General features: G+C 31.6%; 7 protein-coding genes and 1 long non-coding RNA gene across 17 annotated transcripts; 3 read left to right on the top strand and 5 right to left on the bottom strand.

Annotated features, from left to right (window-relative positions):
* Positions 1–2,700: 2,700 nt before the first annotated feature.
* Positions 2,701–7,987, top strand: LOC8264075 (4-hydroxy-3-methylbut-2-en-1-yl diphosphate synthase (ferredoxin), chloroplastic). Of its 2 annotated transcripts, none has more exons than XM_048378043.1 (20): positions 2,701–2,870; positions 3,019–3,257; positions 3,354–3,511; positions 3,683–3,789; positions 3,884–3,984; positions 4,074–4,150; positions 4,253–4,372; positions 4,475–4,705; positions 4,993–5,109; positions 5,206–5,280; positions 5,371–5,448; positions 5,541–5,600; positions 5,699–5,761; positions 5,914–6,058; positions 6,160–6,298; positions 6,743–6,820; positions 6,909–7,068; positions 7,162–7,260; positions 7,368–7,472; positions 7,615–7,987. In XM_048378043.1, exons 2-20 carry the CDS (start codon positions 3,044–3,046, stop codon positions 7,714–7,716), a joined length of 2,229 nt encoding a protein of 742 aa, XP_048234000.1. In that variant the 5' UTR covers positions 2,701–2,870; positions 3,019–3,043; the 3' UTR covers positions 7,717–7,987. The 2 variants fall into 2 exon arrangements, with proteins under 2 accessions (XP_048234000.1, XP_015581534.2); XM_015726048.3 differs by having other exon boundaries at positions 2,702–2,870; positions 3,015–3,257.
* An 11,788-nt stretch (positions 7,988–19,775) lies between these two features.
* On the bottom strand, positions 19,776–20,551 carry LOC8264074 (classical arabinogalactan protein 10). Its single transcript, XM_002530239.4, has one exon. The coding sequence runs from the start codon at positions 20,435–20,437 to the stop codon at positions 19,901–19,903; it is 537 nt and encodes a 178-aa protein (XP_002530285.1). The 5' UTR covers positions 20,438–20,551; the 3' UTR covers positions 19,776–19,900.
* Positions 20,552–22,724: 2,173 nt separating this feature from the next.
* On the bottom strand, positions 22,725–26,907 carry LOC8264073 (protein disulfide isomerase-like 1-4). The gene is made up of 12 exons (XM_002530238.4): positions 26,168–26,907; positions 25,951–26,080; positions 25,111–25,276; positions 24,902–25,020; positions 24,714–24,794; positions 24,410–24,496; positions 24,231–24,305; positions 24,033–24,101; positions 23,866–23,946; positions 23,631–23,765; positions 23,295–23,351; positions 22,725–23,173 (listed from the first exon to the last, which is right to left on the bottom strand). The coding sequence occupies exons 1-12, from the start codon at positions 26,719–26,721 to the stop codon at positions 23,000–23,002; spliced, it is 1,728 nt and encodes a 575-aa protein (XP_002530284.1). The 5' UTR covers positions 26,722–26,907; the 3' UTR covers positions 22,725–22,999.
* Positions 26,908–28,444: 1,537 nt separating this feature from the next.
* Positions 28,445–34,979, bottom strand: LOC8264072 (probable serine/threonine-protein kinase PBL28). Of its 9 annotated transcripts, none has more exons than XM_015726056.3 (10): positions 34,606–34,979; positions 33,080–34,483; positions 32,620–32,755; positions 31,424–31,770; positions 30,329–30,564; positions 30,021–30,147; positions 29,872–29,943; positions 29,605–29,782; positions 28,982–29,114; positions 28,445–28,827 (listed from the first exon to the last, which is right to left on the bottom strand). In XM_015726056.3, exons 2-10 carry the CDS (start codon positions 33,162–33,164, stop codon positions 28,588–28,590), a joined length of 1,554 nt encoding a protein of 517 aa, XP_015581542.1. In that variant the 5' UTR covers positions 33,165–34,483; positions 34,606–34,979; the 3' UTR covers positions 28,445–28,587. The 9 variants fall into 9 exon arrangements, with proteins under 9 accessions (XP_015581542.1, XP_048234632.1, XP_015581547.1 ...); XM_048378675.1 differs by having other exon boundaries at positions 33,080–33,245; XM_015726061.3 differs by having other exon boundaries at positions 33,080–33,221.
* Positions 34,980–37,163: 2,184 nt separating this feature from the next.
* LOC8264071 lies at positions 37,164–38,854 on the top strand. Its single transcript, XM_002530236.4, has 3 exons — positions 37,164–37,323; positions 37,443–37,559; positions 38,568–38,854. The coding sequence occupies exons 1-3, from the start codon at positions 37,303–37,305 to the stop codon at positions 38,682–38,684; spliced, it is 255 nt and encodes an 84-aa protein (XP_002530282.1). The 5' UTR covers positions 37,164–37,302; the 3' UTR covers positions 38,685–38,854.
* Positions 38,855–40,163: 1,309 nt separating this feature from the next.
* On the bottom strand, positions 40,164–40,750 carry LOC8263155. The gene has a single exon (XM_002530235.3). The coding sequence runs from the start codon at positions 40,665–40,667 to the stop codon at positions 40,257–40,259; it is 411 nt and encodes a 136-aa protein (XP_002530281.1). The 5' UTR covers positions 40,668–40,750; the 3' UTR covers positions 40,164–40,256.
* A 4,992-nt stretch (positions 40,751–45,742) lies between these two features.
* On the bottom strand, positions 45,743–48,071 carry LOC8264070 (probable aquaporin PIP2-2). Its single transcript, XM_002530234.4, has 4 exons — positions 47,649–48,071; positions 46,913–47,208; positions 46,237–46,377; positions 45,743–46,136 (listed from the first exon to the last, which is right to left on the bottom strand). Exons 1-4 carry the CDS (start codon positions 47,959–47,961, stop codon positions 46,023–46,025), a joined length of 864 nt encoding a protein of 287 aa, XP_002530280.1. The 5' UTR covers positions 47,962–48,071; the 3' UTR covers positions 45,743–46,022.
* A 6,496-nt stretch (positions 48,072–54,567) lies between these two features.
* LOC112536549 lies at positions 54,568–55,361 on the top strand. The gene is made up of 2 exons (XR_003080541.2): positions 54,568–54,942; positions 55,112–55,361. It is a non-coding gene; the product is annotated as an uncharacterized LOC112536549 (long non-coding RNA).
* Positions 55,362–60,010: the final 4,649 nt, after the last annotated feature.

Genomic DNA, 60,010 nt, shown 5'->3' with positions numbered 1-60,010 from the left:
TTGCAGTTCTTCAACTTTTACAGCTTCCAAATTGTCAAATCCTTTGGTAGATGGCTTAAAATTTGACAACCCATTTCTCCAAACTATCATGTGACTGAAATTATTTTTGATTGATGAACCATATGTCTTTCTTGCATTACAGGAAGTGTAAATTTGTCATGTCTTAATGTGGGTTTAAGGCCTGTCTATAGTTCGATATTTCTCAAAATAAATTGGGGGATGTCTTGTCCTTTAATGACTCCTCAGTCCATTGTCTGTATACAGACTATGTGGGCAGTTCAGGTCAGGGTCAATATATGCATGCCCATTTTAATAATATATTATGTTTCCTTGAGTTCCCATATACTCGAATGCACATGTACTTGTTTGCTCCATCAAGACTTTCAACCCTTTAATTTATTGGCAGCAAGATTAGCCTAGAGATGGTGACCTGATTTCTTTATTATATGTTTATTTTATTTATAATAAATGGAGAAGGTGACCCAATTTGACTCGAGAGCTGCTCAAGTTTTACGAATTCAACAAACAAAAATTTTACCAAAAACTAAGCAATAATTAAATTGTTGCCCTACTATTTTAATGGCAATTTCTTGGTTTCAAAAAAATCTTAAAACTTTATTCGGTAAGTACTCTTATTAGTTCTTTATAATCGATCATGGAGTACTCAATTAGTACTTTTATTTGCGAGTATAATGGAGGTCACGAATTGGAGTATCCATTAGTAGCAATATTCACAAGAGTCTTTGCAGTCGAGGGTCATTGGTCTTCAGTAAAAGAATTATTAAAAAAAAAAACCCAAATAATAAACAAAAAGAATTGTCAAATGTGACAATAAAAATTCTTTTGAGAAAAAGAAAGTCAAATGTCAAGATGGACAATAATAACAATTTTGAAGGGACTGTGAATGAGAATTTGGGTCTGCTTGGATATTTAGAAAATTTTTTAAAATTTCATTAGTATATTTTTTATAAAATGTCGAAAAAAAAACAATATTTTTACCCTTTTTCTGAAAACAATATAAATTAAAAAAAAAGATTTAGAAAATGCAAATCCAGAGCTTTTTGAAAGAAAAAGGCAGGCAAAATGTGAAAAAGGTTGAAGCTTGCAGCTGCAAGTGATTATACTTTGTGGTTTTCAAATCTAAATATTTTATTTTACATGAATCTTTTGTTAATATTTCCATCCTGAGCAAACCTTCCTGTGTAATTTTCAGCAATTTCTTTTAATAAAAGGCAACTTGTATTATTGCAAGATCCATGTGATATTACCAAGAAGCAGTATTATAACATTTAAATGTGATTTTCGTGTGGCTATTAATTGCATGATAATGACAGTTTTCCAAATTCCTGACAAAGAAGGATTTCTAGTAAATTTCAGTACTTTAAAAATATTTTTATTTAATTAAATATCTAAATTTTATTAAACTATATCTAATTAATAGTTTTTATGATGATTCATCGCTTGAATGCTGATCATATTAGATAAAAATATATAATCAAAAATATATATTTGAGGCTCTCCTTGGGATCAATAACATAAACAAATTTTTTCTCAACAAAGAAATAATGTAATCTTTAACAATAATGTAAATATATCCACTGCCCAATCATAGAGCCAGAAAATATTTGAATTTTCTAATTAAGAAAATAATGGCGGCTAATATGGGCAAACATGGTGCGCCAATAAAGCATAGTTTATATTATTTGACAATAATTGTACATAATGTATATGATGTTATTTTATTTTATTTAAATAAAAATATAAATGTTAAAAGTATTAAAATATTAACAGATTACGATAGGCGGAGCCAGCCAACTGAGACTACAAGTGTGGAATTAACACGTGGAGTGCGTGGATGAGGGGCGGGAAATTAGTTAAGTATATTTCTTTGACAGTTTTGGTATTTTTACTGAAACGGTCTTCATAATCGTGCTATATAGACTTTTATTGTTTTGCATTTATGCCCTTCTAATATTTTATAAACTCAATTTAGCCAGGAAATGTATTAGACGTAGAAATTCTGTTTAGGTTGCTAATCAGAGTAGTTTAATGTAATTTTTTTTAATTGTAGACATTGACTAAAGGTCAATATAAGTTTAAATAATTAATATATAGTTCAATTTGACGAGCTAATAGTTTTGATTTTGTATCATATTTATAATAAGAAAAACTCAAAGACAGTAAGTTGAGAAAAAATTTGTAAACTTTCCATAATATTTTAATTTTCTATATATAGAATTTCTATAATAAGTAATACTATAATTAAATAACAATATAGATTGTAAATCTATCTAGAATTTCATATATATTGTATAAAATTTCAATAGAATTTGTTCTAATATGCAAATTCACAACAGATTGAGGGTATTAAAGTAATGTTCGAGAGAGGAAAAAGTTGTAAGAAATGATCACGTAGCTAAGAAGAGAAAGAATAACCTAATACTAATAGTGTGAAAAAAATAAAATTGGCACGAACTAAAATTAGGGATAAAAAGAGAAAATCCGAAAATTACAAGGGCAAATTAGCAAAAACCCAGAACGGAAGAAGTCCTTTAAAGTGAAGGAGAAAAACTATGAATTTTCCACGGCCACTGGATAATGAAAATAATAATAATAAAATAATTATGTAGCAGTACTAAATTTTGTTTAAAAAAAGATGCGGAAATGATACTTCTTGTCGTCTACTGCACCACTCTGGTTGTCTCCTCCAAAATATAAATCCTCCATAAATAATTCTCTCAAATTCCTCGCCAAACACACGTCCTCTCATTTCTCCTAATTATCGCCACTAGTTCTCTCTCCAGATCCTTCAGTTTCACTGTCACCTATCGCTCTCGTTTCTTCTACCTTCAACTTCTGTTTGTTTCCAGGTATATACTTAAAAAGCATTTGTTTCTGCTTTCAAAAGCATCATCACTAGATTATCTTTGTGAACTTCCCTGTATGCACCAGCTAATATTTGAGGTTGTAAAAGTGTTCTGATTGGTTGATTTGTGTGTGTTTTGATTGTTAAGTTAGAGAGAGAGAGAGAGAGCGGGAGAAAATGGCGACAGGAGCTGTGCCGACGTCGTTTACAGGTTTGAAAACAAGAGAGTCAAACTTAGGATTTGGAAAGAGCATGGATTTTGTGAGAATTTGTGATTTGAAGAGAATCAAGTCTGGTGGTAGAAAGAGAATTTCGATGATTAGGAACTCGAGTAATCCTGGTCCTGAAATGGTTGAACTTCAACCTGCTTCTCCAGGAAGCCCTCTGTTAGGTAATTTTTTGTTATATTAATTGAATGGTGTTTATAAAATGTTTGATTGATAATTCATTGAAGCAACTGATTGTTATGTTGTTTTGAATTGTGTAGTGCCCAGACAGAAGTATTGCGAGTCAACTCACAAGACTGTGAGGAGAAAAACACGAACGGTAATGGTTGGAAATGTGGCTCTTGGTAGTGATCATCCTATTCGGGTTCAAACTATGACTACAAGCGATACCAAGAATGTTGCTGCAACTGTCGAAGAGGTTTTTATTCTTTAACTTCTTCACACCCTTTGCAATAATTATCATGTTTTTTCAAGCCTATCAATGTTTTTGCACACTGATCTCTTAATATTCGACTTATTCCTACAATCTTATTGTGGGTAATCTTGGTTCAAAGAATGTTTCTGCATAAATTAATCCATGTTTTGGTAGGTGATGAGAATAGCAGACAAGGGGGCAGATTTGGTTAGGATAACAGTTCAAGGAAAGAGAGAAGCGGATGCTTGCTTTGACATAAAAAATTCACTTGTGCAGAAAAAGTGAGTCTGATTTCTTATATATCAGCCTTTTAATTTGTGGTTAACATGTGGATCAACCATGTTACTGACCTTTTTTTAAAATTTATTTGCGCAGTTACAATATACCTCTGGTTGCAGATATTCATTTTGCTCCATCAGTTGCATTGCGTATAGCTGAATGCTTTGACAAAATTCGTGTAAATCCGGGAAATTTCGGTAATGACATGGGCTGTTGGTTTTAGTTTAGTTTTAAAGACATTTAGTTCAACTACTTTATGTTCAACGTGAGATGATGCTTCTTGCAGCTGATAGGCGGGCTCAGTTTGAGAAGCTTGAATACACAGAGGATGATTATCAGATAGAGCTTGAGCATATTGAGCAGGTACGACTACTACAGTAAAACGATTGTTGTTTCCTTTTCACTTGATGATATGTTCAAGCTGACTTAATTAACCTCCTTTTTCTTTCAACTGTATTTTTTCAGGTTTTTACTCCATTGGTTGAGAAATGTAAGAAGTATGGAAGGGCAATGCGCATTGGGACAAACCATGGGAGTCTTTCAGATCGTATTATGAGCTACTATGGAGATTCTCCTAGGGGAATGGTGAGCAACTTTTCTTTTTCATGATGCTGAGGTTCCTTGTTTGTTTGCTTTGTTGTATTTTTGAGATTCAATGGCATCAATTGATTGGCTTCTCTTTAACAGGTTGAATCTGCATTTGAGTTTGCAAGGATATGCCGCAAATTGGATTTCCACAATTTTGTCTTTTCAATGAAAGCAAGCAACCCGGTCATCATGGTCCAGGCATATCGTCTGCTTGTAGCAGAAATGTATGTTCAGGGATGGGACTATCCACTGCACTTGGGTGTCACTGAAGCTGGAGAAGGTGAAGATGGGCGCATGAAATCTGCAATTGGCATTGGGACTCTTCTTCAGGTATCCTTTTGATATAACAATTGCATTTTCAAAATGTATGATAATTGACAATTTATATCATTACATCCATATAAAATCATGCACAAGGCAGTGGCCCATTTTGGAATTGAAAATAACGAAAACTGATAGTGATATAAAAAAAATATAGCAATGGGAGTACATTGCTGTAATTCACTAATTCCATCTTGTTTATCTTTCTTTTTTGCCCAAATTCTTCATTGTTAGTATCACATCCCTAAATAACTTACATATAGCCTGATCATTGTGAGGACACATTATATGTACAGGATGGTTTGGGTGATACAATCAGGGTCTCACTTACAGAACCACCAGAGAAGGAGATAGATCCTTGTCGAAGATTGGCAAACCTTGGTATGAGAGCGTCTGCAGTACAACAAGGAGTGGTAGGTCTTTCTCTATGTTATTGAGTTAACATGCTTAAGTGCAACAAGTTCTTCCACACAAAATTTTGCTGACTCTTGATTGCTTTCACCCATCAGGCACCATTTGAAGAAAAGCACAGACATTATTTTGATTTTCAGCGCAGATCTGGTCAATTGCCAGTTCAAAAGGAGGTCAGACTTTTATCTTAAGAATTTTATAGCAATATTATACTTATCTCTCTATTCCCACTTTGCAGTAGTTGATTCTTCATTTGATTACAGGGTGAAGAGGTAGATTATAGAGGTGCCCTGCACCGTGATGGCTCTGTTCTCATGTCAGTTTCACTAGATCAGTTAAAGGTAATGACTGGGTACTACCTCTCTTACCCAGTCTTAAACAAATTTGGGGCCAGTGGGTGAAGTAGGATTCACAATCCTTTCTCTTGTTTCAGGTACCTGAACTCCTATACAAGTCACTAGCAGCAAAGCTCGTTGTTGGAATGCCTTTTAAGGTCTGTTCTTCAATTTATTGCACGGAGGGGCTTCATTACAATTGAATTTGTTTTATGGTATAATCACTCTCGTTATTGACACAAATATGTTAAATTAGGACCTGGCAACAGTTGACTCAATCTTATTGAGAGAGCTTCCACCTGCTGAGGATAGTGATGCTGTAAGATCCGAACACTTTCAATTCATGTTTTATCAGGATAAGATAATTTCCTCTCTGTTAGATAGCTGAGCCTTTGTGATTGAACCAATTTTGCTATCAGCTTCACTGAAAGAATCTGAGTGTATTAATATTGTACTTTGTGTTGTGATCAGCGACTAGCTCTCAAAAGACTGATTGATATTAGTATGGGAGTTATTACTCCTTTGTCAGAGCAGCTAACAAAGCCATTACCCAATGCCATGGTTCTCGTAAATCTTAAGGAGTTGTCAACTGGTGCTCACAAGCTTTTGCCAGAAGGTGCTTTTCCATTAATGCTCTCGGAATATTGTTTCTTAATAAACATTTTCTTTTATTCCATTTTACTCCTAGTGTACTTAATGCCTCATCATGAAAATCAGGTACACGCTTGGTTGTGTCTGTAAGAGGTGATGAGCCCTATGAAGAACTGGAAATCCTCAAACAGATAGATGCTACAATGATTCTTCATGATCTACCAAATACAGAAGATAAAATTGGTAGAGTGCACGCAGCAAGGAGGTAATTTTCAAGAACTGAATTTAATTGATATGTAATTAGCTGTCTGTATGCCAATACAAAAGCAAGTAGTTCAAATGTGGGCCTCGTGTTTATATTGTTTACCGTGGGTTCTTTGGGTATCTCTGGTCTGAAATGAGGATTTATGTACATTTTCTTATCGTAGTGGAAAAGAAGAAATTCGCTGTAGAAAAACCATTCTGTTGCTAATTGCTTGAAATTGTCTGGTCTGTCTGTAATTTCTGTCAGTTTGGGTCAACTAGATTGTCATATTGTAATACCTTGGATATTCATCACAAAATATTTGCTGAAATTGAAACTTGGCATGATCAAAATATATCCTCTCTGCATTTTGGCCATTGATAATTGGGTTTCTCTTTTCAACATGATTTATCAAAGCTTGGTGCACAACATTATCCTGACAATATGAAATTTCTGCTGTTGCAGGTTATTTGAGTTTTTGTCAGACAATTCTCTGAACTTCCCTGTAATTCACCATATTAATTTTCCAAATGGAATTCACAGGTATCAAACATGTCTCATTTTTCTTTTATCCACTCGGATGTAAGAAATTATTGTTATAGCTTATTCTATGTTTATTTTGTATTTGCAGGGATGACTTGGTCATTGGCGCTGGTGCAAATGCAGGAGCCCTTTTAGTAGATGGTCTTGGAGATGGTATCTTGCTAGAAGCACCAGATCAAGATTTTGATTTCCTGAGGAATACCTCTTTCAACTTACTACAGGGCTGCAGAATGAGAAATACAAAGACGGTATGAAGCTTATCTTTGGAATAAACAGGTGTATCAGCTAATACAAGATATAATGGTGTTTACTGATTTTGAGTTGCCAAACTATGACTTTAGGAGTACGTCTCGTGTCCATCCTGTGGTAGAACTTTGTTTGACCTTCAAGAAATAAGTGCAGAAATACGAGAAAAGACATCTCACTTGCCTGGTGTCTCGGTGCATATCCTATCCCTTTCCTCTTTAAGTGAAAGATTCACACTACTTTCTGTTTTGAGACTAATATTATTCCTTTTCTTCTCTCTCTTTTTCTTTTTCATTGTTAGATTGCAATTATGGGTTGCATCGTAAACGGGCCCGGGGAGATGGCTGATGCTGATTTTGGTTATGTTGGTGGTGCTCCTGGAAAGATCGACTTATATGTCGGAAAGGTATTGCATTTTTTTTTCTTGCACTAAGGTTCACTTAGGTTTCATCAAATTATGTTGTTGAAATCCATAATACTTGTTTCTTTGCATTCCAAATGGGAAATTACAGCGAGTGAAATTGATGGATAATTAAATTATGTTTCAGACTGTTGTAAAGCGAGGAATTGCAATGGAGGAAGCCACTGATGCTTTAATCCAGCTAATTAAAGACCATGGTCGCTGGGTTGACCCTCCTGCAGAAGAGTAAGATTTTGTAGATTTTGATTGGCTGATACAAAAGAATGAGACAGCAAAAGGGATGTCAAATTAACAGTCCTGTTATACATATAATGCAATCACCAGAAGTTGAATCCTCACAGAATCAATAGTTTGCAGCTTGTAGAGATCTTTCCATGCATGTGAAATTTAAGTTCGGTTAGAATGTAATCTTTAAATTATGATACATACAAATAACATTGTAATTCCTTTTACCAATAAAGAAATTCAAGAATCTCTGCATGTTGCAATTTTGAGATCAAGCAATGTATTTATTCCGTCTTCAACACTACCATTTAAGTTTTCTGGGGATGTAGATTTTTGAGATTTTTCTCTGCATTTGGTTCTATTTCAAGTCTTATTATCAACCAATTATATGTTAGTTTTCCTAGCAGCTGCTGGAAATCAAATTATCAATGTTAGTTTGCAATCAATAAAGCTATTTTATTTAATTTATCTGTCTCTCCTTCTTTGCATTTTTATTTTATAACCACATTGAAAATTCTAATAGAATTAGATTTCTAGAGTTGGATATATAATTAATAGATTATTAATATTATTTATTAATTTTAAATAATTTAAATAATTAAATGATCAATAAAATTTTTTTAGTAAATTTGTTTGTCCTTCCTTCTTCATATTTTTATATATGTTATGATTATGATGATTTAAGCTTGTTTTATATATATATTATGATTACGATGATTTAAGCTTGTTTTATATATATATTATGATTACGATAATTTAAGCTTAGTTACATGCCATCGGTTTCTTTTTATAAGGAATTCATGCATTTTTGCCTAATGTACGGTCCAAAATATATATTTGCATTTGAGTTCATTTTTTGCGTATTTAAACACAAAATTAATTAAAGGGAGAAAGTGCATTTTTGCCTCTCTTGTTTGGTGTAAGAAACAATTTGCCCTTCAACCACTTTTTGGTCAATTAAGCAAAAAATTGACTAAAAATTGTTATTTAAGCCCCTCTTGATTGTGAGCTTAACATAAATTCAATCTGTTAATTAAATAAAAAAATAAAATATAAAACACTTTCTCTCTATACCTTGGGCTTAACAGAAATTTAAGCCCCTTCTTTTTTTCTTCTACGATTATCATTGTATTGAAATTATGAAACCTTCTAAAAATATTTTAAAACTAATAAAAAAATATAATTTTTATTGTGTAATTTATTTTTTATTATCTTATTTTTTTTTAAAAAAAATATATGATACAGTTGTTTTTCATGTTTTTTTTTTTAAGAAATTAAAAAACTGTATTTTTAACACAATAAAGAAAAAAATAAACTTATACTGTATGTTTGATAAAAAAATAAAAAAAAGAGATATTTTTATAATTTTTTCTTATAATTATAATATTGTATTTCGAACCCATATCAGATTTTACCCAGTCAAGTAAAAGTCTTTTATCACTAGCCATCAAAATCTTTTATCAAACCTTTCTTAAGATTGTTTCAGCATTATTAGCCACCAAAGTGTTTTATGCTACACTTCCGGTGCTCGAGTTTCATGGTGCTTGATCATCATTTACAGCGATGTTGTTTTGTAGTTGCGGTGGTGTTGGCATTCTATAGTCCTCATGCTGTAAACCCAAGGCAGGAGAGTATCCTCAAGTTAAGACCATAAAGAGGCACCTCGCCATGGGAGGTCTTTCTGCTCTTTTGGACCTCGATAGCCGAGTTAGCCCTTTTGGATCATAGAAGAAACAGATCGTGCAACATTTAGTTCATTGCCAATGGATCGAGAAGAAGAGAAGGAAGAAATTTAGAAAGCCATAAGAGAGAGTATGATAGTCATTGATGAGAGGGAAAACTTGCTTAATTTTATTCTCCATCGATCTCTCCTTATATAGAGAGAAGTGATAATACAAAACAACAGGGAGAGATAAGGTGAGAATCTTATCTTGATTTCCCACTTACAAAAGTGAGAACTTCACATGTAACTTAAGACAAAAAGTCTTAATAATGCTGCTACTATACACATGTGGAAAATAATGCACCGAAAGATGAAATTGACATCTCATCTTTTTATTACATTATTATTGAAGAGGAAACTTGTCTTGATGTCCAGCACACACAACCACATATTTAGAAAATACTGTCATAGTGATCATCATCCATTGGCTGAGAATCTTGCATGATGGCATCCTTCTGTTCATTAGTCAGGCTTGGATCATCCAGTGGGGTCGGAAGTATGGAAAAGTTGAAATGTTCAATGGGGGTGTTCAGACCACAGATGTCCATTGAAAGTGCAGACTAATGGTGTAGAGACATCAGTCGGAGGGCCTGCTTCAGATCTTTTGTGATTGGTGGAGGAGCAAGATGCAAAGGTACATCAAGTGTTCTCCAATAATGGCAGATATTTTGAGTTGCATAAGTGTCTTCCGAGAACTGAAGATAAGGCCTGTGGAAGATGAAAATGGCATGGTATTCCGAAGCTCTGGGATTATTGTCTGTAAATAAACTCAGCTTGCTAATGTTCAAGCCTTGCACTATTCCGAGGAGGTCAAAAGGAAGGATAAGGATACATTGGGGGCCATAGACTAGTGTTAGAAGATGGAGGAGATCCATTGTTCTAAAAATATAGGGTGAGCTGGTTAAATAAGGTAATCGTAATGCTAGATTCTTCTATGCCATTACTATCTAGAGAAAACAAGCTAACCCAGTTCTCAAGCTCAAGGACCTTAAAGGTAGATGGGTGGATGATAATGATCAGCTGGGGAACATTGTTTTATCCCTTTTTAAGTCTTTATATAATAAGTTTGGGTTCCCGATTTTTACTCTGTTTGAGTAGATAATTTGAATGGGTAGCTTCTTGTTCTTTTAGAAGATAGTATGAAGCCATTGAAGCTCTTCTAGCTCCTTTATTTTCTTTAGGGTTTAGATTCTTGTAGAAGAAGGGTTGGAGAAGAAGGATAAGTGATAAACAAACTTGTTTACTATTTTAAAGAGTATATATAAACCATCAATAGGACAAGGTAGACATCTTGTGCGTCCATATAATGTATATTTCTTTATCAATTATCCATACTAGGATCTATATGAAGGAAACGAGTATGTGACCCGATAGCTATAAGAGACCTAGCCAAAATTTTAAGTGAGTCTTAATTAGTCCCTATATCATTAATTTATGGCTTGTTCAAAGAAGGAACTGTAAAATTGGCATGTTCATAAGGCGCTATGAGTCAGTTAAGTTGCAACTATCAAGGCCTTAGGTCAGCTCTAACAGTTCAACTTTTAAGAGGCTCAACTAGAAGTATCAACTTGGGATGGTGTTTTTTTTATGGAACTAGACATAAGGTGGTAATTGCTAGAGAGAATCAAGAGGAGGGTGGGATTTCTTGATGCTTGCTACTAGGAGGTTAGAGGTCGAGCAGGAAGTTTGGCTCTATGGTAGAGAAATGACTTTCAAGTCTAGGTATTCTCTCTATCTGAGAATTTTAGCTATACTTATTTTACTGAGAACTTAGGAAGGGGGGCTTTTATTACTTTTATCTATAGCAATCCTTACAGGGACCTTAGACAATTTGTTTGGGACAATGTTGCATCTCTTACCCCTCCCCCCTTAGACTCCTGGCTTAGAATTGATGGCTCTAATTGTGTATTGCATGATTAAGAGAAAGTTAGGAAAAATCTGGTTGATTTAATTTAGAGGGGAGGCTTTAGCAGATAAATTGATAGATGTGCCTTAACGAATATTAGGTTTAATAAGTTTTCTTTTACTTGGTCCAATAAGCAAGTAGAGTATAGTAATATTATGCAGAGGTTGGATAGAGGCCTTGCAAATTCTTCTTCGAGGGTACAAAATCAGTATGCTCAATTACTTTATGAGGAGCATATAGGCTTTGATCATAGACCCTTAATTATTATTTTAGATACCAAAGTCAAATCTCAAAAAAGGTGTTTCCACTTTGAAGCTAAGTGGATGGAACTTGAGGATTTTGGGTGGGTTGTTGTTGAACTTGAAATGCTTCCCCCTAGGGATCTAACATGTATATTGTCTTTAGGAAGTTTGATAATTATAGAAAGCCCTTACTATAATTACTATTGTAATACCCAGAATTTTTATATATTTAATAATGAGATTTTATTTAAGTTAATTTTAGCTTCACTTTTATTTGGTTTAATTTGAAATGATTTAATGAAAATTTTAATATTAGTCAATTGAATGAGTTATTTTCTATACCCAATTAGTTTAAAATTTTAAGAATTAATTAAGTAAATTATTTGAGGAATAAATTATATTTTTATTTGGTTATTCAAAATTTTCCCAAATGTATATTTATATAAATAAAATTATATATTGAAAAATTTTGGAAGAAATTGTAAAGGATGTTTTTATAAAAGAATTTTGGAAAAATTGGTATTTTAATTAATTAGTGATATTAAATTTTAAGTTGGAAATTTATTATTTATATTAATTTTGTGTTAGGACTAAATTGAAAATTTATTTTGGAATAAGGATTGAAAGTATAATTTTCTTTATATAGGGTTTTAATGGAAATTTGCGAGTTTGGTATTTTTATAAATAAATATGTCGGTCAGGAGTATTTTTGTAATTGTGTATTTTCAATAATTCTAATTTGGCCAAATTAATTAGTTAAGGGCTTAATTGGAAGGATAAAGGAAAGTTTAGGGGTTAAATTGGAATTTTGCTGGATGGAATTGTAAGTAATTAAGAAAGTTGAGGGATCAAATTGTAATAGGAAAAGTTCAGGGGTCAATTGTCGATATAGAAGAAAGGAAAGAAGAGAGTGTAGGGGAAAGAAGAAGTCGGGGGGATGAAGAGGAAGGCTGTCCGTGTCGAATCGCCGAGGAGAGGCGACATCCGAGCATCGTTCCGGCCGATCTTGGTGGCGATCGACTCCCCTCGAAGTGAGCTTCATTTTGGTGATGGCGGCGTCGGTTTTTTTGGTGGCCGGAGGAGGGAGTTTCGATGAAGTGGAGGCAGCCGTGTTTTCTAGCTTTTCCGGCGGAGGATGGACGATCAGAGGACGTATCCCGACTCTCCTCAGCTCAAGCTTCGTAATGGCACCGGTTTCGTGGCAATCGGGCTTCGTTTGTGAATCGACGGCCGAGATCGTCCACAAATATCTCTGGACGATCGTGTGTTAGATCGGAAAATCAGAAGCGGGGATCGTCATCAGCGCGTCATTGTGAGTCCGATGGTGTGTTCGGATCGTCGATCGGACTTCGGCGGCCGGAGGCGAGTCGACCGAGCGATCGAGCGTCTTGGTAATTTTCTCTGGCCGTTGATCTTGGAAATCCTTTGATTTAGAATTGTGCTTATTGTTTTGTGTTGAGTATTTAATATTTATGAGTCAAAAATAATTGTCATCGGTTGCACGCCTCGTGTTTTGTATTGTGTGAGGTCGGAAAATAGTGAAGTTTAGGGACCCGACTCCCGTTGTTTGAATTGTTGGATATTTAAAGTGTTTTTCTGGCAGGTCCTGGACCCGTTTTTACGGGGGGGTAATGTTCGTGTTGTAGGGGAGATTCGCGATTTTGGTGAGAATTCTCCGGTCGAGATTCTTAGGAGTCTAGACCTAGGATTAATGCTCGATTGTTTCAGCGTTTTGATAAATTATTTTCCGTGACTAGATTGTCCGTTTGTTCGGCTCGCTCCAACCAAGGCACCGGAGCAGAGCTAGGAGGTCGCCCAATTTTGCGAGTTAAAGTCATTTAATCATTGTACTATTGCTAAGTCTGATTTTAATATGCTATTTTAGAATTTATGCTTAATATGATTATTAGTATCGCAAAATAAATAATTTCACTTGATTATTAATTATTGAAAATAATATAAATATTATTACTAATAACGTTATAATAATACATATATTATTATTTTCTTCGACACGAATTGCACGTTGCCTTATCCTAAATTTTTAATCTTTACTTCGATATGTGTTGAATGATTTCATTAGACAATGATATTTATTAAATGTGATGATTGCATTTTGGGAAATATGGCTTTCGTAGAACATGCCACCTGGTGGGTTACATCAGGACCGCGTGCGTACCGGTAATGATCATGGACATAAGATTATTATGGATTTATTTGCCCTGATCGAGTATTGCTCTCTGGGCTGAGTTCAGTTGATTGCTGGAGTTAAGGTCCCTGATCGAGCAATGCTCTCTGGGCGCCGGCTTAGTAGGAATTCAAGTGTTCAGGCCGGAGTTAAGGTCCCTGATCGAGCAACGCTCTCTGGGCGCCGGCTTAGTTGGAATTCAAGTGTTCAGGCTGGAGGTAAGGACCTTGATCGAGCAATGTTCTTTAGGCGCCAAACCTGTTGGATTAAGAGAGCCGAAAGGCTACTAGAATTTGGGGTTAGGGTTCTACTGAGCCACTCGTCCCGTAAAAGTAAATATATATATATATATATATATATATATATATATATATATATATATATATTTATTTATTTATTATGGTATATGATTATAATATGATTTGTATTTCACGTGCATGGTTTGATATCGATTCGAATAATTAATATTTTACTGTGAAGACTGCAATAGTCTCTAGAGTATTTGATTTTAACTCACTCTAATTTATTTTTCATGTTAGTCTTCCCGCGACTCTTATTCGATTACCCGACTCTTTCATCATCGGGTGATGTATTTGATTTGGTATGTAAATTGATAAATTTTAGATTCTCCGCAGTAGTAATAGTAGATGTATCAGTTGTCAATTTTTTGAGTTTCGGGTCTCGCCTAGTTCTTCTGGCAGACCGATTTAATTATGTAAAATGTAGCTATTAAGAATTTGTGGCTTTAATAATATTAATTTGAGATGAGATTTGTTTGAGTTGTGAGTGTCAGGCTCACTACGGGATTCGGTGGCCTTACGCCTACCCATTCCCTAGTGCCGGTCTCGGGCCCACGGATGGGGTCGTGACAACTATGTTACTTCGTAGGATTAGAATCGTTAATTAGGGATGTAATTTATACATATATTAATTTTTGAGACTTGAATTTTTTTTGACATGTATGCTAAATTTTTGACACATAAAATCATTGTTTTAACATGTGTACTTATTTTTTACAAATAGAATTTAAGCTTATGTATAATTTTATATTTTTTCTATTAATTTATTGATTCATAAATTACAATACTAATTAAACACTACTCTAATCCTAAGAAATAGTACATTAATTATATTTTAATATTATATTAACTAATAAATAGTTTCCTAATCAAATAATAATACTAGTTCTATCATAAAAATAACATATTAATTATATTTTAATATTATATTAATTAATAAATTAGTTTTATAATTATATAATAATTCTAATTCTAGAAGTTAACATCTTAAATTATGTTTTTAATATTATATTTAATCATAAGTTTTTAATTGTGAAAAATAGTAATATCAATTATATTGATATATTAATTTATATAATATTAATATTAATTAATAAATAATTTATAAAATAATTTTTACATTATTGCAGTAATAAATTTTAAAATTTTAAAAAAATTAAAGATATTTACAAATAGTTAGTTTGCTATTATTTTTTAAAATTTTATAAATTCATATTAAATATTAAAATTTTTATTAAATTGTATCTATCAACTTGATTTTATAATCAAATAATAATAATGGTCGTGCAATGCACGGATAAATGATTAGTATATATTAATTTCTGAGAATTAATTTTTTTTATATGTATATTTAATTTTTAACACATAAAATTTTTATTTTGACATGTGTTCTTACTTTTTACATATAAAATTCAAGTGTGCGTAATTTTATAATTTTCTTCTATTAAATTATTAATTCATAAGTTACATTCTAATTAGATACCAACTCTAATCCTAAATATTTTAATATATTAATTATGTTCTAATATTATATTAACTAATAAATAGTTTGCTAATAAGATAATGATACTAATTTTATCAATAAAGAATAATATATTAATTATATTTTAATATTATATTAACTAAAAATTAGTTTTGTAATTAAATAATAATTCCAATTCTAACACTACAAACAAACAGTAATTTAGAGACTACTTTTAGCTATCACACCAAATTGGTCACTATTTAGCTACCACATAGCGACCACTTTACTTTTACTTGAAAATCAATTTTATTTTTTCTAAATTTGGGACCATATTACAACCATATAGCGACCACACTACTTGCGACTGCCAGATGTGGTCTCTAAGTGGTCGCTAACTTTCTGCCAAAAAATTGCAGGAACAATAGCGACCACTTTAGAAACCACGTGTGTGGTATCTAAACTAGAGACCACATAGTGTGGTCTCTAATCTGAATGCCAATTAATAATGGAGAAAATAGCGACTATTTTAAAGGCCACTATCGTGGCTCCTAAGTTAGAGAGAATGGACTGTGGTTGCTAAGTTGGGTGCCAATTAATAGCGTGAGTTTTTAGCTGCTATATAAAGACCAACAGTGTGGTTTTTATTTTAATTTTTAGAATTATATTTTAATAATAATAATAAAATAAGATAAACTAAATTGAGAGTAATAATAATATAATAAATAATATAATTTAATAAAAATAATTAAATTAAATTATGATCATATTATTTAGATTAATTATAATATTAATTATATTATATTTATTTTTATTATATGTTTATTTTATTAATAAATTTTATTATTCATTAAGTATTTTTATTTATATTATTTGAGCTTTATAATTATTTATATGAAATATTATATATAATTATTAAATTAATAAATATAAATAATAGAAATTAAAAATAATATTTAAATATTTAAATTAAAATAGTAATACACTTAAAATACTAATGTAAATTAAAATAATAATTAAATAATATCATTAACCATGTGACAACTTGGTCTAGAGAAGCGGTCCAATGAGGGCAGGAAGTGGATGCCGGGGCAAGGATAAAATGTGTGGACAAGGAGTGACTTTTGGTAGACTTCTAGGATGACATCACATTAAGGTAAATGGATACATGAATGAATCGAATTGCACATCGAAACGGAGCGGGAATGGTTGATACATATATGAAGAGTTTGAACTAATCGCATAAGTCACTTTTTGGTTTTTTTGGCTGTGGAGTTATAGGAACTCCAAAATTAAGCGTACTTGGTTCGGAAAAATTTTAGGATGGGTGACTTTTTGAGAAGTTCTCGAATCCGTCAATGGGATAAAATCGTGAGTCCAGTTGGGGCCAAAGCGGTCAAAATACTCATGTAATCTAGTTTCGGGTTATTAGAAATGGTATCAAAGCAGGACTCCCTAGTAGATATGTGGTTCAAGGACAAACCAGGCGAAAGCTGGTGGACATGTGACAACTTGGCCTAGAAAAGCCCTCCGATGAGGGCGGAAAGTGGACTTCGGGCAAGGATCTTGGCCTAGAGAAACGGTCCAATGAGGACAGAAAATGGACGCCAGGGCAAGGATAGGATGCTTGGACAAGGAGCCGTTTCTGGCAAACTTCTAGGATGGCAGCACCTTAAGGTACGGGGATACATGAATGGAACTAATCACATGAGGTACTATTTAGTTGTTTGGCTATGAAATTATAAGGACTTCAAAGTTAAACGTGCTTGGTTTGGATAAGTTTCAGGATGGGTGACTTCTTAGGAAGTTCTCGAATCCATCAAGGGAATAAAACGGTTAGGCCAGTAGGCTCAAAAGTGGACAATATCTCATGTGATATGATATAGGTGTTGTTTCTTTAAAAATAGCGATCACTTTGAGCGAAAAGTGGGCATAAGTAACTCCAAAGTTAAACGTGTTTGGTTTAGAGAAATTTTAAGATGAGTGACTTCCCGAAAAGTTCTTAAATCTGTCAAAAGCATAATACGGTGAGGTCAGTAGGCTCTTTGGTCTCTATCTTTAAAGACCACTTTAATTATGGGAAAGTGGTCGCTTGCAAAGGTGGCTCTTGTTACTTTTGCAAGGTATGCTTTATAATGATAGTTCTATGATGTGGTACATATGACTGCTATGAGACCTGGATACAACTTAATCCTTCGTGCAAATGATAAAAATTTATGGTACAACTACATAAGCATGGCATAGCAGACCTTACCAATTGCTATTAGAAAATATATTTGGTTAATTATATGTGATCTTTACAAGAGTTCTATGATTTGCTATATGTATGAGCACGATTCTCTTGGTCGTACGTTTTTGGTAGTTAAATTTATAACTACCTTTAATCTATATGTATAATAGAATAGCATTTCTAGGATTTCCAATATTTTGGTCGGATAATCCTATTTTAGATTTGTCATGTTTCAACACAAGGGGAACAGAATTCCAACATAAATATAATAAGGTGCATGAAAAACTAGTACTAATCAGTGAAGGATGTCTTAAATCAGTGTTTGCGTCTGTCCCTTTCAAATGAGTACTCTAGGATTCTTGCTAATGTTGAGATTTTACTTTCTTCTTCCACCGGAGAGGGAAAAAAAATATGGTATATATCTATGTTTTTTTATCGTTTATCAAATTTACATTTTTTTTAATTTTTTTAATTTTTATTGTATTAACATATTAAAAATACAGTTTTAATTCTTTTTTTTTTCAAATCTATGATTTTATTGGTTATTTTTGGATAAAACACTTGAAAAAAACCACATCTTAAATTAAAAAAATTAAAAAAAAAATTATTTTTGAAATAATATATATATAACAAAAATAATATTCTTTTTGTTGATTTTAAAATATTTTTAAAAATTTAAAAAAAAAAAAAGCACCAAGCATGAGCCAACTTCAGGACTTATATAGAATTAGTTCATAATTAAATATCCTTTATATATGAAAGATCACAATAAAGAAAAGTGCTATATTTTATTATATTATACCCGTTTTGTTCCTATCATTTAAAAATATTCTCCTGTAGTTTACTATATTATATTGAAATCCCTTCCGTTAAGTTTTCCGTCAATTAGCTCTTATTTTCTAAAATATTCTCATCTCTTTTTTAAATTCTCATTGTGTCAACCACCAAACACTTTCTTTCAAAATAAAAATAAAAAATTAACGGTTGATTTGAAGAATAGTGTCCTTTATATCTAAAAAATGGACAACCTTTTAACTATTAAATTTATTAAATTTAATTACAACCGTTTAATAAAAAAATTTACAAATAGAATAATAAATTACTATTTTAATAATTATATATAATATAAGTGTAAGATTTAGTAATATTTATATTTTATTCTATTGATTATATAAATTTTTAAAAGAAATTAATAATTTTATTTTTATTAAAGATAAAATCTTTATAATTCGGGTATCATGTAATATCAAATAATGACCTAAAACAGTCGGTTGTATAGAGATGGTGGAATATAGAGAAAAAAATAATGTCTCGATTTAGTATAAAATCTAAAAAATGTCTCCACTTTGAGGGTAAATTTGTTATTTAAATTATAATTAAATAATGACTAATTAGAAATATAACGAAAGTGTAAAATACGATAGAATTCCAATAAATTTTTTAAATATCAAGGATGAAATAGTATAATAAAATATAAGAAGTAAATAATCACCCACAAAGAATATGAACAAAAAGAAGTAAATAATTTCCCAAAAAAGAATATGAACAAAAAGGTCACACTCAGGTGTTTATTTCCATATTCACAGTATTATATTCAGTCTAGTAGTAAAAATTTACATAAATTGAAGAAGGATGTATACTAAATGGGCTAACATACTTTTACTTTTAGCCCTGAGCATTGTTTGGCTAGAGAGTTTGTAATTGCCACCGTGGTGAATTTAAACAAGAGGTTCCGCGGTTAACTTTTAATTTCACTCAATGACTTCAGTTTTACACTTCCCTGACCGAACTACAAATCTCAATTTTCATTTATGATAAGATTTACTCATTATCATCAATTAACTGATTTACAGTAGAATTTATTATTTTAAACAACGATATTACCGTAAATAAAACCCTAAAATAAAAGTAAATTACTAATATAATCAGATAAAACTGAGATTCATAAGACAAATCAACATTAGCTAATCAGTAATCATGCACTGCAAATGTAAATGATGAACAAACAGTGAATAAAAGAAAGCAATAATAATCATCTCTCATATAATCTAAATCCATATATAATAAGGAACAAAATGAATCACAATAATAAAATCTAGCAATCAATTATGGTAAAAAAAAAAAATTTTTTTTCCATTTCAAAGAAGCTCTCTTCTGGCAGCGTAACCATATTGTGACCTTCTAATATTATCTTGACGTTTCTTATAAACCAAAGCACCAACTCCAACAACACCAGCCGCTACTATCACCCCTACTGCAATCCCTGCTTTCTTTCCACTGTTTAATCCCGATGATTTCTCTTCTCCGCCGTCTGATTCCACATTATTACTGTGATTCACGTCGCTCACTTCTGTCGATGGCGCTGGTGCCGGACTATCGGGAGAGTTCGCCGGAGAAGGAGTAGAAGCAGGAGTAGGAGCAGGTGTCAGATCTGACGGAGGAGGTGCTGGCGGTGATGAGATTGGTGAATCTGAAGGTGGAAGATGCGGAGATTCGCTGATGTTTGATGATGGAGATGGCGCTGGAGAAGGAGATAAAGGTGAATCGGAGGGAGGTTGTTCTGGTGAAGGAGATGGAGATGAGTCCGGCGGTGACGGTGGAGATGCAGAGAAAGCGAGTTGAATAGAAATGAAAAGGAGAAAGAATGTAAAGATAAAGAATTTGCCGGTGGCCATTTGACAAAACAGAGAGAATGCGAGTTGAAAATTGAAAAGATTTGTGAGATCTGAAAATGGAAGCTGTTAAAGGAGACGGTTTTTGAAAAGGAAGAGACTGAAATACAGATACGTCTAAAATAAACGCGTTAATTCATTTATTTTTATTTTTTAAATCTTATAGTAGAAGAAAAGGGAAAAGATAAGCTCTTATCAATTATCATGCGAACCTAATTATTGATTTAGATTTTGTTTACAAAATAAAAACACTTTATTTTTCATTTTAAAAAAAAATACTTTATTTTTAAATCGTCGAAATTTAATTTACATCAATAAATTCTATTTACATGGACAAATCATGAATTTCGTATTCACTTTCTTGTACACATATTTTTTTCAATTTTAGATAATTTCCTTATATTACTCTAATTGATATGTTTTAATTCCATGATTTTATATATTTATATGATTATTTATTGTATCTTTTATTATAAAATGAAATATAATTTTACTTTAACCAAAGAAATTTATAGAATTATAAAATTAGTTCATATACTATTACAGAAAAAATAAATCATAATAAAAAAATTATATCTCAATTTATCCGCTAAATAATTAAAAAAAAAAGCAATTTTAGATAATTAAACATATATTAATTATTTAATATTAGAATATAAAATTAATGTATACTACTTTTCTATTTATAGCACTATAGAAGACTGAAATGAACCAAAAAAAAAAAAAAGGGAGAGAGAGTTAAGTCAGCGGAGATGGCGAGTGGTCTAACAAAAAGAACACGTAAAGTGTGGTGGGATTTTCTATTCTAGTCGGTGGCGTTTCAAGATTTATAAATAATATGGGCCAAAATCTATATATATAAAATACCATTTTTAATAAATCAAGTGTAAAATGCATAAATTGAAGAGAAAACTGTGAATGTCAACTGTGGTGTTATGGACTTGTTATCAAATTGAGTTAAGAAAACACTATTATTTTAAAATCTAAAATGATATTTTTAAATGTTGAAAGGAAGCAATAGTTTGCATAAATAAATAAAATTACAGGAAGAGAAAGCATGTCGATAAACGAAAGCGAAAGGGCGGGTGGCTTCGGCTTCTGCTTCTACTTCTATTTTGAAGATTGATTATTATGGTCAAAAGAAGTGTGGTATGATTGCAATTACATCACTTACTTGATTAATACATTCACGGGCTCACTTTAAGTTTCTTTCAAGCAGTTTAGGCATTAGCCGCAGTTAGTGCCATTGCTTTTCCAATTTTGAAGCAACCAAATTTTATGGTACAGAAGCCCTTAAAAAGAAAAATATCATTCCTTCTCTTTCCAAATGAAAAAAAATAAAATAAAGTTCAGTGTTTGTATTTCTTTTGTATATTATGCTTGGGATTAAAAGGTAAATCTATGGATTCTCTAATTGGTAATTTTTATTTAAAAATTAGAAAAATTTCAAATTTAAAGTTCATTGTTTATCAATTTTCAATGATGGTAAGAGTTTATTATTCCGTTGGTGATAAAAAAAATAGTTATTTTATGTCGCACATTGAGACTAAATGAATCAACAAATATATTTATATAATTTTTAAATATTACTTTTTATTTTAACAATAATACTAAATATTACTATGAAATTATGAAATCTAAAAAATAGTTGAGATCTAATTTTAGGACATGCAATATTAAGACTAAAAACAAAAACCCAATTGCTTGATTGGGATGGAGACCTAATAAATGATAATAAAAGAAAGCTATTATGTGAAATGGATTCAGGTATATATACAGGCTTGTGAAAAACAATTTAATTTGAAACCAACTTGCACAATGTATTGAGTAGATTTCCACTAGTGTTAGCAAAGCAGCCCTGCCCCTAAAATCCATAGTATATATTGCACATGGTCTCACATGCCTTCACATACTACAACAATCACATTAATTCAAGATCATGAAGCTAAGAGTTTATTAAACTGAAGAGAATCACCACCCAATCATAGAAATTGAGTATTATATATAAATTGACTCTCTCTGGATTGGCGTACAACAAAAGAAGAAAGAACATCTTAAAAGATTCCTATATCCTTCATTTCTTTATAGATCTTGGCTCAAGTAAATGCTTTCATACTGTACTTTATTATTGTTGGTGACAAATTAAATATTATCAATTAGTGGGGACATACATGTCCTACTAGTAAAAATTCAATTATTGTGTCTATTCAAGAAAAACAGAAAAGCTTATAAGAATTGTAGTTCAACAGATTTGAAGGGAAAAAATAAACGAAACATCAAAAAAGGATGATTAACGAGGGAACAAGTGTTTTATTAAAGCTGTTTCAAGAGTTCTAAGTAGACAAAACTCGGAAGCTAATACATATCCTTTTAACATTTTCCTTCCTATTCTTTGAGGTTTTCTTTTTTTTTTTGGGGGTTGTGGGGGGGTTTCAAATTATCTCAGATCAATTGGGAAATTCCTCACTATTTTCATCTGAAAGTATTGGTTTAGCCTAGTTGTTGACACACAAGGAGACACATAAATTAGCAAAGTACATAAAAGACATAATGTCCACTTCCTGCTCACAATTCATCCTTCACATCCTCCGTGCTGCTCTCGGTCTGAGGGCTCCCTTTGGCTTCAGAGCTCTCAGATTTTGGAGTAGAATCTGGTTTCTGAAGCTTGAAGGGAATGGATGCGTGTTTCTTGATGAATTTATAAAATGCTACAACAGTGCGATCAGTGTCTACAGTTATCTGTCCAACACCGACAAACAACGGAAAACATATTATGAAAGGACTTCTGGATGTTGCAATAAGCTAAAATTTCAAGAAGCTGCTGGGAGACAGAATGCTAAAAGTTCTAAAATCTGCTTACCGGATCAAAACTCTTGTTTCCAGCAGGGAAGAAGAGAAGGGTTGGGAATCCATCAGACTGCAAATGAATAAAGTTCTCCTTTTAGTCCAAGCTCGATATTGTCAATTGCATTAGAATTAATATGGAGTTTAGATGATAAAAACCATATTATCATGTGCATTAGAAAATTATCGAGATCCTTAGGTCATTCTACATAGCAAAGCTCCAAATATTTATTCAAATATACTTTTGGACAAATTAAATAAATACCAATATAAACATGGAGCAGTTAACATGGAAACAGAAAGACGCAGATCGTTTTTAACATTTCACACCATATATCAATTTTGCAAGTACCTTTGCTCTAGGATGCTCATTTGTTGTTCCATCCATCTTGGCTATAACAAGAGACTCGATGCCCCGCAAATGTTTGGCAAGCTTGTTAAATGTTGGCTCCAAAGCTTGGCAATGTCCACACCATGGTGCATAGATCTGGTACAAATAAGTTGCATTACAATGATCTCCACATATTGAGGGAAATAACAAAAGATTGAATCGATTCGTGTATTTATTTCTAGGATGCAGCAAATACCTCAAGAAGAACATCCTTAGACTCATCCAGAACAATTTCATCAAAGTTATTCCCAACTACTATTTTGACATCCCCGTCATTCTATCATTTTAAGATAAAAAACAAGTTAGAAGTAAGATTAGAAAATGTAAACAAATTATCTAATAAAACAACTTTTGGTAACTCACAGTTTCAGGAATTGGATCTGACTTAAAAAAAGGCTTAAGCTTGTCTTCAAGAAAATCCTCCCCGAAAGCCTGGGGATAGTAGAATAGGAATTGAAAAACGCATTTCATAATCAACTTTGCTTTGGCATAAATAGACAGACGGTAAACAAAGAAAAAAATCTCCCCAGTGTGTGGAGAGAGCGAGAGAAAGGGGGTCACCTTAATCTTATCCATGGTGATTTCCGCGTCAAATACAAATTTCTTGCCATCATCATTTCCTGTGTAACCAAGAAGCTGCATAGAAATTGATATCGCCAAAGTTTCAATCAGGCGGCACATTCAGATCACTAGAAACCAAAATAACATAACTGCAATCAAAGGAAGATGGAATAAATTACCTGGGAAGCATCTCCAACAATACCAAAATAATCTGCAACAGGCTTCCCAACTTCCTCATTATCCAATTCAACATATACAAAGATAAGCTGCACTCAATCATAAAATCAGAATAATTCATCAACTCAAACAGTAAAATATCCAGTTTCAGAGGAAGTACTGCAAGTCTCTTTTCTGTAAGCAGCAAAAGATATAATCAATCTAAATAGTGAAGTGGTCTAAAGATTTTGTTTCCATACTAATTTTTCAGTACTTATTCCAACTAATTAAGAAAATAGTGTCAACAAGCTTTTCAATTAATTATACCTTTCCCTTGAAAAGTTTAGCTGCATCTTGAAATACTGGGAGAACCTTCTCTGAGTTATTTGAAGTTGCAAATAGCAAGAGCTGTAAAAGAAATTATAGAACCATCAAAGTCACCAACCAGTTTATTGTTAAAGTGCTTAATACTAGTATTACAAAAGTCAATAAAAATGAAAAGGCTGCCCAGGTACCTGTTTCTTAATTGGGCTCTCAAATATTGAAGGGGCACTTTCTCTTGTAAAAGTGGTCACCAAAGGGAGTTTGTTGGCAAACACAAAATCAGCTATCTCAGACTTGGAAAAGTTGCCGTCTGCAAAAGGAGAAATTAGTCATGGAGACATGTCACTCCTAACAAATTCAACATGAAAACTTAATTGTAAAGCAGCCATGAAGAACCAACCAAAGTAGCTGAGTTTCTCGGCTTCCCTCTTAACCATGACCAGAGCAGGGCGTTTAACTTCGGGGTCCAGGTGGAAAAGCTTCGCCACATCAGGATTTACAGTTTGGTAGAAATTGACATCGTCTTCTAGTCTTGATGCAGCAGCAACCTCCTCACTCTCAGGACCCTGTTGTTTAAACCAATTAGAGATCACTGAGTAGTAGCATAGTGTAACTGCAGCCATAGAGATCTCAGCTTCAAGAATCAGCTTGTAGAGCCAAGGTGGCCTATCCCTTTTCCAAATTACATAAAAACCTCCTATGACATAGTTTAGAATTTAATAGGGAAAAAAAGATGGATAGTTTTCCAAAAAATGGATGTTTTACCGCCACATAATCAAAAGGTCAGCTGGTAATCATAGAAAATACTAGCAAGAAGCATTCCCAACCTTTTTAATCAGTTCATTTCAGTGCCAAGAAGCAACTTAGTAGTGACCCTTAAATGGTAAAGCAAAGAAATGTGTCACTAAATCTTTAGAAAAATGAAAATGCGGCCATTTCTTATATGAAGATTTTGTCAAAGAACCATTTCAACCCTCAAAGCTTAAGATGTTAGATAAAGTCGCAAGAATAACTTCAATGTCTTTAAACAGAAAATGTGTTCATCTCGTAAATGAAAATTTGTGAATCAATTTGAATGAGCAGTGAAACATTTTTCCTCTTATCCACCACATTGAACAGCAACAAAACAGTTATTAGCCTGACTGGTCAAAGATTAAAAATAACTAGTAACAATTTGACCAAACAAGAGAGCGCACCCTTATAATATATCACAAACAAAAGGAATCCAGATTAACCATACCACTAAAGAATTGAGGTAGCCAAGAACAACTTTACTTTCAGAGGTTAAAACACGTTCAGCATCATCCAGTGTCGTCAGATTATAAATTCCAGGTCCTATTTTCTTCTTTATCCACGTCACAATAGCTTCTCTAATGAATCACAACACAAATCCAAAATGTTACTTCAAATTCAAATTCAAATTCAAACCAATAAAAACCACAACTACAACTACTTACTTAGTCCTCTGACCAGGATATGGCTTGTGGACCCCATCAACAAAGAAATACACAGTAGGAAATCCTTGAACATCATATTCCTGTGCCAGCTCACTCTCTTCAGTAGCATCGACTTTCGCTAACACAACTTCTTCACCTTTCAATTCCGAAGCTGCCGCCGCATATTCTGGAGCTAACGCTTGACAATGACCACACCACGGAGCGTAGAACTCTACCATCACAAACTTATTTTTCTCGATCACATCACTGAAATTTCTCTCCTTCAAAACGACGACATCTTTGTCGTCGATTTCGGGCTCCTTGTACGAATCAGCTTCTGATTCGTCGAAATCCGAGTAGTTGTCAAAATCATCATTGTCTAATTCATCGTCCGAGTCGGGGTAGTTGTGGTGGTGAGATGCGGCATCGTTTTTGCTCTTGTCGTCGTCTGCTTCTTCCAGGAAGCTGAGATCTTCGTCGTCTTCGTCGTTTTGAGATTTGGAGAGGGAAGGAGAGAGTTTAGAGAAGAGAAAGAGAGTAGTTAGAGAGAGAAGGAGAAGGACGCGAGGAGACATTGTTATTGAAAATGTGAACTTGCCACAAAGGAAGTTGAGATCTGATAGCAGTAGCAGTAGTAAGGGGTTTTATTATAGAAGATGTAAGAGCGAAAGTCAAGGAAACCGAAGTCAGCTAATAAACGACCACGTTTTGGCTGCACACAGTTGTTTACTTCAGTGGATAAGTAACCGTCGACGGAATATATTGATCTGCTTTGTGTAATGTTTACTTGGGGCCTCTAAATGCACATTTTCCCTTTATAAAATCATAAATTTTGAGCATTTATTTATTTTTGTTTATTGGAAGGGCAACCATGATGCTGAGAAAATCCCAACTGAAAATTTCTTAATTCTTATTACTGAAATTTCCTTTTTCTTTTTCTGAAAGAATTAGTGAAAACGTCGTGAAAATTGTTTTGAGTTAAAATTTCCTTTTTAAGAAATTAATACTTAGATGCATTATATTTTACTGTATGTTATATGTAATTATAAAATTAAATTTGTAAATAAGATTTAATAAATTTTTTATATTTAATATTTATTCATATATTTTATAAATAACAGTAGATTAAATATTTTTAAATTTTTTCACTTTTTAATATTTTTAAAATAATATTAAATAATTAATTTAAGTATTATATAATTAAGTACTATCAATCTAATCAATATTATTATTATTTAGATTAATTATCATAAATATATATATATATATATATATATGTATATAAAAAGATTAAATTTCATAAACTAATATATATATATATTATATAATATTTATAATTCAATCATTAATAACAACATTAAAAATACTAATATGCAACTCATATTTATAAATTTATATACAACCACACAGCACATATTTTATAAATAATATGTTTGGAATCATTGCTGGATGTTAAAAAAAAATTAGAATTCTGTTAATTGAATATACTAATTTTTTTAATTTTTTACAAACTATATTTTTCAAGCCTGTTTTTTTAGAAAAGTAAAATTTACCAATGTATTTAGAATTACTGATAAAGATTGAAAAAGCAGGTTTTATTTCTTATAAACTAATTTTCTTGAATTTATTTCTGAACAAAAACATCAATTTACCTGTTTTTTTTTTATAAAAGTAAATTTCATAATTCAAAGAATAAAAATAAAAATTGACGAAAAATATATTCATCCGAAAATATTTAAAGTTCTTGTATTAAGCTTGGATATGGACTGAGATCATATTTTCTTCGTATCATGCAAATAATGTTCTATGATTTGTAAAAGCAACTACATATATTAAATCAAAAGTCTTAAATGATATAGTTTTATTTTTTGATGAAGCTAAAATTTTGAATATTAGGGTTATACTTTACAAGGGTAATTATCTAAAATGTGTTCATATCATGTTGAGGTGGTAAGGAATAAGAAGGGCAAATTTACAGGCTTCAAATCTGTAGCATGCTAAAAGAATGAGTTTCCCTGCTAATTAGTATTATCACATTAATTTCATGAATTACCTCCACCTTTTGCTGCTGTATGGTGTAAATTAGCCTTGCATAAACTTTTTATTCATTTATTTTACTGCTTTAAATGAATTTATATTATATATTTTTAATTTATTCTTCATAAATTTTAAAAAGAAATATCGCCCTATAAATCTATGCAGATCATTAGAAAGAAAAAATTAATATTTTACGACCCAGAAAGAATTTATAGTTAAAATGACAGTTGAAGCAAAGGGAACTAGAATTCAAGAGGCAGATAATGTAATAAGCTTTTGATAATATAATTTTAATAAAGTCTCAATTTACTTGCCTGAGGACTGTAATGATTACAACCAACAATGGTGAATCCAATTAAAGAATGATTTGCAGTAGAAAAATGTGACAGCAGTAGAGAGGTGAGTCATTTGAAGAGTTCACTGCCAAGTGTTACAGAGCCTATTTCCTCATCAAACTCGGCTTGCGAGTATCTTATTTCTCTCCCTTGAATCTGTTCTATCTCTTGAACAATTCTTGTCATTGATGGTCTCTTCATACTAACATCTATACATTGCAAGGCTAGCTCCATCAGCGGTTTTGCAGCTTGGATCGTGCGCTCTCCCAGCGTCCTATCGATGAAGTTTTCAAGATTGCATTCCCTAGACTTTGGCAATGAGAAAGAAACAGAAGAAAAAATTTAAGAGGAAGCAATGCAATTCAAGAAAATTGAAATGAAATGCTGATAAGAAAATTGCCCTCGGATTCTGAGAAAATAGAATATGGTCCGTGCAGTGGCGAAACAAAGAAGTCTTATTTACCTCCTGGATTAGATTGTGCCCTGAGATTGACATATACCTGCCACGTGCTTCATGGCCACTAATTAACTCCAGCAAGAAGACGCCAAAACTGTACACATCACTTCTCTCTGAAAAATTCTTTGATAAACTCAACCTTTATGGAAAAGATTCTAAATCAGAAACAGCAACAAGATTTTAACTCAAGGAACACCTCAAAGAAAGTTCATGGTTGAAAAAGAAACCGCCAAAAAGTTCTTGAGTTGCCAGTTTGGCTTTGACGAAAACAAATGCCTTTTGGTGCATGTGAAAGAACTGCAATTTTAAGAACTGAAAGGACTTTAATTAAACTAAAGAGAAATTTTCTTAAACTGTAGATGAATACTAGGCATGGGTGAGTTACCAAAAACAAAGAAGCGGACAATGTTAAGGCTATGAAGATCTGTGTTAATACTCAATCGACGCTCATGTCTATATGCAATAACTAACTCCACAAGAGAATATTTTGTTCAAGCAAAAGAAAATGTCAGTTCGAGTCCTAATTGGAAGAACTTTCATGCTACATAGAAGGGAAGCATGCTATCTTAATGATCTTAATTAAGGTAGCAAGTAGTTCAAAAATTAAATGCTTCAAACAAATTACATACTCTGGATCGAGAAAGTAGTCGATGGCTGAAGATGTTCCTGCTCGATGACTCTCCATTGCCAATTTAAGAAGTCCATAATCAGAAACCTTGGCAATAATGTTATCGCCCAAAAGAACGTTGCTACTTCTGAAGTGCATGTGCAGTAAAGGAGGGACCATGCTATGAAGATATTGAAGACCTGATACAAAATAAAACTTCAATGGAAAAGTCTTTTATTTTAGTGCATGTCGAAACAAGATAGAAGATCAACTGATGTATATATATTACCTTTTGCAGCACCTAATGCAATCGACAGCCTTTGCCTCATGTCTAATTTTCCAATGGGCAAACCTTCACTATCTGGGAACAAAGTAAATATAATGTAGTTGTTTTGCTAATAATAGAGAACTAAAGAGGGAAAGAGGCAGTTAGATTACCATAGAGGTAACTCCCTACATTTCCATTAGATATGTAATCATATACAAGAAATTTCTGATGTGTGTCTTCACAATAACCAATAAGGTCGACAAGATGCTTGTGGTGAACTGAAGCTATGTGTTTCACCTACATTGCACAATTTTTCGAGTGTCAAAACAAGTCAGGGTCGAATGAGTGGCACATTTTCTGCATAAGTACTCTTTTCCAAGGCTACATTGAATTTCCATAAAGACATACAATGATATCTGTATTATCATTTACAAGACAAAGAGTGTCTCACAGTACTACTGAAACAACTATGGTATACCTCGTGAACAAAATCCTGAACTGGCTTATGCAGGCATCTCTTGATTGCTACGATTGATCCATCTAGAAGTAGTCCTTTGTAGGCGAAACCAAAAGAACCTTCACCTATGATATTACTTTGACTGAAATTGTGTGTAGCATGCTCAACCTCCACAATTGATAATTGCCTCAAATCTCGTGCATTAAAAGGAGACTGGGCAGCAGCATAGGGGAAAATGTTACCTCTTGCCAAATCAGCTGTTAAGAGAGAGAGAGAGAGAGCTTAACAATCAAGCTTTCCAAAGTCTTGAAAGCACCAGGATTAAATATCAAATCCCCATTTATGCTGTATGCATGCCATATATACATGCATATCTTCTAAATTCTTTGTGTTAGACATATAAAACCACATGCAAGAATTCAACAAATTAGTACTGGACTAGACTGTTGCTGATGAATTTTAGTGAATAGACAATATGGTCAAATATGCTGCACAAACTATCTTGAAAGACATAACATCAATTTCACACTATGGTCTATAGTAGAAGCTAACATCATAGACAAAAAAATGATGGGAAACTGCTTCACAATTTTCATATTTCAGGACTATTACATCCCTTCTAGGAGACAAATATTACTCACATAACGTGTTGTTTCGAAATAATACAGAAAAATCTTTAATAGTAAACAGATAAATTTTGCAACAGATTTCATCTTACGGCTCAGAATTCAACTAACTTCTACAAGATCTAGTCCTTTAATTTGTAAGACCTTGGATAGTCATACCATCATTAAACCTTCTTATATGCAAATTCGAAAGTTGGAGAACTTTATTTCTTTGAACACAAGAAATTTAAATTTGATCTGAGAAATAATTGTCTTCTAATGTTTTTCTAAAATATTATTGAAATAAACTTTAATGGATATGAAGCCATCCTATGTTTTATGTCCTTTGCATGAAATGGCTCACCAGTTAGACATAATATCACCCAGCTAGATAGCAACAGATATTCAATTAAGAAATGCTGTTTACTTTTACATCCTTTGCACAGGTGACATTTACTATATATACAGATATATATCCTGGCCATAATGTAAGGCGAGTAGCTCAACTTACAAGGAGAAGATGGCATAGAAGATGCTGTCTCAGATCTGTGCCTTAGAACCTTCTTAATACGCATCAAGCACATGTAAACTAGTGCCACTATGACGATCACAAGTAGAGCAGCACCAGCACCAGCAATAATGGCAGCAAATTTCTGTTTGCTTGATTTTTTGTCATTAGCTGGTTGCAAGGGTGTTAGTGTTGGAACACCATTGTCCCTACCAACTTCAGCTGCTATCCTCCTATTTCTTGCTTTATGGAGTCTTTCTTGTAATTCAATTGGAGAGGAAATAAAATTTGAAGATGACAATTTGACAAATCCACTCTTCAGAAAAAGTAGATGTCTTCGGGAGGGAGACCTGTGAAATATGAGAATCCAAAGTATAAGCAGAAGTGTCTGTTATTTTTCTTTCATTTTTTTGTCTTTTGAGGTAGGGCAGAGAAGAACAACCCAGTGTACTGAAAAGGCAGCACTTGGAGTCTTCAGACTTGTTAAATTGATGACTAGAATTAGACCATGTAACAACGTGTGTGCATTCAAAATGTGAAAGATATTCCACGTGAAATGGCTTAACCTAAAAGCTAATATTCAATTTAACTACAGATATAAACAAGACACTAGAGCACACTCATTAGAATCATTGTGTGCTGTAATGAAGCTACAATGATGGAATTTATTTGGGATAATAGAAAAAATGACAAAAAAAGTAAATGTAATTCATGAGATTCATGCGAAGACATTTGCTATCGTAGTAGTAGTATCTCATGAATTCCTCGGCAGTAGTGTGTATATTAGTGACATCCGTGCAACTGACTATATTCCAGATAATTAAGTGGTATTCGTAAAATATTTGAATAATAAACAAAGGTAGAACCTGAGGTCCTATTGAGAACTTGTACATAGTCAAAGATATGGACTCTAAACCATCTTCTATTTAGGACAAGGCTAACCATAATGCTTATGCACTTGACTTCTTTGTAATTCGCACAAGCAGGGAAAACATTTTTAGCTCTTTGTTCTTCCTTTTCTCTATACTGTAACAGCATCATATCATAATATATAAATGTTATGTATTAGTGTCTGCACGACTCCTGCTAGTACTTGCAAACTGACTGATTATAATGAAGAAACAGCATCCGAGCAAATGATGTACAAGCTAAACATATGGAAAGCATATCTTAGAGAAGCACAGAGGGAGAGAGCTTACAAAGAAACAACACCTGGATCATTCAGTTTATTACAGTTGGCACTTGCCCATTGTCTTAGGCATGGGTATCTCCCAATCCTGCCAGTGGAATGTTGAGGAGTGCAAATTGTGCTCTTACTAGCAACTAATGCTTCAACTATATGAAAGTATCATAAAATCAGTTTCCTAGAACGATAATGGCAATAGTTCTTCAGCAGAACAAGTTAGAATCAATAAGTCTGAAATTAGCCGACTGTATTCGATTCACATAATCAGAAATTTCAATGTCCTTATCTCAGAATTATGACCACAATTATAAGCTTCAAGGCCAAATTAGTTTCTAACAGGATGACTAACAATTAACATCGCAGCTTTTCTAAATATCTGAATACCCAATGCAACTAAGCTTTAATCCCGAGTTAACTGGGGTCGGCTACATGGATTCTCTTTCAAATTAAAAGAAAAATGCTAGAAAGGTTACCACATAGTTTGTAACTAATGCTATTAGGTTCTAAGAGTTGAATCAGTATAAGCAGCGGCAGTTGTTGCCACCAGAACAAGTGCATTGTAAACAAGCATCACTCCATTGAAGCTCCCAGCAGCCAATTAACATCAATAATTTCCTGCATCCAATTGCAAGTACGAGACTAAAACCAATTCAATAACTTCAATAACTTACATAAAACCTCATGCATGAAAAAGAAAGAAGCAAGAAGTAAAATGGAAAAAGAAACACTAAATTACTGCCACTTAAACATTCATGCCTTCAAGGAGTATCAGCAATAGTTCAATGCACTCAACATATGAACTTTTCCTACTGAAAAGAAAATGTACAAAGGGATTAGCCAAATAACACAATACTTGAATAGAAGCCAACTAGAATAAATCTGTGTTTTTTGGAAGAATTTAAGAACATCAAGCTATGAATTCCTTTCATGATTAAACTTATAGATAATTAGAATGAAGAGTGTTGACTAAGAGCAAATAAAGAATTTCGGGTATTTTAATAGGACTCAGAGACAAATTTCTATGTAACCTATTCTGTAATTCAAACTTAGTACCAACAAGATAGATGTTCAGAAAAAATGTACCGATGTGATAGGAAAACCTAACAAATTCAAGACCAGTAGAAAATTTTACATTCCAAAACGTTGCAAGAATCATGTTACCATCTGCTTGACTTGAATTCCAGCTAAGGAGAAAACAAATTGTAAAAGACGCATATTTTCCTCATCGAAGTGGACAAGCATTCACAAATATATCCAATTTGACAGAAAAGAACAAAGTACAAATCCCAAAAGATTCCCAAGGGGGAATCTCAAAAAGTTTAAACCTGCAATCCTAGATAAATGCTTGCCAGACAGTAAACCACTAGAACTATAAGCAGCTCTAATGATATTATGAGTTCTCACTACAATTTTTTTTGTTTTTTTTGGTTGAATAGATTCTCCCAAATGCTAAATTACCAAAACTTCAAACAAACAAGAATACAAGAGAAAAGGAAAGAGAATTCAGTTAGTTCAAGATAAAAGACTCCTACTTTATAATAGAAAATTGGCTTACTAACTGTTCAGGAAAATTTCATCTTCCCCACACCAAAAGAAGAAAAAAGAAATTATGGGTTTTGTTCATCATCTTTTCATTAGAGAGTTAAATGATTTCTAGTGAAATTGAATTCAATAGGAGAATGAGGAGCCACAAAGTTGCATCTTCTTAACCTGTATGTATTATAAAGTGAACAGCTTTGTCATCAAAATAAAAAAAAGTGAAGAACTTTTTGCTTTTCCAGTTAAACTGAGGAACGTTAAGATCCCAGAAACTGGCTCAAGACAGAGGAAATGTAGCTAAGAAAGCAATGGATCACAATCACTCGACATTCTTTCTCCTGCAAAGCAGTACCAAAAAACCTCACCTTTTACATCAGCTAAACAATAAAGACCAAAGAGCAAAACCAAAACAACGGTCTAGATAGAGAGACAGAGAGAAAGAGAGAGAGAGTGAGGGTACCAATAAAGCTGGCAATGCCTCTACATATCCTGCAATAAATGAAAGTGGAAGAGAATCCATTGCAGTAAAGAACAGAACAGCTTCTTTGTTAAGTAGGCAGAGGGAATTTGTATGGGTTTGCATTAAAATACAAAGACTTCTAAAAGGGTAGCCAAAGACACATTTTGTTAATGTGACAGATGATTTTTACACTTGGACGCCCCATGTTTGTCCGACTCTTTGTGAGGCAAAATAAACCAACTTTGTCTTCAATGTGATGTTGAATGCTTTGGTTCTTTCACATGGCAGGCAGGGTCATGATCTTTATGGTCACTTGTAGTTCTGCAATTATTGTGTTGCTCCAGCCAAAAACCAGGGGTAAGCTGAATTGCTATGCACCTTTGCCCGTTAGTCCATTACAGCTCGAGTTTTGGAGCCAAATCATCATAACTATATATATTTTTTCTGCTTTGTAAATATTATAATTCCAGCTTAGTTTATTTTTCTGACCCACTTGAAAAAAATAAACTTTAAGAGAGTTGGACACAACTTTTGAACATTATGCTGTTATCGTCTTGAAATTAATTCTCATTAAATTAATTATAATTTTTAGATGAATATAAATAAATGAAGGACCATTTTTGTTATGTAGTTATGGTAGTTAAATTTCTAACAAATTTATAAAAAAATAGAGAAATAAATAAAAACTATAATTTTACCTTTATCACTTAATAAGAAATCTAATTAGTTATTTAATTTATTAAAATATCTCTAATGCACTATTTATGTTTTATTAAAAATATTTAAAAATATTTTATTATTTATATTTAAATCTTTTTAAAATATTTTTTATTATAAAAATTATACTCTTTAAAATAAAAATTTTAGAAAAAAACACCATAGGCAATGATGCTCTTAAAGGAGTCTAGGGCTAAAATAGAAAGAGGTAGAATGTCGACTATTTAATCAATCAGTAATCAACTATAAGTTTACTAACTGATTATATCCTTCAATCTTTAAGAATGACCTAAAACATGGGATAAATTGTGTAAGCCAACATTTCACTCGTATGGCTGGCCAAAGTTGAAAGATGAAATTAATACAGGACAAAGAAATTATCAATGATGCTTGCTTCTGGATTTCAACTACAGTCCACAGTGCCAAAGAACAATGAGGCCCCGCAAGAACACTGTCATTTCAGCCTACAGTACACATAATAATGTGACCTAAGTTACATTTGATGTAATGGGTAATTTCCTTTTTTTCTTTTTCTAGGACAGTTTACTTAGGTCAGTAGTGGGTGCTTAGGGAGTGTATGGAATGAACTTCGGGGTTGCTTGAAATGTCCCAGTCTGGAGGCTGTAGGACATATTGGGTTAGGTCATTGTCTAGGGAGGACCATTTGAGCAAGGAAGGAACAGTCACATGATAGAGGCTGAATGGGCGCTTTTTGTCAGGGCTCACATGCAAGGACGCCTTGCCATTACACCCTTTTTTCTTCTTTCGCATGATTGGGACCTTGGCTGCACTTTTTCTATGAATTAAAGGACTCATTGACTTGAAAATTTCAGACTGAATTGACCCAAGTAACATATTGGTCTTCAATTTGTTAATGAATAGTTAGGCGGGTGTTTGGTTTGGAATTGAAACAATGACTTGTGTCTCATTACCATCATAATCTTTAGTTTGAACTCAGAATCAGTTTATGCAATGTTGCCAAGTTGTGAAGGTTGCAACCCTAAATTCCTGAATTCGTGTATATATAAACTTACTTCATTCCATATTAGCGCCTCTTTTTCAAATAAGTAAATTCTAATTATTTATCACTTTTATATACTTAATACAACATTAACTTTTTCTATTTTATTTTATTCTTGTATTAGAATAGATATAATAAATTTTACAATATTTATAAAAGGATAATTTAGTCTAATTTAGCTAGTTTTTTTTTTATAATTAAGTTTATTAAATACTTTCTTAATCCAAATAGACTCCAAAAAAACCACGATTAGTATGGAATGAAGAGAATAATTATTAGTTCAATAGGGTGATGATAAATTTCCTATGTTATACTACAAATACTCTCACTAAATTGCTACTCTAGCATTATATTTTTAAGCACTGGCATAATACTTTTACATTATTTTTATAGCACTATCCTCTCCTAGTTTACAAGTATAAGAGTTGACTTTCAACTTGAAAACAAATAATATTTGATTGAATGAATAATTTTTAAATTTTCAGTTCTAATATAATGGAGTCAGATTTTATATTATATCCATTAAAATTTAATTTAATTATGGTAAATTATTATATAAACGTGATCAATCATGTCATTTAAAAATGAAGAAGAATTCATTATTTTGAAGATTATGAAATCACATATAAAAATTATGATTTTAAATGGATAAAATTGTTCTCATTTTTTAGTTTAATTTTTAAGTGATATAGTGAATCGTCTTCATTATAATAATTGTTCATAGCCTAGGCGCTGCTGCACTAGAAGGCCAATCAATTCACAAGTTGGACTTCACATTGGCCCAAACAAGCAGCCCATGGCTAATTTTTATAAGGTTTTGAAGGCCCAGATGTACAATTCAGGGCTGTGCCGAGGTTTCATTATTACAATTTACAGAAATCAAATGTCATCTAAAGAAAGCAGATACCGTTTTTCCCAATTGAACATCGTTTGTCAAAGTTCAGTAATACAAGAACACCATGATTAGCATTCTTGCCCAGGTTTGTACATTGCCCGTGATTCTTGTATTAAGATTTCTACGTTCCTGAAACTGTTGCGTGATGTTTGATCGCGCGTCTCTTGTGTAAATGACATTGATTTGGTGGTTGCAAATTTACAGGAGCGTCTACTTGGAGCTGCAATGGGGAGTGCTTTAGCTGGTTTTCTTGTTTTTGAGCAAAGGAAGCGTATCTATGAATCCATTTCTGATTACCCTTCTCAATCAGATATCCATCAGGTTAAGAATCAATTCTTTCTCTCCTCTTCTCTACATCATTTTTCTTATTAACTTGAAACCCTAGAAGTTTGAGCATTTTAATTTTGTGGTTAATAACTGGTATCCTTTATTAGTTAACTATTTTATTGCTAGGTTGCTTACCCTTTATTAGAAAATGAGTGTTTTTTATTTATTTATTTTGTTTGTGAAGAAAATCTGTAACAATTGAGCAATGTTTCTGAAGGGATTCAAAAGTCAGTTTACAATTTACCTGTGTTGAAGTAAAATGATGTCATGAATAGAACTTGATCAAAATTCAACATTTTAGGGAAAGTGTCATTGGTTGAAGTAGTTTGATTGCTTCTGTGATCTTTAATGTTGATATATTCTTTCAGTTCAACAACTCTTCTTCTGATATTGTAGGATTAATTGAATATCTCTAGAAGTTTTTGCCCTTTTAGAAACTAGGTCATTTGTGCTTTTCTTTTTCCTGTGGCTATTTTCTTAACTTAAAATGAATTAGCAATATTAGCTGTAAAAAATAGCAGTAATAGTTGAGTGAAGAAGAATACAACTAGGTGATAAAATGGAGAAATGAAACAACTAGTAAGATTGAGAAATCATGTTGTGATAACTTATTGTAATGCTTCACAAGGAGAGAGAGCTAAATGAGATTGAAAACTTAGGCACTCAAACTGTAATCTTAAGGGATAATTAAATTTCTATATATAGGATATAGATCTATAGACAATGGAAGTATTGTTGACATTTTCTTCATCCAATTAAAAGGTGTTTCTTTTGACTCTTTCAGTCTGGTATACAGTGGGATATCAGGGTATTTTCTTTGTATATTATCAACTTCCATGCTTGCTATGGATCATCATTTTCTCTTTTAGAAATGGAACTGGAGTAGAAGATCATTGACCATTAACTTCATTAACAATCATGAAAGTGAGAGCAGTTAAACCTTCTCTCATTTTGCAGTGCATGGCATGAAACCTAACTGTTTTACCTTTAAACTTCTTTCAGTTGAAGGAGCCTATATTTGGAAAGCAATTCCGTTCACAATTTGCACTTCTGTGGAACAAAGCTGTGGACGAGACATTTAGACCTGTGGTTGCTTCTCTTAATTCACGTCGGCAGTAAAGATTTTTTAGTAGTTCCATATTGTATAAGTATCTCTGTCAATTTTCTCTGGGATATGTACATGCAACAGCATGCCTACACTTGTTCTGTTCACAAAATTTATATCATTTATATGAGACAGGTTTCACCGAACAGTGATCTAAAATTTAATAACACTCTACCTTCTGTTATGATGTTTTTTGTCAATGAAGATGCACAATGTTGTAATTTCTTGGTCTATTGCAATCTTGTTAATTTTGACATATTAGTGGCAATGGAATCATTTATATTTGCTCGATATGTTAATCAAAATTCTTTTCTATCCTGTACATGTTAATTCAAATTGTTAATCCCTTCAAGTGCATAGCATACAAATGGAAGTTGTATTATCTTTTAGGGCGTCATTGGGGTGAAAAGAACCCTCTTGCTGTATAAGTTTATGGTCTGGTTTCACGTGGGGTCATCTATCTTCGTGTGTTTATTCTACTTTAGGTTGTTCAAAACTTCAATTTGGGAGAAACTGTTGACTTGTTCTGTTCTTGGATGGGGATCCACATGCTGTTAATGATTCAGTAATTAAGGGTTATTGTTATTGCAAATGTTGTTATCGGCTTTTAATTGAAATGCTCCTTGGTTCCTGTTATATTTAGAGGATTGTCTCTTCATCTAAGGTTCAATCTGTCAGGCTGGCCTTTCCTGCCAAAACTCTTTTCTGCAATCTGATATTTCAGAATTACTAAATCTGTAACTTGCTAAGCAGCTCCGCATCAATATTGTTGGGATCGCATTTAAGTCCGATATCTAAATAAATGGATCTTCATAATCTTCAAAGAAAATTTACATCATAAATAAAGATGCTATGTCACAGGTAATGATGCTTGATTTATGTTAGAAGTTGTATTTGTCCCATATTGCTCGGTTACTGTACTATTATATACATATAGTGTATGTAAATAGATTGAGGATGAGTTCTACCCAAGCCCATTTATCAATTTATAATATATTTACTTAATGCGGCTGAATCTCTCAGTTTGCAAATAAGTGGTAGAATCAGTTCCAAACATAAGTTAATGTACAGAGAAATTTGTATTTTAGTTTATTTCTATCAGCTATTCCGGATGCTTAATTTCTTGCAATATCCTGGTAAACTGAATGTGGAGATCTTCAGATAGGATAAGCTTAGAATAGTTTGTTCTAGTTTCTGTTCATTCATTGGCTTAGATGATCACAGTTTTTTTCTTTTCTTTGATTGAGCTGGGGAATGACCCTTGACTAGTTATGCTCCATCATTAATTATATTATTAGATAAATGTCGGTTTTTGCTTCAGTATCTGTACTTGACACTTTTTGTACTTGTCTGCATTTTCATATCTGTCTGCTTTTCTTAGAATCCATTTGTTTGCTTAATTGTAAAGCTGATAATACGTGATTTACAGAAAATGAAGGAAGTAATCACTATAACGCCATGGATGCAATCGAGACCAAGAATTAGGAAGGATAGGACAAGAAGCAATAAGAGAATGACTAGCAGTAAAACAGAATAGTAGGAGGGGAAATTAGTCAAAATCATTAAGCCTACTGTAAATGACACTATCAAGCATCAGGCTGAACAGAGTTAGCTCGATTCTCATTGGCTCGACGTGTGACAAATATATAGAACCCTCCCATTGCAAGAAGCACTGCAAATGCCAATCCAATCACAATGCCGGCAATACCACCTGCTCCAAGACCGCTTCCACCTTTCTGGGACGTTGGTAGAAGACTTTCCCGGGCTTGAGCAGCCTCCACTTGAGCTGCTAGAGGCAATGGGGAGCAGCCGGATGATTCAGCACATGGGTTCTTAGTGTTAGGGTCTTGTGTTTTTGGATGAAAAAATTCAACTGCTGAAGGTGAAAATGCTACTGGGTTCTCATAAGCTAGGCCATGAGGAGCTCTTTCCTGGGCTCTTGAAGCCAAAAGAAGTGCTAAAGCAGAGAAGAGAAATAAAGAAGCTTTGGAATTCATGTTTGTTTTCTAGTATTACGATTTTAGTAGAAGGTGAAGAAGCTGTAGTATCAGCTTTTTGAGTGAAAATTTTCGGGTGCTTTGGACTGGCATTTATAAGGTCTTGGGTGAGTGGCAGTTGCTTGGTTTTCAATTTTTGGTAGTGAAAAAAAAGTTGCCAGAAAGTTAGGAACAAAATGATTATGACTATACCTATTTCCTTTCCATTTTAATGTCTACATTCTTCCCAAGTTGCCCTTGCCAAAGATCATTCCTTGCAAAAGACCATTCTAGTTCTACCAAAGGCTGCCAACTTGATAAGGTACTTTTGTGCAGTTTATCCATCAAGTTCAAAGGGCAATGTGAGTCATTTAGAATTTCTCATGAACTTATTCAATAGCTGTGCTGTGTCGTTTTGTTGTTCCTACTGACATGGCTTTCAGATGATGAGTATCTTTCATAATACATATGCTAAGTGGGGATTGTTAATGCAAATCATATGTTCAATAGCCCTAGTACTCTTAATCGTCCTTGTTAGTTACATATAGCTTTTGATATTCGAGATTGGTTCTAACTTCTTTCCAAAAAGACTAAAAATCCTTTCATAGGTTAAATATTATAAAAAGGTTGAACAAAATAACTTGATTTTTGACATACTTGAATTCGAGTCTTTTCATCAATATTCTATTTGAATTCGAGTCTTTCCATCAACAATATTGATGAGAGTCTCTTAGTTTCTTATAAAAGAAAAAGAAAATTAGATATTTAACTTATCACTTAAGATACAAAGTTTAGAACTAAATAAATTATCTTGAAAATTAAAAAAAAATATTGATTTTTTTTATATAACCTTTCTATCAAAGTTATAATCTTTGGTTGAAAAAAATTACTAACTAATATTAATTACTCATTCTGTTTAATTTTGATAGGTCATTTTTCATTTTTGATCTGTTTAAAAAATATATATCACTCTCCTTTTTTAATTGTTAGTTTAAGATTAAATATCTAAAATACCATTCATTAGTTAACATAACTAATAACATCTATAATTTCTATTTATTTAATTTTAAAAATCACAAATTACTAAGTAAAATTGTTGGATTTTATTAAAAAATTCTTTTTATTTAGATCTAAAAAATAATAGATAGGTCGTCAGATCCACTAAATTTTTGAATTACATGACATTAAAAATTTATTAAGACTATTTTAGTAAAAAAATTGATTGAAAAGAAATTAATTAAAAAAACTGAACTTCTTAAATCTTGTGCAAATTGAAAATAATCTATCAAAATGGATTTCGCATGACAATAAATTTACTTAAAATTGGTTTTAATTAATAATATCCAAGATGCGTGTGTGTTTCTTTTCACCTCCGAGCTAAAAAGATCTCCCAAATGTCTCTATCTAATTCGTTGTCTTAAGCGCCCACACAAAATGATGTTTATGCCAACACATGCCTATTATGTGTATTGAAATGCAAGAAAGGGCTACTAAGTGCATGCATGCGTGCGGTTGATTAACGTTTAATAAAAGCTTAATCACCTAAACTGTGTTTGTTAATCAAGCCTTGTTGTCAGTGTTGCATACCCTAATAATCAAGAATGTCATTGGAAAACAAAATACAAAAAGAAAAAGATATAAACAAATGGTAAGTTCCCTACTTTCCTTAGCTTGGAGGATCAGCAAAGCATAAGCACAATTCATAATGTTAGCAATTATAATGGGTGATTGCAAAGAGGTAAAGCATGCTGCCTCTAAAATCAATGCTTTTCCTCTCCACTACTAATATTTAAATCACATGTACATCACAAGCACAAGCATGGAAAGATTAGAAATTCAATTTTGAATTTCTTTTTCTTTTTGTAAAATAGATTTTTAAGTATAAGAAATTTATAACAATTGAGTATCTGCATTATAATATAATAAATAAAGAGTTCAAAAAATTTCATTTCTTTTAAAATTAATCAAAGTAAAAAATTAAAAAAAAAAATAAAAACTTAAATCATATCATCCTTCATGATTTTTATCCTTGCTTGTATCTAGTTCCAAAATTTGGTGTGTGCTTGTGTGAGTTGGGAGTGAAAGTGACCTAACAAGGAGCCCATGTACAGACCCATTTATAAAGAACACAAGAATCTTGTTCAAGTTATAATGGACCCTTTGGGGCTTCACATGTTATGGCAATTTCACCTCCTAAATCACAAGAGCTGCCCTTGTGCGATAAAGGGTTTCCTTGTCTTCCTATTTACCTTGTTTTGAAAGCCTAAAGAAGGGAATAATAAGTGCATGCCAATATCATGATATTCAATGAGCTCCATGAATAAGTAGTAAATAACAATAATAAGGTCCATCTTTAATGATCAAACCTAATTGGAAAGGTTCTTTGTGTGTGGATAATGAATTGGTCCAAGATAGGACATGATTAACATTCTATGGCTTTAAAATAAGCCCCCCTTTACCTGCCCTGCCCCATCCTGTTAGCCATAGGAGCTGGACAAGATTAATTAAGCCCAATCCTTACATAATTAAGCCCAATTGTTACCCTATATAAATTGTCATGATTTGTTTATTCATCCCATAACACTCACAATAACAATATAATACATTCAAATTGCACAATTTTGACAAATATGTGGCATTATTATCTAATATTATGTAGTTATTATCCAATATTATTAATAGTAGGAAAAATTAAATCTAACATGTGTGTATCTAGTGTGAAAATATTAAAGTTTAATATATAGAAAGTGTTATAATCTTAAGAATTGTAAGATTATGAAAGAAAATTATACATAAATTCCAATCTTTTCCATCCCATGAGCTAAATGGAAATCACAAAACCCACCAAGATTCTGTCCATTATCAATTGCTATCTCTACTTTTTTAATATGTGAATTGTGTGGAACAAACTAGTGATGAACACAAGAAGGTTCAAAAACCATTCAAAGGTGTGCAAATTCATTTCATGATATGGGGATTTAAAAGGTGAGGATAAAAGATCATATTGACCATTCTGACAAGAAAATTATGATAGCAGTAAGTGATACAAACATTCTTAATAGAAAGTTACTACTCAGCAATATTTGAGCCATTATTATGAAAAACTGACATGGGCAAGTGTTTTGGTTTTCTATATTATGGACTTTTAAATAAACATTGTAGCCTTTTGTCTTCTCTTCTTGCTTTTGTTTTTATAATTACATCAATGACACCAATTTGGAGAGAGCAGAAAAGCTAATCACAAAAATATGCATAGGAATTGAGAATTATTAATAATTTTATGGTAAACTTTATATTAAAAAGTAATAATTTTATTGGATAGAATATAATGTGTCCATTCCTTCCAACTCTTAATAAATTTAAGAAAAATAAAGAATACAATACTAATATTGAAATGGCTAAAACTATGAGCACATCATATGACATTGAATTTTTCTGTTATTCAGAAAATTAAAAGTTGTTTATACGATACTATAAAATATACACATCCAATCAAATACTTTAGTACTTACTTAACACAATTTTCTAACAAGAAAGTCATAATGTATGTAATTGTTACTCTTACCAATAAATAAATATTGAAAAAATGTTGTCGTTTCCTTGTGGCCACTCTATGTGATAAGGAATAAAATGAATCAATTTTCACCAAAATAACAATAAAAAATGAATCAATTAATAATAATCCAATCACCCAAAAGAAATCTTAAAAAATAAAAAATAAAAAATTGAATTTTCTTGCCCCTTAAAACAGTCCCATCAGTAAGAAAGCATCTTCCAATCATGTAGAGGTCCAAATGGCAAATAACTAACCCTCACTTTAATTTAATCCAAAAATTTGCATCATCAAACAGCTATAACCTCACCTAATTTTGGGTTTAGAATGCCTTAAACTAATGACAAGATAAGGTAAAAAAAATTATCATCCAACTAATAATTTATACAAAGAGATGAGCACCTTTAGAAAAAGCAAGGAATCCCAATGTCTATTGACCTAAATTTTCTTCTTTTTTTTTTTTAACAAAACCTATTCAACTACTACCTTAAGGGATCAAGGGCACCATTTCATTTTCCATGAACCACCACCACAAACAAAAGCCACCTCATCTAATCTCTTTCTTGGGTTGTCATTTTCTACAAACAATTAATTACTACTAATTGGTTACCATTGATCAATGATCATTTGCAATAGTTTATAGTAGACTTGTGGATAAGATTGCTTTAGTGCAAAACCATATGTTTTTCTTTCCAATAAAACTATCACTATAGTGCCCACAATGATATGAGGCCTGGAAAGGAAGTTTTAGAAGGAGATATATATATATATATATACTTGCCCAAGAATACAACTAAGGCTATGATGAGTTGTTTGTCTTTCCCCTACATTTAGCTCAAAAAAGAAAAAGAAAAACAAGTACCAAATAAAACAAGATAAAAGATAAAAGGAAGAATCCAGAAAGAAGCCACTCCTTTTTCTTTTCTTTTTTCTTTTTTTAATTAGAATTTCCATCTCTTTTCCTTGCATAATGTTTTGGAACCCAAAAGAGGGGATAGAAAAGAAAAAGAGCTACAAGAATAAAGAAGGAATGTACCATCAATATTAAATTATGCCTCCACCTAATTTTGTCACTTACTTAGTTAGGCTTAACTATTTTATGCATAGTGGCTTCATCTCTTATCTCTCAATAATTGAGATGATTTGGGGGAAACAGTACACAGTACCATACAAAGACTAGCACTACTGAGTTACTAGATAATTCTTTTCCACACTTTAACTATTCATAGTAGCATGTGAAAAGAAAAAGCCATTATTAGTTGTTACTAGAGATTTCCTTTTGTCTTTTGATGGAATTAAGAAAGAAAATTAGCATTAAGGGTGAAAATTATAATTAATATTTTAACAGTTTTTCCATTTCTCTGTTTTAGTAGTATCTCAAAATTGCAAGTAAATAGACTATAATGATGATAAAGAAACATAAGAGATAGATACATATAAGAAGACCATTATACACTAGATTATTGCTTAAACAAAGATGAAGACACTCAAAAGATAATATGAAAAGGAAAGGGGCAAAAAATAAAGATAGAACATTATAAGATAAGGATGAAAGGATAGACATAAATAACACAAACTTAAAAATTAAAATACAAATCATAACAAGAGCAACAGGGATAGGAAAAGACACCCTTAACCATAAAATGCTTTATTATTTACAGTTCCATGGGCCTTTTCTAAATTTCTCTATCAAACCATTCATAGGCAAAGAAAAGAGAAATTTGATAAAAGGAACCCTTAAAGAAAAACAACTTGCATTCACCATCCATTGTTATTCTTCTCAAGCATCATCATCATCACCATCTTTAATCCAAGAAATTAGCTTAAGCATTGCTCCTGAATGATCCTAGAGCTTTAATGGCTGCTGCTCTAAGAATGTATTGGTGGTAGAAAGCAGCAATGGCAGCTCCAATAAATGGTCCAACCCAGAAGATCCACTGTAAAACATCATCATATAACAATTAATATCAATCAAGTTAAAAGATAAATTCAAATAATAAACACAGTTTATATTTTTATATACAAGTAGATGAATACCTGATCATCCCAGGCCTTTTCTTTGTTATAGATAACAGCAGCTCCAAAACTCCTAGCAGGGTTGATGCCAGTGCCAGTAATTGGAATAGTAGCAAGATGAACCATGAAAACAGCAAATCCAATGGGGAGAGGTGCCAAAACCTTAATTGGGAGGTGAAAAAAAATGAGATAATACTTGGACAGAATTAATCAAGAAATGATTCATCAAGATTAATCAAAATCACTTAAGCTTGTGGTGAGTGTAGTTAGTGAATTACAATTTGTTGCCATTTTTTTTTTTGAAACAACTATTTGTGCCATTTTACTTAATTAACTACAAAATCAAAATTAATTTTGTTTGTATAATAAAATAATTGTATAAAAGAGGTTGATAAATTCTTAAGAAGGCATCAAGGCTTCTTCATTTTCTCTGTATTTATGTGCTTGCTTTCAAAATCAAGAACGTACCAAACTTCATTTTATATTGTAGTGAGAATTAAGTAAAGTCCCCACAAATCAAGATCTTGAGATAACCCAACAAAGTCAGCAAAGAAAATGACTCATATCCCAACAAATTAAATCAAAACTAAATCAATATAATTTAAACTCTAAACACCAAAAGAAAAAAGAATAGTAGCACAAATAACAACAAGAAGAAAATGACCCAAATAATTAAATAAAAGAATCAAGTACTTACAGGAACATGAGAGTCTCTAGCACTCCTCTTAGGATCAGTAGCAGAAAAGACAGTGTAGACAAGAACAAAAGTACCAATAATTTCTGCACCCAATCCAGTTCCTTTGTTGTATCCATCGGCTAGCTCGTTTGCTCCACCACCATACCTGTTGTAGTAAGCTTTTTGGAATGCCTTCACCAATCCACACCCACAGATTGCACCCAAACACTGTGCTACCATGTATCCAAGGGCTCTGATTAGGGACACCTTGCGACCCAAGAATAGTCCAAAGGTAACTGCTGGATTGATGTGTCCTCCTGTGTACAGTATACAAACAACTATTAATACATGTGCACCTTCAACTATTTATCAAAAGCAAATTTTAGGACTACTCCAAAAAATTCAGATTAAACTAAAAAAGAAACAGGCAAAACATAGGCTTTGTTGTAAAAAAAATTCAATGGAAAATTGTTGTTATATATATTTTTCTTGTTAGAAATCAATCTTTCTAAAGTATTGTTTTCTTCTTTTTTGTGTCACTTTTTCTTAATCTCATGAAAGAATATACAAACTGATGAGAACATATATTTTTCATGTCAAATATTCTAAAACTGTGTTTTGAATGAAATATAAGAAAGCACAAACCAAAGAGAAGTTGACACAAGAAAAACGAAAATCATTCTCTAGCTGATCAAGAATTTTCTCTAGAACCAAACAGTTCTTTTTCATTAAAGTAGGTGATGAAGAAGAAACATACCAGAAATACCAGCAGTGCAGTAAACAAGAATAAAGATCATGCCACCAAAAGCCCAAGCAATACCAAGAATACCAACACCACCACAAGCATCAGCGTTCTTGTCAGGATCAGTCTGGCTCTTGTAACCAATCACAGTCAACACTGTGATATAAAGGAAAAGAAGTGTAGCAATGAACTCTGCAATAAGAGCCCTGTAAAAGGACCATTTACCCAGTTCGTCAACATCAATCAATGGTGCTGGCGGAGGGTCATGGTAGTCTTTCGCTGAGAATTCTCCTCCAGTAGCCTCTGCAACTTCAACATCCTTTGCCATTGCTTGCTTTAATAGATAAATAATTTGCTTCTTTCGCTCAGTTTCTTGCTACTGAACTTCGAGAGAGAGAGGAAATATAGTTTTTTGTGGTTGGAGAAGTGAATGTAGAGGGGGGGGCCTATTTATGGAAGAGAAGATAGAGTGTATTGATGAACAATGATTAAGAGTGTATGTAATCTTTAATCACATAATTAACATAATTTTTAGCCGACCAAATACCCTTTCATTTTTGGCTTGCGTGACCCCACCATTAGCAGCAACGGCTCTTCTGTTAAGTCTTTTTTTTTTTTTTCTTTTTCTTTTGCCTTTTTATTTTTTTTCTTTTGGGATTGCCATTATTGTTATTTTTATATTTTGTTGAACCATTGTTTCTTCTAAATTAACTACATTGATGGATTTTCTATTTATGTGGGTTTAATGGGTCTTGAATTATATAATATAAATGAGTGTTTCTTTTATATGTTTCTATCAGTATCAGTGTTAACTCTTACTTATAGTAATACATGATGAACAAAAAATAAAATTCAAATTCGAAAATTAAAGATTTTTTTATTGATCTATCGAAATTAACTCTAGGGTGTGATTGTTATTAGATATTAAAAATTAGTTGATATGATATTAATTGAAATGGTTTATTAGAGATGACATATAATTTAAGACAACGGTCAGTTAGACCAAAGGAGGCACTATAGTAGGCAGCCAACGGTCCATAGCTACATTGCTGGATTCAATTTTAAGGCATTGTTTCAAATTAGTTGCTTGAATTTTACAGTCCTTTAACTCAAAGGACTTTGACACGTGAATTTTTACTCTTAGTTTTATCACACAAAATTCAAAATTCACAATTAAATAATATCATATTTATTTTATCATTTCTCGTAAATTACCAAATTGTATAGTATATAACTCAATCGACTCAGAAAATTAAACTTCATGCCACTGTATGAAAAGTTCATTACTAATATTATCATTGGACCACTAAAGTAGAGATAAAATTTATAGAAGTCTTATCATATATGGTCTATCAAGATGAATCATTATTTAGCATTAAAAATAATAGTATTAGCCAATTGTTTTAAGAAATACAATTAGCCATTGAGGAACTCATGAATTTCATAATTTTGTCATGCAAAGAATTTTAAAGAAAAAAAAGAATCAGTGAGGTGATTGACATATTGTAAGGTTTTAACCCTTTTCACCTGTCTCTTAATCAATGTGAAAGAATTGACATTAACAATTAGAAAGAACCTCATGAATTTCATAATTTACTCATGAGAGAAAGAAAAAAGGAAACAGTTATGAGTTTGACAGTGTTGTAAGAATTAAACCATTTCATAGTTGAATTATATGGTTGTTAATTAAGTGAATTTTATTATTTTCTTCTAAACAAATAATTATTCTTAATTTGAATAGCTTGAACAAAAAATTGTTTTTCTAGTATTTGCATATGTCATCTTGATCATTTTCTTCCACTTAAAGAACCCTTTCTGGCAATTTTGGTGGAGATTTAGGGCAGACGTCAGCTATATATCTTGGCTTTGCAGAATCAAGAACCCTTTTCTTTAAATTAAAAAAAAAAAAAAGAAGAAATTTTTACATAAATACTGACAAGAAAATGCACTTACAGCCAATGTTATAAGCTCTTAGTATATTATCTTTTTGTTTTGTTTTTTTTAAAAGGAGACATTATTCTACATTATCCAAGAAAATAATAAAATATTCTGAATACAAGAATTAACAAATTATTAGTATGAATAAAATATTGGCATACAATGTTGTCATATTGGTGGCTGATGATAGTTTTGCCAGATAAACTTATCTGTAAAGCCAATAATATGGTCTTATCAGCATCATAATCTATAAGGCTACGAAATGCATGGTTCCTCTTTTATCATCAGAACAACAGCTAAACATTTAAGATTGTAATCTTTTTAGTTTTTATTTTTCTGATCCCTCTGCTTCATTGTCTTGGCATCCAAAAGGGGGCTTGCATGTGATCAAACTGAAAACATTGATATTCTGATCTGTCCAGATTAAGCAATAGTCCCCTTTCATCATGGAGTGTATTAATTAAAATTCTAAATTTTAAAAGTCAAATTATAAGAAAGCTGAATTGTAAAGGTATATATATATATATATATATATAAAACTTATTAATTCCATCCAATCATTGAGTTTTAATTATGTTTTTTAGATTCCTCAAGGAGCAGTTGTCATATTATTAAGTTGAAGAATGTTGATTGATTAAATGGTAGCCAGCTAGTTAATTATATAACTGATTACCAAACACTTTGGGGCCAAATGTATTAAATTTATAAGAATCAGAAGATCATTATAATGAGGCAAGCCTGGAAATTCCACTATGCAGATTTTATTAACTAGAAGCTTATAGTACTGGTACATACAGAGTTATTAGTTCATACCCTTTATATTTTACTCATACAGCAATGGCTGCTTGACATTTTGCTTGATTGCAGAAAAGGGGAGAAAGTGAGAGTCTTTATTGGAATTTTCTATTTTTTTTATTTTGAATTTAAAAAAAAAAGAAAAGAATTTGGCTTTTTTCTCCAATTAAAATTAGTTTGTATCTGACTAAATGTGCATCCACCAAAATTGAAATTTTTTATTACAAAAAATAAGCCATTCAAAAAGTGAATTTTCCAGTAATTACATTTATTTTTTCTTTAATTGAATATGAGGCTGAATCATGATTGACATTGACATCCATTTTTTTTCTCCCTTTAATTTTTTGCTCCTTTTGTATTGAACACCCTTTTCTTTTTACCTTGATGAATTCATGACTGAAAAGGCAGAAAATAATGCCCTTTTTTTGTTTCCATTTCTATTTATTTCCAGTGGATGAAACATTTATATATCTTATTATCGCTTTCATGATTATTCGTATATAAGAGGATAATTATTTTTTATTATAAAAAAATAAATCAAAAATTAAAATTAAAATTCACAATAAAAAAACTTAGCAATTTTTTTCTTAGAAAGTTCAATGTAGAGAAATAAATTAAAGAAAAAGCTAAAATTTAAGAATTTGACACATAAAAGAATAGCAAGTTATGAAAGCACTTTCTCCCAATAACTTGATATAACATGTGGGCATAATATCATATAAAAGAGCCGACCATCTTATAATGTAATTACTAAATATATTATACTTTGTTCAATTGTGATGTGATGTGATGAACCAACCGACCCAATTGTTTCCACTCTAGGCCCCTGTCATTTTACATTCTCAATCTTGTTATGTCTAATAATTAATAAAATAATTTACTATATGAATAATACTGTAACATAATTAACTAAATATTTTATAAAATAAAATACTAAAAAAAAAAAAAGCAATAGCATTCGTTATTAAAACGTTATTATTTTATCACCTATCACAAAATTATTTATATAAAGAATGATTAATCTAATAATTCATCAATTATCATTCTTCCTTTGGGATTTCATTTTTAGGTGCAAATAAGTCCATGGAGTTGCTTTTCTTGAATTTGATTAGATTTGTGGTGAGAAGGATTGCCACGTGTCAAAGACTTAAAAGCCACCAATAGAGTTGATGAAAGAAAATAAATTTGTTTTTACAACTTTGGCTTCTGTAAGCTTAATAGTGACCCCTAATTGGTCGGTTGGCATTTTCCATATTTTTTCTAAACCTTAGAAAATCAGTTTATTTGCCTTTTTTAACTGCGACTGGACAGCCGTTAGCTTTAGAACACAATTGGTGGAGGCGGCCAAGGCAAAGACAAATATTTGTGTCCTATGTGATGTAACATACGTTGTGTTTTTAAGAATACTAATAATAATCTTTTCCTTAAATACAAAGTCATGCTAATAACTCCAGTTTTTACTAACAGATCACTACATATAATTTATTTAATCAATAACACACAATATTTTGTTATAACGCCGTTAGTTTATTAATGTAACACTCGTATATATAATGATCAATGAATCATCAGTAAAAAAATAATATATGAATAAATAAATATGACGGTAAAAATTAATATTATATGATAATATATGTAATTTTATTAGTAAAATAAATTTGCATGTCTTAATTTATTAAAAAAGATTCATACTTGAAATGAAAAATATTATTGAATCAAATTATCTATAGTTTTTGCTTCAATATTTAACAATAAAAATAGAAATCAACAAGTAATTTTTTTGTTTTGTTTTTTGTAAGTGTCATATTTTTGTTCTTGAATTGCAATGAATATTAATTGAATTATATCTTTTTTCATCCCTTATATGGTTCCAATATATCATTTGAAAGTGTGAAAAAGATGACAGAAAGAAGCATTGGAGGGGTTGCAACACAACCAATTGCATAAAGATACATACAGATTGTGTAGGGGATTCTCTTCTTAAGACCATTTGGATTTTGTTTTTCATATATAATTGTTTTTGGATTTTCTACAATCCTGCAGTCAATTACTTTTTAAAATAAATATTGGGGATTACTTTGTTTAATAAAGTGAAAATTAAAAATTAAAAAATATAATTATTAATTATAGTATGATTATGAGCAACAGCTACGTCAAACACTTTCAAAATATAATAAAAAAAGTGTAATTAGAATTCAAATTACAAAAGGGAATAATAGAAATTCAGATTGAGGGGTCTATCACACGTACTATTGCATGAACTGAACTTTCCCAGAAAAATAAATCATTTGGGTTGGGCTACACATGAGCATGGACTATAAAATATTTTAATTTTTATGCCGAATAGCATTATGGCCTTCATCCAAGACCCACATTAATTTGGACCGCACCAAAATTTATTTATTTATTTTTCGTCCAACCAATTCCAGATAATATTATTTCGGTTTCAAATTTATTCCTATCTATTCATTTCCCGTTTGAATTATTTGAAATTCCGATTATTTCATTTTAGGTTCGGATTATTTGATTTGAATCATTTAGGATTATACTCTTTTTTTTTTCGGATTTGGCTAGAAATAAGTCCTTTTTTTCTTGCACATATTTTTTGGATTTAAATCGATATGGACTCCAATTAAATAAGATTCTAATAACTTTTAGTATAGTTGTTTTAAATTTTGAATCGAATGTGATGGCCAAATTTAATGTGATGGCCGAATTTATTGTTTATCTTCGAGCATTTTAGACTTTTATTTATTTAAAGATTTATATTAATTTATTTATTTATTATGTAATAATCAGAAAATATGATAGATAAATTTATCATGGTGGAGTATTTCTATGTAAAGATATATATATATATATATATATATATATACGGATCTAGATTTAGATTAATATGCTCTCTGTTGTTATTTGCTAACAGTCATATTCATAGAGTGCTAAAGTAATAAAAGATATAAACCACAAACTCTAAAATAAAAATATCTTAAACCATAATGTAGTTTAATAAAGTTTCTCCTTCTTTTTAAGTATTTAGTTAAACTTTTCTAGCTTTGTGTGAATGTAAAGTTTTATATTTAACGAGTGATTTTTTTCTCAACATATTTGATTAATTTCAATTATAATAATTTTTTTACCATCATATCAAATTAGTATTGTGATTGTTATAAAAAAATTTAAATTATTGCATTAGAAATATCATTTTTGCTTTATTATATGTTGATCTAAGAAACTTTAGTTATTTCATTAGATTGAGTAATTAAGAAAAAACATCACCTCTCATTCATTAATATTTTTATTATTTCAACCAAAGTAATACTAAATAGTTGGTGAGACTAAGCACTACTTTTATCAGATAATGTTTAAATTATGAATATTTATATTTTTATATTTATTGATTAGTTACTTCATTTTATAATTTAGTTTTTCAAAACTTTAGATTAGAGTATTTATATTTACTTATTATTTTTTTTATTTAATAACTAGTTTTTATAATAAAGTATACTAGAAATTTCTTAAGAGATCAACCTCAAAGTATTTTTATAACTATATTATTATTCGATTAGTGCACTTCTGTGTACTATGTTTGAGACATCAACCTACTTAACTATAATTTTTAATTTTTTTATTCACGATAGTAGTAAAAATAAATTGTAAATTTAAGGTGTTTTATGATTATTCGGTAATATTTTCTTTCTATTTTTGTTGATATATTACTATATTTAGACTAATTAAAAGATTCTTAAGTCAAAATAATATAAATTATGAAAACAGTATTAAAAAGTTATTGCTATATTTATGATAATTGAATGACACAAAAGAATTATGTTATTTCAGATTCTAAATTGAGTTTTTGTGTTGATTATAAATTGGGATAGTGGTTTTGATCATGTTAGTCTCAAAAATGCATAACAACATCTCTGAGATTTCAATCATTTCAATTTTAGATCACTTTAAATTTAAGTAATTTCAGTAACTTTTTATTAAAATCTAAATTTAAATCGATTAAATTATGTTAGAATCAAATTAAATTTCCAAGTTTATCTCAGATTTCTGCCACCTCAACAAATAATGATGAGGTGGTTTCACTATTGGTCGAGAAGGTTCAAGTATCAAACTTCTCTCACAATATTATATTTTGCTATATTTGCAAGGTGGTCAGGAAAATTTAAGTTTTGACAGGGAATTCGGGGTGATTTAAGAAAGAAATGTTAGCAATGTTTAGGCAGATATAACAAGTAAATCTTTGGATAGTAAATATAGTAAACACAGCACAACTTTCTCATAATTGTAGGAATATCCTTTTCAGGACAGCTAACTATGGAAAGTACAAACAAAAGTGCCAAAGTTTCTTCACAGTGTTGAACTGGATTTGGTTTGGTGGGTTCTTTTTCAAGCCTATATATAGTACAAGTTTTGCAGCCCATTTCAACGAGTCACAGACAGAAGAAAATGGCAGTAAACAAGAAGAGAAAGAAAGCAATGCATAGCATTTCTTCTTCTGATTTCAGAGAAAAGAAAAGATCGCTGTTCATGGCACAAATTCAAGAGAACTTCTAGCCTGTATAAGCAATGAGTAAGTAGATGAAATTCTAAACCTAGTCTAAGGTTAATTAAATTATTATTTTTTTAATTGGGTATGTAAGGAAGATTTTAATTTTTTTAGGTTGATAAGTTTTCTTAGCATCATTTTGCATCATTTTTTTTTTGAATTCGTTTAATTTTGCTATTTTGTTTAATAACAGATGAATTCAGGGGAGGATACAACTGGAGAAGCCAGAATTCTGTAGTGGCATAAAACCCTCTGAATGATTATCCTTTTCCTATGTTCATTCATCAGGCTAATTACAAAGGCAGTAGAATTCATTTAATTAATGTATCCTTATAGTCTTTTACATAGACTTGGTGTCCAATTAGGTTTCTTGAATTGTAACCCTTTTTTTTTTTTTTTAAAGATTGTAATTTCTCGAAGTTTTTTTTCTATTTCTCTTCATACGATTCTTTTTTATTACCACATAATAAAAAATAAATTCTTCTCCATTTATATATGGGAGACACCATATCAAAATTGATATAATTGAGATTATGAGGCTATTTCATAGAGAAAGTACAAATACAAAATGGGAAAATATGTTTACATTGCAAGTGAATATATATATATATAAAATAAGAAACATACATTTCCAAGCCTAAATTTAAACTCAAGTTTTGCAGCCTTTCTTGATCCTAAGAGGAAATACATCAACAATACATCATATAAACTGACTCTATATTACATTTACTTTACATACACAAGCAATACATAGACATTTGGAAGAACAAAACAAACATCACTTTATGATTCTTATACCCCTACCAAATATCCAAAACTACCTATCTACTGAAAATCAATCGAGCGTAACTCGATTAGCGTCGAAGTCGATTTCACGGTTATAAGACTTCAAATATTAACTAATGAAAACAAATCTACACTAATCAACAAAATCAATGATGACCCTCATGATCATCTTCTTCAGCTTTCTCTTCTCTAATTGTCTCCAATTTAGGACAGTTAGAAGGCCTCAGTGGAAATTCAATAAGTGATGGTGCAACCTCATTCCAAGGTTTAGATCTTGTTGTGTTTTTAACCGGTCGCCTCGCCATTTCGGACTCGATTCGATTAGTTCGAGCTCGATATCGATACATATTTCTTTTTCTCCTCAACTTCTTCAAATGTGAAAGAGAAGGATACACGATGAAGAGGATATACAAGATAGACAAGAAAAGAAAACACTGGCTCGTCTGTAAAAATGTGATAAGAGATCTTGCAACGTGGAGAATCAATGAAAGAGTTGTGGGTGTATATATAGCAAATGAAATTATTGCCTGAAACAGATCAATGAGTTGAAGAGGCTTATGGACAAGCACTGCTCGACGGCAACAAGAGTAGCCACGCGTACTATGTTTTTAAAGCAGTTGTCTACCAGTTACTAAAATAGCAAGAATTGATTAACATTTTGATGCAGACCCTTATCATTACATATTTCAACAAAATGTGTGGAGGAGAAAAGAATCTTGCAAACAGCTTCCTTACATTGTTATCTTTCTCCAACTTAGGATGTTCCTTTTAGATCCCAAAAAATATCTGTATATGTCGTGTTCGTGAGGGAACTAAAAGTGTAGCTTTATTATTGGATCAATTAATGTTTTTACTAAGTTTTAATATCTGGTTTGTTAGATTTTTATTACAATTTTTTCGCAGACCTCATTGCAGTCTTCCAGAGATTGAAAGGAATTCAGATGTTGCATATGAAATGTTAGGACAACTACGTTTTGTTTCCATTCGGGTTTTTTCGTCCATAGTTATCTTGTAGTGTCTGGTAAAGAATGACTATTTATATTCAGTAATTCACCACTATTAAGCTTTGAATGTATGAAAAGAAATATGTAAGTAAATATTTAGTTAACAGAAAATAATATTATGTATTGTACTATAATTAGGATTTCCACCCTACCAACACATAAAGAATTTGAATTTTGGCAACACGTAACGAAAGGTTGGCTGATCTTTATTGGGTCTTAGAAAAACTGTCACCATTTGAACTCAAAGCCCTTAAATCAAAAGGAAGCCACATTGCAGTATATCAACCAGGAAATAATAAACCAACCAACAACTGTCTTTTCATCAAACACTTAGCCGACAATTTAGAAGTGCCACTCTACTTTTCTGTCTTTCTTACATGTGTACTAACCAAATAAGCTAACAATCATGAATCAATATTTCCTTTCAGGAAAACAAGGAAAAGTCAAAATAAGCTAATAACGATATTTGCTTGTCAAGAAAACAAGGAAAAGAGAATCAATATTTAGGCTCCATTTGTTTCATGACATTTCCTTTTTCGTAGGATAAATATCATTCATTTGAGCCACCGTTTGGACTGAAAATCTTTAGATGAGTAATTTATAGTATTTATACATCTTATTTAAATTTATAATTTATAAGATTTCCCAACCCAAATACTACCATTAATAGATTTTAATTAAATTCATGAATTATAAAATCTCTCTATCCAAATACTATCCTCATTGGTGAATATTTTATTTGATTCATATTGTAACAAAATTCAATTTACATATAAATCTAAAAGTTTGTAGAAATTGCTTCTTATCTATTCAAATATTTAATTTAATTACTAAAAATATTATATATTTTGCACTTGTTAATGAATCTAGCATTTAATTTGTGACTTGACAACTCCGTCGGCTGAGGCGAGATATCAATAAGGATCTTTAAAAGCTCACATCGATCTCAAAACTGATATTGATCTTCAGAATATCTATAAAAAAATGTTAGAAAACACTGGATGGGATTGTCCGGCCACTCACTCCGATGATAGAGTCAGTAATTTGTTAGGGTGGCTAAAGTATTTAAGTGTGTGATGTCCAAATTCCTTATATAGACGTTGAAGATCTTCTTGTCTATTTAGGAGAGAACTCCATATTTGTAGGTCGTACTAATTATATTAGAATTTGTATTCTTATTCTTCATATTGGACTCTATTACTAGAGTACTCTAAGGAATGTGTTAGAGTCACAATCATAGTGGACATCAATATTTCGTCAACTCTTTCTTTCTACAGTGGGACAGGCTGGCTTATAATATCCAGTTATCATATGACTCATCCAATTACTAAATTACTATCATTTAAGCATATAAATTTTTTTTATTAGATTTAGAGTCTCGTTAATCTTATGTGTTTAAACGAAAATATTTTAATATAAAATACTGACTTAATCCTTTCTTTTCTTTATTGTCAAAGTTCTCATCACCTCAACAAATTAATTAATAATTTTACACAATATTAAGATTGAAATGAATATTAAAATATAATACAAAATTTAAAAATTATTTTAGCAATTAAACCAAACAAATCTATAATTTCCTTAATAATAGATTTATTTTCTATAAATTGCTTTTAAAAAGCACCTCGTTTCTTTGGAAACAGAATTTTTAAAGCTGAAAAGAAATTGAAGAGCATTTTAAAAAAAATCAGAAAGAAAAAAAAATCCTAAACTTGGTCTATATTTCGATTGATTTTACTCAAAAGTTGTATATAGAAAAGAAGAACTGTAGGCAACTCTGTTTTGATCAAACAAAGGCGATTATCCATTAATTAAAAGAAAGAGGTGACTTTCATTTTCATTTTCCGAAACATTACCAAGTTTTCCTATTTCCAAGAACTCACTTTGGTTAGATGCAAAAGATATATAGAATAGGAAATATTAAGTTAAACAAATGCATCGCGTAGATAACAGGAATTAGGGGTTCAGCCTCCAACGAAAGCACGATGGGTTACACCATTTCCAGAATGGGACATTTAGCAAGTCTCCAGGGAGGCAGGAACGGAAATATACAAGTCGGAAGCCCAGATTAATCAGATTGGTTAAGCCATGGAATTTGAGCGCATTAAATCGAAAGCATTAGCTTAGGATTCCTAGAATTGTGAACTTGCATCATGCAAGTATTTAAACAAATCGCATCTCATTCTATTGGGTCAGTAATCCATAACATCAATTCAAAGCCAAATGCGTATTTTGACACATCAATTTTACCAATTTATTCATTGTAATATTTAGACGTATTATGCATAAATATTTTAATATTATACATGAAATAAAATTCAACAGTATGTTAAATTAAATTAAAAAAAAATTATTTATGTTTAATAAATTAATAGAACTGAAGTGTTTATTAACTTAAAACTGAAAGTTGTTAAAGTGACTGAAGTTTCAAAATTCAAGTGATCCAAGTATCCATTATACCCCAAATCAAACAATGACTTGTTAGAAATATGACATGTTGAACCAAGGAAAGCTTTAAGAAACACATTGTTCAATATCTCCATAATGCATTTTACAACAATATATAATTAAACAGACAATTATCACCAGAAAAATATTAACACCAAAAAGAGAATGCACCAACGAGTCTAACTAGGCAATTTGTCCTTTTGCATTTTACACTATTCCATCATCTAGAAGTAAACAGTTTAAAACAGCAATATAAATCAATCAAAATAAACGAAAAGCAGAATTGCCTATTACAACCAAAGAAACAAACAGAACAACATAGCAAATAAATTGCAGAAACAATGTGAAGAAAATAACTGGATAGAGAAAAATCAGAAATTGCTCATCAATTTTCCTGAAGAATTCAAAAACAAGAAACTGTATAGAGGAGCACCAAGACCTGCAAACATCAGAGGCCCCCACCCCTACTCCAGAAAGACACCACAGTGCCAGCTAGAGCCATAAACAAGGTTCTGAAGCAGAAGTGTATCAGCAACATAAATTAAATCTGAACTTCCGGAAACACAATATAAAAGAGACTAGCAACATACCATAATAAAGTGAAATCGAAGATGCAGATGGGGAAATGTGTTACCAAAACTAAACATCACATCACGATCAAGCAACTACAAATAAAAACCTTCTCCCATAACAATTTTGCAAAAACAAGATGAAACAAATGATGGAAAAAATTTCCAGGAAATAGGCATCAGTATAAAGTATCTGACCTAATATTAACATTAGGATCAATGTAGCAGAGTTTCCAACCCAAGGAAAACCACAACTCTTAAAAACTGAAAGTGCATTCTATCTTT

The sequence above is a fragment of the Ricinus communis genome, chromosome 8 (assembly GCF_019578655.1).
Source record: "Ricinus communis isolate WT05 ecotype wild-type chromosome 8, ASM1957865v1, whole genome shotgun sequence".
NCBI lineage: Eukaryota > Viridiplantae > Streptophyta > Magnoliopsida > Malpighiales > Euphorbiaceae > Ricinus > Ricinus communis.
This window is presented reverse-complemented; position numbering and strand designations above follow the sequence as displayed.

What these genes read in the sequence shown, in the direction of transcription:
- LOC8264075 (XM_048378043.1), top strand. Translation starts at nt 3,044, where the DNA reads ATGGCGACAGGAGCTGTGCCGACGTCGTTTACAGGTTTGAAAACAAGA. An exon ending in AATTCACTTGTGCAGAAAAA is followed by an intron (nt 3,790 to 3,883) that starts GTGAGTCTGATT and finishes TTATTTGCGCAG; the next exon opens with TTACAATATACCTCTGGTTG. An exon ending in CTCACTTGCCTGGTGTCTCG is followed by an intron (nt 7,261 to 7,367) that starts GTGCATATCCTA and finishes TTTCATTGTTAG; the next exon opens with ATTGCAATTATGGGTTGCAT.
- LOC8264074 (XM_002530239.4), bottom strand. Translation starts at nt 20,437, where the DNA reads ATGGCCACCGGCAAATTCTTTATCTTTACATTCTTTCTCCTTTTCATT.
- LOC8264073 (XM_002530238.4), bottom strand. Translation starts at nt 26,721, where the DNA reads ATGTCTCCTCGCGTCCTTCTCCTTCTCTCTCTAACTACTCTCTTTCTC. An exon ending in TCACCATGGATAAGATTAAG is followed by an intron (nt 24,102 to 24,230) that starts GTGACCCCCTTT and finishes TACTATCCCCAG; the next exon opens with GCTTTCGGGGAGGATTTTCT. An exon ending in GAAACAAGAGTTTTGATCCG is followed by an intron (nt 23,174 to 23,294) that starts GTAAGCAGATTT and finishes GGTGTTGGACAG; the next exon opens with ATAACTGTAGACACTGATCG.
- LOC8264072 (XM_015726056.3), bottom strand. Translation starts at nt 33,164, where the DNA reads ATGCACTTGTTCTGGTGGCAACAACTGCCGCTGCTTATACTGATTCAA. An exon ending in CATTAGTTACAAACTATGTG is followed by an intron (nt 32,756 to 33,079) that starts GTAACCTTTCTA and finishes ACTTTCATATAG; the next exon opens with TTGAAGCATTAGTTGCTAGT. An exon ending in TGTAGGGAGTTACCTCTATG is followed by an intron (nt 29,944 to 30,020) that starts GTAATCTAACTG and finishes CTTTGTTCCCAG; the next exon opens with ATAGTGAAGGTTTGCCCATT.
- LOC8264071 (XM_002530236.4), top strand. Translation starts at nt 37,303, where the DNA reads ATGATTAGCATTCTTGCCCAG. An exon ending in TGATTAGCATTCTTGCCCAG is followed by an intron (nt 37,324 to 37,442) that starts GTTTGTACATTG and finishes GCAAATTTACAG; the next exon opens with GAGCGTCTACTTGGAGCTGC. An exon ending in CTCAATCAGATATCCATCAG is followed by an intron (nt 37,560 to 38,567) that starts GTTAAGAATCAA and finishes AACTTCTTTCAG; the next exon opens with TTGAAGGAGCCTATATTTGG.
- LOC8263155 (XM_002530235.3), bottom strand. Translation starts at nt 40,667, where the DNA reads ATGAATTCCAAAGCTTCTTTATTTCTCTTCTCTGCTTTAGCACTTCTT.
- LOC8264070 (XM_002530234.4), bottom strand. Translation starts at nt 47,961, where the DNA reads ATGGCAAAGGATGTTGAAGTTGCAGAGGCTACTGGAGGAGAATTCTCA. An exon ending in CTGCACTGCTGGTATTTCTG is followed by an intron (nt 47,209 to 47,648) that starts GTATGTTTCTTC and finishes TACTGTACACAG; the next exon opens with GAGGACACATCAATCCAGCA. An exon ending in CTAGAGACTCTCATGTTCCT is followed by an intron (nt 46,378 to 46,912) that starts GTAAGTACTTGA and finishes CTCCCAATTAAG; the next exon opens with GTTTTGGCACCTCTCCCCAT.